The following is a 67,237-nucleotide window of genomic DNA, read 5'->3' on the forward strand; positions in this document are numbered from 1 at the left end:
AGAAACATCTGGCCGAAGGTACCAGCTGCATGTCGGAAGGGCTACTGCAGATATTGACAACACCCAGAGCGTATGAAAGAAGAATGGCCTCGCCTATTGGAAGTGGGCAATTGAGAGCGATATCACATTATTTATATCTGCTGGAATATCCCAACAAGTGAAAACTTTCCAGCTCGTTTACCGTCAATGGCGATGCGCGAAACTTGGCCCACTTATACATGTCTGGACATCCCTGCTGGTGCTGGCTATACGTGTATGGCAAACGGGGGCCTACCGCAGTATCCGTATCTCAGCTAATGAGTACTGATATGAACTGGAAACTGAATGGCTAGTGAAGGGGGCTAAAATGAGCCTCAGACATTTGAAGTTCAGTCTCCCACTTCTGGAGGAACTTGCCGTGTCAGGCACGCGCCCGTACGCGCCCTGACGAATCCAGGAGCCAAGTCCGCGTATTCATATTGTAAGACATGAGTTCTCAACTCATTCTATAAGTAGTTCAGCAATACAGATAAATAAGTTGTGGCAATTCTCACTATCTGCTTTTGAGCTTGTTTCTACTTTAGTCTATCTATTCTTTTGTGTATTTCCTTCTCTTTCTCATTCATTTACCTGTCATTACTGTCTAAAACGCTCTCATTTATACCAGACTCCGCACTTTACAATCATTTTCATTACCTTCACTCTCTCGAAACCGCACAATGGCCGGTTTCACGTTCTACAATTATGAGCCCTCATTACCAGCGGCCGCCGCATTTGTCATCATCTTCACCACTACTGCTCTTATCCATTTATGGCAGATGTTCCGGCATCGAACATGGTACTTTATCCCATTTCTCATCGGCTGTCTATGTAAGTATTCTTACCTCCACATCACTGAAAGAATGCTGATTCTCCACAGTCGAGGCATTTGGCTACGTCGGCCGTGCGCTCTCCGCAAACGAAGCTCCAGACTACGCCAAGAACCCGTACATCATGCAGTCGATATTACTCCTTCTCGGCCCCGCGCTTCTGGCCGCGTCTATCTATATGATATTGGGCCGGTTGATAGTTCTTTTGAATGCCGGCCACTTATCCTTGATTCGAACGAAGTGGTTGACTAAGGTGTTTGTCATCGGCGACGTGCTATCTTTCCTGGCACAGAGTGGAGGTGGCGGTATGCTCGCCTCAGCAAAGTCCAATGATAAGGTCAAAATGGGTGAAAGCATGATCGTTGGTGGGTTGCTCATTCAGATCGTCTTCTTTGGCTTTTTCATGGTTGTCACGGTTGTCTTTCACATGCGGATTCGGTCTCGTCCAACTTCTCGGTCTCTTGTCCTGAACACTCCTTGGGAGAAGCTGATTTTCATCCTTTACGCTTCGAGCCTTTTCATCCTCGTTCGGTCGGTTTTCCGCGTCGCGGAATATGTTCTTGGGAAAGATGGAGCGTTGCAGGCTCATGAGTATTGGCTCTATATCTTTGACGCGACGCTCATGTCGTTTGTTGCTATTCTCTTCAATGTCTTCCACCCAAGCAAAGCCATCAGCAAGCTGGGAGACGAAAAGCCCAGATATACAGTGGATGAGTATCCCTTACATAGCGTATAGTTCCCCCAAACCTTACAGGAAGCTTCAGTGGGCCTATCATAGAGCGGCACTATTATCGGATCACTCGAAGGACGATCAAACGCATGTATTAGCAGATAGATCGCGACGAGAATTCTCCTAACAGATTACGATACACTACCAAGTTGCGTATTTATTCCCATTGTCTCACGTTCCATTTGCGGGCTGTGTATAGAGATTGCCGTTAATCGTGGTGTTCATGATCCCATTTGCCTGGAATATGTTCTTCAAAACGTCAATAGTCAGATGGAAGCCACCTGGACTTGTCTTTTTTGTATTCATTGAATTTTCAGTTTGATTCAGGTCAGAATACCAGTCGACTTGACTCAGCGTCAGAGATGGCAACGTGGCGCGAACTGTTTCTGATCCTGACAGGAACGTTGATCCATCATCTGAGAAGTGATGATAGACTACGCTGATCTCACTGATAGATGCATCATCTGCCCCAACGATCTCAACACTTGCATATCCACAACTGAGCCCCATCAGTGTGTATTTGCCAGGTGTCGGCTGGGGACGCTGTGGATCAATGTCTCCTGGAGAGTACTTGACACCCCATGGGACTTCATCTGAGATTGGATTGACTACAGGAAGATTGAGAGGTTCCCGAGTAGTAAGAGTTGCCAACACTACACGTACTCGTCTGCCTCCCGGTTCCTTAGACGCATAGCAAGGAAGCGGGTTTGTTCCTCCGCACGCAGGAGGTAGTGTTTGAGCTTCACCGTAAACAATCTGAGTGCCATCCGGAGACCATCTCGGATCAGCCATTGCATTCCATTCGGGGTCGTTATAATCGCCGCTGCCAGGAACGCCTTCCCCTTCCCCATAGATCTTCTGACCAAAGTATTCCCCGCGATCGCCATGCCGATCCAAGAGATACGGCCTGAAGAACCTTCTCTGCTCGTTGTTTCTCGTCGAGGATGTAATTGACGTGCTGATCAGGTCGGTAATAGGAGGGATATGTCTCATGCCAGAGAGCCACATTTGACGGTCCGTTCCTCGCGTATCCAAAGCCGCCATCCAATTATCGTCAGGTGAGATAGCAATCGGATCGCAATATTCTGGGTGTCTTGTAAGTCGCCGCACCTTGCCAGTCTCCAAGTGAACAGCGAAGACGTCAATGTTGGAGGACTCGGCAGGATAGCCTATGTACGTAGCTTCAGTTCCCCTGCCGCTGAAACTACGAAGCTCGCCTACAGCTATGGCGTTCCTATTGATGGTGATGTGTTTATCATGCGTCGTAATAGGTTGGTCTGCTTCTGGGTTGAACAGTCGGGTGACTTTGACGAGATCGTAACGCGGAACAAGTGGTATGCCGGCTGTTGGCTTCGTGTTGAACTTCAATCTTCAGAGGTACGCGTACTGACCGATCTTTGGACCGTTAGTTGTGAAAGCATTGAATCCAAGATGGAGGTCATCGGGGTGCAAACGCAGCTCCCGAATGGCGCCGCCCTCCCCGGTCCCATCAGGGCTAGTATCCCACCGTATGGGATAAACGTGGGTGAGCTCAGGTGTACAAGCCGCATCAACCAGTTTATGCGGCCGGCAATCGAGTATATTGGTACCGAAGAGAACTCTTTTTCCGTCACCAAAAGCCTGGGGGTAGCTGTATGTTGGGCTCATTCCTCTTGTGTTATTCTCGGCCAGTCCACAAGTAAGACATTTCCACGGACTTCTACCAGGAAAGTTCTGGCCTTCGGTCTTTACGGCGATAATTTGGCTACCGTTGTAAACACTGGATGAGCCCGGAGATGACGGAGCGCCTGTAAAGGTGACGTGCACCAAAACATGCTTTCCATCCAATAGAAAGCCGCCTGCTTGGAAGTCCTGATTTGAAGCAAGAGTCATGCATCCAGTGCCATTTGGATTCACTTCTGGCATGCAAGCACCGGTATCGTTGCTGGGTGCAACTGGTGGAAGGGGAAGTGTTGAAAGGCTGATGAGTTCTGGATTTGGCGGGGCATGTTGCGCTTTGTCAGTCGACATGATAAACTGAGAGTTCGGAAGTGCCAGTGCCATCCTTACACAGTTCAGTATGAATGATTGGCGGTGATACATTGTGATTATTGGTGTAAATTACGCGCCCTTGTATGTGCAATGAATGGTCTGGCAATGTCATAAAGCCCGGTACTAATACTTAATCTTCTGAGTGTCTCGCAAGACTGTCAAGCTGCATGTGTCTGGAATCTTAGTACGAAACTTCAATTTTTGGCTTTCTTATTGGCTCTCTTCATACCCAATAGACTAATAGAGATCGCAATGTCCTTTGGTTACGATTTAAGGGCTCAGCTCTTTGTTCAAAAGAGCAAATATGATAGTATCGAAACTTACATATCTCTTACTTCAAGTTGTAATTATTGCATCTTGTACCGTGCTAATACTCACTGCCCCAAATGGGAGTATTAATTCCGAACTCCACACACACGTCATTGGCTCGCGCAAAACACAATACGTGGAGGTCTTCACTATACGCGTATTTCCTATTTGACCATCCGCTTGCAATCTCTTTCCCTTAACCTGGACCATTAAACTAGTGTGATTTGCATGACCAACAGTGCTCAATCGTCTTACCTATGTTTGATGTTTGTTATGTGTTGTACTTGCATTGAGGGAATGATCGTGTTGTCGTCACTTTCGGTGTGTATCATCCGTGGGTTTCTGTCTGTATATCTGCACCTAAAACGCGTGGCTGCAGACGTTGGTGCAATTTGCTGGTCAGACATCATGACAGACGATTACAGTAAGGCAAGTATGGCTTCTAAAGTATGAAGTTCCAGTAGCCCTCTGTTGAGTGAGACCTAGCTCAGAGACTTGCATTAACCATTAAATACACTACATAAATTAAAACTCTATATGATTTTGAATGAACCTTGCGCACTATGATCCCGTCATACAGCGACGACTTTAACCTCGGGGCCTTCGATCTTCTTGACCTTGCGGCCCTCCCACCACGACATCAGACCAGCCAACAGACCTGTGCCGCAACCAAGGCCGATGAAAGTGCCAGTAGCCCAGCTCTTTTGCATGAAGTCAGTACGTCAACCTGAAGTTACTTGGGGAACTAGAAACGTGAACTTACGGGACGATCAATGCGATTGTACCCCCACATGAAATAGCACAAAACAGCTTGTAGGAATGTATTCAGCACCATCATATAGATAGTGAAGCCCAATTTCCAAAGCGGTGTCGGAGGCGCCTTCTCGCCGGTAAACGTGGTCGAGCCGGGAAGAGTAGTAGTCGAATCAGCCGGGCTTGTGTTCTGTTCCGTCGCCCAGGCAGGAGGTCGAAACCAAGCCTTGTTTTGTTCTGTGAGCTTCTGCATGGCAGGGACATCCTTCCAGAAGACTGCGCGGGTGTAGCGGTACCAGTCACGGAAGCGCCACGGGGCTAGGCCGAAGCCTGTGACGCAGAAGAGGGCGTTGAGGATCTGACTGTCTATCTCGAGCCATTTCTTGCGCGCTGAGTTGTTGTCGTTGGCGCTGGGATGGTTCATGGCTGGCGCAACATTGAGGAGGAGGAAGAAGAGCATTGCCTAGAGATGGAGCGTCAGAAGTGTACACAAAAGAATATCGAGTTGTCAATCCACTTACGCCCCATGCCTGCGAGAGTGTTAGTTAGCGAGCTGAACTTACGGAATAACCGGACAAGAGTTACTTACCACAATATTCAGACCATACAGCGTGATAAGGAAGCCAGATGGCGTGAGAAAGAATTTCCAAAACGCCTTGAGGCCGTTCATGATCGTCGGTCCCCATTTCTCCTTCTCGTCAGCCTTGTGTTTCTCATACAGACTTTTCCGTCGCTCCAGCCGCTGTCGATGCTTTTCGCGCAGATGAAAATGATGATGATGATGGCGTTCCTCAGGTGCCTCGGTGATAGTATCTTCCCTCAGCGATCCCTGCTCCACGTCAACTTCCTCAGGAATTGCGACCGGCTCCTCGATGAAAGGATCCTTGTCAAGCTTTGGGATCACACTAGGTCTGCGAGTGAGCGTCGCTGTCCTCACCAGCGTGAGCTCGCCGTCTGGCTCAGGCACAGCGTAGCGCGTAGAGTGGCCTTGGGCATTGAATTCGATCTTATCGCCGCCAGATTCTGCGTCGCGGAGTTCAGTGAGATTGGGGGCTTGTGCGATGGCTGTGCCGGTGGCTTGCCACATGCCCAGCTGCGGATTGGCATTGATGATTGATAGCGACGCGCCGCGGACGCGACCCACGAAGCCATTGTTTGGCGGTGGCTCCGACATTGCGGCTGATACTTGAGAGATCTCCTGCCTCTGGTGATATTGTCGAATTTGAGGCTCAGGGATGTCTTGATTGATGGTGCAAGGTTCGTTGGGGTAAATCTGACGGTATTGATTTAATCTTATTTCTTCGGAGTCGGCTCTTGGTTGCTTCCGGGCTACCCGACTTGCCGGATGCAGTAAGACACCAGAGTATGTTACACCGGCAAACGGCCAGTCATCGTTTAGCATCCCGGGTTTTAGCCGCTTAATCATCAAGTAAAGTTTACACTTCAGAGCCGACAAACAAAACTAACTAGATGTGCTTTAGATCGTCGGCGTCTAAAAGTGCCGACTCCGCGGACAATCCTGGTCTGTAAATCATCCCGGACCATGATTTTTTATGTAAGTGATGTAATTTGTGTTTGTGTCCCTATGCGCTTGCCATCTAGAAGTATCAAGACATCAATCTGCACCTCTGTTACTTTACTGCAGTTGATCCTATAAACAAACCTATCTGTCATCGACGAAATATCTCGCCCAAAACCTGTGCCCAGATAGAACAAAAAGTACTGGTAACGACATTGATCGTATTCATAGGCGAGACAGGCTATCGTAATTTGCAAATCAAACTCTCCGAATACTCAGCGATACTATTACAGAGAACGCATTCCAGAACGCTACCGCCATACAGCTAAATACCATGCTCGGCGCGATTCGACATCCTCAAAATATCCTCTAGAGGCCCAGGGTAGCCCAGAGCGCAAGTCCACCAACGACCCAAGGAAACATCATCCTCACAGCCATCTGCGCATTAAACTCCTGCATGAGGTCCAACACATTCTTCGCACTGGAATTCAAAGGCTCAGCCTCTGAAGACTTTGAGTCCGCAATGTCCAGAAGCTTGTAAGATGGGCCGAGCATCACCTTTCGAACCCAGATCCAACCGATGGGCATGAGTCCTCCTGCAGTAGCCCAGATCTTCCAAGCTAGAGCAGAGCTGTTTTCCTTGTACTCTCCATAGGCAATAGTGCCGATCACAATAATTGTGGTCAGGTCAACCCATGGCACAGTGGCTGACATGGACCAGTAAAAGTATTCCCATTGCTTTGCAGCGTCTTTGGGCGACTTTTGGACGATTGGGTAGACTGAGGGGAGAAGGCGGTAGCCTGATGTCATGGTACCGCCGTTGATGAGACTGCCAGCGATGGCAATACCCTTGAGGGCTGGGAGATAGGCGTGAAGGGAAGTCATGTTTGTGTGTTTATTTGAAGTGTTTTGAGCAAGTGATGACGACGAGATAGCTATCTGTAACGGTGTTTGAGATGCAGTGAAAAGAAATGGAGAAAATACTTGTCTAGTGGTGGTGGTTGATGTTTATGTTTGCAATCGAAAGAGGAGCCCTTTGTTATAGAAAGCTATTCTTGAACTATGACGAGGGCAACACCGGCATTTACGTTCCAAGCTGTCATGCATAGAAACCACTCGACACTTTGTTGTCTCACGGTAAGCCGAACTGGCAGTCATCAAAATACTCAACTAAGGTCCTGGTTGCGTATGGTCTTTCGGGTCCTAACTCGATAAGGAACTCCAGCTGAGAATATACTGGAGGTTTGCAGTGCGCCACTGGGCGAGCCGCTGACCGGCTGAGGGTTCAATGTGACTCTTGAGGGCACAGTGGAGAGAGCTGAAAACCTCAACGTAGCTGTATCTACGGATAACAAACCACGGCTCACAATTCGCTCACTATCATGTTCACTTGAACTGAGACATTCACAATTCCCAAGACGTTCTTGGCTACAGCGTTCAGGGTTGCAATATTGGCTTTAGCGCTTGGCCCCGGCCTCCCCCGGCCTGCATTAGCCTTTACAGTAGTTAGTTACCCCTCAGCGCTAGCATGCGGCAGGTCGCCCTCTGGTCCTCTTGGGCTTAGTACTATTTCCGTGGCTGGCTGTTCCGTCGAATTTGAGCATTTTTGGACTCTCAGAAACATGGTATCTTTCCAAAAGTCCATTTGGTCCGAAAAAAGGTAAGGCCTGCATCGGAGCATCTTAAATTGAGGCCCTCCAAGCAGCTGATCATTGTGGAGTAGATGCAAGCCTATCTCAGGAGAATTTTTCGATGTACGGAGCGTTGGTAATTATGTAGTCTGTATGGGGAACTTGGTTTTACGAGAAAGGAAAGGTTGCACGTGAACTCTTTCAACCTTCTGGAGGCCTTGGTGATGGATTTCCTATTTGGCTCACAGTTTCAACTAATTATTACTCCCACGTTGAACAGACATGTGTAGAATTGTAAAATAAACAGTACCATTAATGACGTGAGAGCTAGAAATGCACGCCAACAGCATTGACCAAGTTCTTGACAGCACCAAAGAACTCAACAAGACCCATCGTCCACCACGATCGCCTCTTCCAGCCTTCCTCAATAGGCAGTCTCTCGTCTTCAAAGATAGCTCTGACATACTTGACTGGAATCGTCTTTCCATCTCCAAAACAGCCCATCATGAGTGCGAGCTGGCCGCAGTTGACCTGATGTTCAGCTGGTCCATAAACCAACTCTGGATTATCCTCCAGTTGCCGTGAGATACGAGCCTTTATGAACTGGGCAAGATCTGGAATGGTGAGAGTTTCACCATCATAAGAATATTCCAGCATCTCTTCGATCAAGTCTTGTTGAGGATCATTGTTTCCCTGCTTCTGAGCAATGTCCCGTCTTGACAGGGAGATGTCATGCTCGATAGCGCCATGAGAAGCAAGATTCTCAAGATTGAGATACTTCTTCCCATCAGTGATTTGCTTCGGATCCCAGCAGCCGAAATAGTCAAAGAAGGAATAAGGGTTCTTGATGAGCGACCAAATCCTCTGCCATGTGCCAACAGGCTTTTTCATGTATGCCTTGGCAGGGTTTTGGTACTCAAAGTAGGTGGGGATGGCGAAGACAGAGCCGAGGAGAGGACTCATGCCGACGTGTTTCATTGAGGCGTTGAGATCATCCATGAAAATGCCGCGTCCGCTGCGCTCAAGGTAGCCATGGTTTGCGAGAGCATTGACGACAGGGCAGGGACTTCTGCTGGCATTGGGAGGAGCTTTTGCAAACTCTCCAACTGCGGGTGTAGGAGGCATTGGGATGGTGACTGACATGGACTTTGATGGTCTTGAGTGATAGAGAATGAACAAGTAAAGGTAAATGAGCTGATTTCGCAATGGCAGAAGGACGTGGGATTGCCGTTCCTTGAATCAAGATGAGCTGTTATACTATGAAGAGAAGAAGCTACAGGGTCACTGGTGAGCTTCACTTGTCATTAACCAATAGTATCCAGGTTGATTGCACTGGGGTCCAGACCTGTAGCGTCGTATTTGTGGCGGCCAGTTGAGCGCTGAGCATTTCCAATAGTCCCTTGATCAACCGCACTACTGAAGTCAGAGTTCGAGACATCGGATGTACGTGGGGGACGGGAAAGAGCCAAATGCGAGAGTTGCATTACTGCTTATGTCTTGTGGCTTGCTGAAACTGGCAACGTACTCACCCAGTTGGGAAAAGCTACTCCACCAGCGCAGGGTACTGGCAGGGAGCGACAGCATCATGATAAGCGCCAGATACTTGACCGGTTGATAACCGGGTTATGGGATAGTCCTTGGCGCATTAGTGCACAGCACAGCTATGACTGCTCCCGCCACGGGACGTTTGGGGGCCCTGTAACAGCGGGAAGAGGAATGTGATGTTGCTGATCTCACCAACTGCTAACGATGCGCGTTTTCAGCTCCGGAGGTGGCCTGAGCACTTTGGAAAAGGCGCTATTTTAGACCCGTTAGCGGTCAGCCAGCCGCAACGGGCCGTGTGGAGAGTTCAGTGGATGGATTTACAAGCGGCTGAGCGGGGAATGTGATAATGATACGGCATTGGGTTAAAGCCGTGATATCCGCTGCTCGTGTGCGTGTTCAAGTTCAGCTCTGAACTTTCCCTCCAATGATCTGACCTAGCCGTTTCTCTTGGTCTACTGAAGAACTAGTTCTTTTGTGATTGCTGAAGTAGCAAATGCATGAAATCAATAGCGGCGGACTAAGAAATGTTACGATGACGAATGAGCGGGCCACGAATGTCAGCCACGCGGCATGCAAGGTTCGTCAGCTCGAGAGTTGAGCGGGGATGCGCCAGAAACACAATGATTGAGATATTCTTGGCGTTGCAGATGCCGAGACATGGATAACAATGCCCGAGAATTGTCTCTGATAGACCGGAGTAAGCGAGGCAGGGTCTGATCGATAGTTTGTCTTCACAGTGCATTTCCAATCTCGACGCGGATGCCCAATCTGCATTGACTGATAATAGGCCCCCAGGCTGCACCAGTTCAAGGGAAGCATCGCAATAATTCTGTTTACTTCACACTATCTCATTTCATTATCATCTCCTGGCCGTCAGTTCAAAAGAGTGTGGATAAGTCACTTTTACCAAGTGAACCTCCTCCTCTCCCCTGCTCGTGTTCTTTTAACAATACGGCAGAACACTCCTCACCGTCATCATGAACGGCCACTCTCAGCGCTCACATGAGCCTGTGATGAGTAAGCAGGATGAGGATCTGATGCAGCTCACGCTGCAGCTCAGAAACAAGAAAGAAGCAGAGAAATATGCCAAGTATCACGGCGACAAACTGATTGGAGTATGGATCACTACCAAATTGTATTATGCTTGCTAACGTCTGTAGAACCCCATTGCCCCCAAGGTTGGCTTATGGGAAGATGTCAAATCCGTGTTCTCCAAGTCAAGCAACTGGCCCGCCTTGAAGAGAACGGCAGATGGCATCATTAAAGGCACTGGACTTGATGTAGGTTGGCTCTGTATTTTTTACTTTGTGTACTGACAATGCGTAGGGACAGAGTCTTGCGACTATCGCTGGCAGTCTTTCTGACTACAGTGTTCAACGCCAAAAGTTAATCGATGGCCAAGTCAAAGACAAGTACGACAAGATGCTGCACCGTAAGTCTACACAAGCCGCAGAGAGGTTGATGACTGAGGCTAATTCCTTCAGCGCCTTTGACATACCTTGGAGATGCATTCCAGTATAGAACTGCTGATGGCAAGTTCAACAGCGCCATGAATCCTCATCTCGGTCAAGCTGGTGCTCCATATGCCAAGACTGTTCCGTCAAAGACCGCACCATTGGGAGCTCTTCCTGATCCCTCTGATCTCTTTGACAAGCTCATGGCACGAGAGGAAGGCGGCCGAGAGAGCAAGTCTGGACTCTCTGCCATGCTCATCTATCACGCAACCATCATTATCCATGACATCTTCAGAACCAACGACAACGACAAGAATATCTCCGATAGCTCGTCGTATCTTGACCTGTCCCCACTCTATGGATACACCACAGAGATGCAGCGCAAGGTCCGAGATGACAAGTTCAAGCTTGGTCTCTTGAAGCCCGATACGTTTGCTGAGGACCGTCTACTTCGACAGCCACCTGGCGTCTGCATCATGCTCGTTATGTATAACCGCTATCATAACTATGCTGCAAGACAACTTCTCCGTATCAACGAGAATGGCCGCTTCAGGGTTCCAGCCATGTACGAGAAGACCAAACTGGTCTCTCTGATCATGGAGCATCTTCCTGAGAAGGACCAGTACGGCCAAAAGCTTCCATTGGATGACGATGTTAAGGAGAAGTGTAAGAAGTACGAGAAACTCTGGAGAGATGTCCGCGCAGCTAGGCCTGGCGATGCACCTTACGCTCCCCCCAAGACACCCCATGAGACAGAAAAGGAGAAGGAGAAGCGAGAGGAAGCCGAGAAAAAGCGACAAGATGCTCTGGAAGAGATTGAGAAGTTCAACAAGTCTAAGCTGAACCAAGAGTTGGAAGACCTGACCAACGATCTCAAGCTTCTACTCAAGAAGAAGACTTTGAAGCTCAAGGATCGCGATCCCCAAGCAGCTAAGGACTTCGAAGCGGCATGTGATGAGTTCAAAGAGGCCTGGGAAGCAGCCTGGAACAAACAAGACGATGACCTCTTCAACACAGCCCGACTCATCACCTGCGGCATGTACATTCAGATCTCAGTCCACGACTATCTGAGAGCGCTCATGGGCTTCCACCAGTTCGACACCAACTTCACGCTTGATCCTCGCGCCGACTTTGATCAGAAGAAGACGAGCCGTGGTATTGGTAACCAGGTCACAGTCGAGTTCAACCTTCTCTACCGCTTCCATTGTGCCATCTCTCTCAAGGATGAGAAATACACTGAGGACTTTATGAAGAATGTTTTACACTTCAGGGACCCCAGTAATACTTCTCTTCCTGAGTTTCTGGGTACCATGGCTGCTGTTAAGCAGAAGGCTGCTGAGGATCATAAGTATGGTAAGAGGGAGCCTGAGCCATGGGAGGTAACCTTTGGTATCCCTGATGAGGACCCGGCACCTGCGGCTGGGGCTGGCTCTTCAGGCAACACTTCGGACAGTGGTATCGCTCTCAACGGTGCTTCCAACAATGTCAGCGCGGAGAAGGTCACCGAGTCTAGGCATTTCACTCGCAACCCCATCACCAACCTCTTCGATGACAGCCAGATGCTCAAGGAGCTTACTTCAGCCATGGATGACCCCATCTCCAACTTTGGTCCTCGCAACGTTCCCAAGTGTCTCAAATCGGTTGAGATCATGGGTATCCTTCAAGCTCGTCGATGGGAGTGCGGAACTCTGAATGACTTCCGAGACTTCTTTGGCCTGCCCAGACACCAGTCTTTTGAGAGCGTCACAAAGAACGCTGAGATCCAGAATGCGCTCCGAGATCTTTATGAGCACCCCGACAAGATCGAGCTCTATCCTGGTATCTTTTGCGAGTCTGATGAGTACATGGGTCTGGACCCCGGTCCCAGTGAGTCCAGCTCTGCTCTTTGGTCAGCCATCTTCTCCGATGCCATTACCCTTGTCCGATCTGATCGCTTCTACACCGTTGACTGGAACACCAACTCTTTGACGTCCTGGGGTATGAAAGAAGTCACCCCCAACAACGAGATCTGCAAGAGTTCAGTCTTCCACCGTCTCCTTCAACGTGCTTTCCCAGGCTGGTTCCCGTCCAACACCATCCGTTTCTTCCATCCTTTCTACACAGCCGAGCAGAACGGCAAATATGCCGAGGCTCAAGGCTATGGAGACTGGTTCAAGGAGACGGTTGATCACCCGAAGGTCGCTGTCGCTGCTCCAGTGCAGAAGCCCGAGAAGCCGTTATATCTCAGCAAGTTCGATGACATCAAGATCATCTTGCAGGGCGAGAAGGCCAAAAACTTCACAAACTCCGCGTTTTACTACAAGGCAAACCTGCCTCCAGTAGTCAGAGACGTGTTGACCACGGTGAATGGGAAGCTCGACCCCCAATACACACCCGCGATTGACGATTACGTCAAGGATGTGGAGGCAGACTTGAAGAAGTATCTTGACGATCAAATGAGACATATTGTCAAGAGAGAGTCGATCTCTATGACCAACTCGACTTTCCAGATCGATGCTACTCGAGAGTAAGTTTACTTCTACCGTTCGACCGCCAGACCCAACTGACCCTTCACAGCTTTGCCATCCCTGTTGTCACCCGATATGTCGCCGATTTCCTCGGCTTCGGCAACAAGCTCTTCAAGGACCCTACCGAGTCCAAGGACACGTACAGCGAGAACGAGATTTATCAGCACATCACAAACTGCCAGATCTTCCTCTCGTACAACGCTGACGAGACCAAGTGGTTACAGCGTCGTGAAGCTTTCAAGGCTTCGATGAAGAAGCTCATCGAGCTTACCCAGAGAGGTACCATCTGGGAGGCAGGACAGTGGGACATCACCAGGGCGCTGTTTGGTAAGAAGGAGACTAATGCTATGCATGATCTTGGAGTTTTTGTGGCGAAGCAGGTTTTAGGCTATGAGAAGGAACAGAAGAAAGCGGCTGCTATTCTTCTTCTCATTTGTCTTGACTTTGCTTACAATGCAGTCGTCTCGGTAAGTTACGACAATATCTGGTTCATCATCATGTGTGTCACGCTAACCACCGCCAGTTCACTGCTACGCTGGATGGCTACATGAAGGATCTTTATGCAGCGGCTGATGGTCGTCCACATTTCATGCTAGGCCTGCGTCATGACACCCGGCCACAATGGATTCAAGTCCAGGAGTGCGTCTTCAGTGATAAGCCAAACGCTGATGAGCATCTTGAGAGGATGGTCCAGACAATGGCACGAATCACAGTTCGACAGCCCATTGTTCGCAAGGCTCTTGAAGAGGGCAAATATAACTTTGCTGGTGTGGAAGGAGGAAAACAGGTTACTATCAAGAAAGGCGATGCTGTTATCCTCGATCTTGTAAGTTGATGTCACCCACCACCTGCTTGTCAAGAGTACGGACTAATCAGTCTTTACAGGCCAAGGCCGGCGACGAAGAAGATGTAAAGAACAGCCCAGAGAAACGGCAGCTCTTACTGGCCCAGCTCAACATCGCTGACAAGTTTGGCGTCTTTGCACCCCGACGTATTGTCACCATCTCTCTCACCTCGATGATCAAGTTCGTCGCTCAGATGAAGAACCCTCGTCGTGGTCACGATGCACAGGGCAAGCTTAAGAGGATCAATCTTGACTCTACTCCCGAGGGTTACGCCAATTACATGGCTCCTGGACGAGTCAGCTGGATTCAGAAACAGGCCGAGAAGCTGAAAGGCCCAGGAGAGGCAGAGGATATTGTTACCGAAGGCGATCTGCGGCCGCAGAGTGACACGTATCTCACCCCAACTTGGGATGAGTTCGTTCCCTTCCCCATGACATGGAAGATTCGCTTCGACGGCTTTGGCGAGTCGGACTACAAGGTTGGCACCAATGAATACGGTAGAGTCAAGACGATGCCTACGCTTCCTGATTTCTGTCCTCCGTGGTATCAGCCTCAAGGTCCTAGCACAGAAGGAGGTGCTTTCGCTTCTACCGTCTGCATTTGTGCTGGTGAAGGATCTGGAAAGGGTGAGGTTGATGAAAAGGGCGAGAAGGTCCACAAGAAGGGTTGTCCTTGTGTTGGAGGTTCCAAGAAGAAGCATAAGCTGAAGACGGCCCAGCTTTCGACGGGCTGTGGATTGAGTGATAACTGTGTTCATAAGTAGTGCTCTAGTTGGTTTCCATAATAAATGATCTCTTGTGTATTTGTAAATTAGCCACGGTTATTTGTTGCTGAGGCGAGTCAGTTGTCTAGACCAAGTTTTTGTAGCTGGTTCTAGACTGCATGCCCCTCTGCTCGCCTTGAAGTTTCTGCTTGATGTCAACGCAAACGACTCCTGGAACTCGTCAAAGCTTGCTTACTTTTACCATGATAACATCTAAGCCACTTGATCAATTTGGAGAAATTTACGAGATAACCTATCGCAAACATTTGTCGTATTTGATCGAGCCACGGGATTCGAGAACTATGCAATGGAGTTGGCGTTTATCTTAATCCATGTGATATAATTACCAATATTTCACTTTCCCTTATTGACAGGGGAAAATTACACTGTAGGCTACGCCAATACTGGACGTACGATAGTCCCATGCTTTTGATTCCATAGCCAGCTCATACCATATAGAACTTCTCGAATCGATTGAAGATAACAGCAAGAGTGAGCTTGACTCACATGAGATTCACGCCATATTTACTTCTCAATCAATGCCCGAATTCGTATCACTCTTGTATAGGTTAGATGAGCTTGTGGGCTGCCAAGATACGTAACCAACCATTTTTGGGCTTACCGCTAAGCGAGAGCGCCTACAACTGCTCAATTTAGTCTAGCTCTTCCGCGCAAACAACGCCAAGAATCATGGGAGATCTGCACGAAGCTAGGATGATCCTCGTGAATCTCCTCTTTCTGAGGGGAACCTCGCATATTACACACAGCCCGGGCCAGGATTAAGCATAAGAGGCTCACCAGATAAAAGGCGGGGCAGCACATTAGAGTTCATCACCGGATGGGCCAATGCTATCAACAAGCGTGGGGGCTGTTTATACGATTGACCGTATCAGAAGCTTCTGTGATTATTCCAGGGCCTCCAACTTCCTGATGTAGTAGCACTACCCCATAGTTCTTGAACTCTAACGGAGGCATCGATGGTACTAGCGGGCATAGACAACGGCAATTACAGTGGGGAGAGTTTGCATGGGAATAAACAGTTGCTAGAGTATAAATAAGACCATCCACTCGCGATGAAAATAACTTTTATCATAAACTCAAACAACAGTTACATTTTCGATTGAGTTTTCACAGTCAGACCGCCACCATGTTATCAAAGTTTATCACGAATATCCTTGTCTCAGGCGCTCTCGTTGCTGCCGCTGCTCAAGAACCCCTCCAGCCTAACCATTGCGACGTTGCCTGCCAACTTGCATACCGCAAGGCTCTCTCTGTTGAGACCAACCGCTGGGTCAACCAGAACGTCTCAACAGATGACTTTTACTCCAACCCATCCAATCTCTCTGATTACTCTGCTGGTGATCTTGTCAAGTGGGAAGATATTCCCGCTGATCAAGCATCCAAGAGGTGGACCCTTCCTGGCGGAGTATCCATGTCTCGGTTCTTTTATATGACCGAAGACATTGATGGAAAGCCAATTCCTGCCACTGGATTCGTCTTGATGCCTTACTCGAACCCTCTTGGAAATGACAAGCCTTTCAGAACACTTGTCTGGACCCATGGAACTGCTGGTGGCACGCGTCAATGTGCGCCGTCAAATCACCGGGCTCTGTACTATGAGTGGACTGGACCCTTTGCTCTTGTGCAGCAAGGCTATGTTGTCATTGCCCCCGACTATGCTGGTCAAGGCAGTGATATTCCTCAGGGCTTCATGTATGAATCTGGCGCACTTCATGCTGGAGATGTCAGCTTTGGACTCCAGGCTGCACGAACAGCCCTTGGAAAGCGCATCACCAAGGAATGGGTCGTCATCGGACATAGTGAAGGTGGTATGACTGCCTGGAGAACTGACGAACGAGAGGCCAAGCCCAGCAAGGCCACTGGTGGCTTCCTCGGTGCTGTGGCAATCGCCCCAGCTCTCCAGCCCATCAAGCTCATTCCCGAGTCCTTCCGACGGGCAAAAGATGGTCCAGCTGGCGATGTTGTGTCTATCTTCCTCCTCCAATCCATCTCACGCCTCTACCCCTCCATCAAGGTTGAAGACTACGCCACGGACATTGTCCTCAGCCGCATCGCCCTTGCAGACCAGGGTTGTATTAACACAGGAGGCACACTCTATGGTAGCCTTACCGTGAAACAGCTATACAAGAACACTAGCTGGGTTGAGCATCCCGACTTTATTGACTGGCAGAAGCGTTACAACGGCGCTGGAGAACACCCTCTCGCAGCACCCATGCTTGTTATCCAGGGAGATGATGACATTCTAACATACGCTGAGTATGCTGAAGAGGACTTCAATGCCACTTGCAAGAAGCATCCCGAGTCGACTGCTGAGTATAGACTTTACCATAAGACGGATCATGGTCTTGCTCTTTCAGTTTCCCAGGCTGACTTCTTTCCCTGGATCGCGGACCGTTTCAACAAGGTCAAGTTGAACAAGGGCTGCAAGAAGACTGTTATCAAGCCAGTCACGAAGAACTTCGGACTTACCAGCCAGGAGTGGCAAGTGGACCTCCTATGAGCGTCTTGATGGTGTTGTGAGGTCGAAGTGGAGGGAGGTTTCTTGTCATCGTTGTTGCATATGTACTTAGCCAGCCGTCTTACTATTACTAAGCCTGTTACTGATATCTTTGGTCCTACGAGCCAAAACTGGCAGGTTGAGCTGTTCAGGCCAATGGACAAATGCAATGAGATCTGACTCACCATTTTTGGGTTATTGAAGCAGTAGGATATTTGTGAATTTGTACATATTTATGCAACAACGGTCCTCTGGCAATTAATCTTCCGTACATCAATGCCTGCTGCAGAGCCGATGCGTCATAGCATGTATCTTTACCAGTAAAAGACTTATTTCATTGCTTCGTTTGAGGGGGCTGTCGCTGATTCGCAGAGACGGTGTAGTCCTACCACAGGATCGTAAGGTGCTCGTTGAGATCTCAAGAAGAAATCCAGCGACGGGTTTCATATTGAACCAATCAGCCAATAGCGGTCTCAGCGACCTTTATCTTGTTACTGCAACATGTTGGTGGCTTCGAATTTGTGAGGGCGGGGTACTTGGGAGGCCCACCAGATTCCTGTGCCACCCAACATGTGTTCCTTTCTCTCTGTTGCGAACATGTAACCAGTACTTTCATTCATCTTACGTGGGTTTTATCAGTTTTACTTCTTATCACAAATTCTTACCTCTGTGTCAGCATGGATAATTCGTCGTTAATGCTGGCCCTCCAGCTCCAACAACAGGACCTAAGCCTATGGGAACAGTCCAGGAAGGGAAAGCAGCGCGAGGGTCAAGTGACAGATTCCGATCTTGCTCTTGAAGCTTGTCGTCATGAGCTTGAGCTTATGGCAGCTCAGATCTCCGATCAAGCATTGGCCCTTAGCATCGCAAGAGCTGTTGAGTCGGATGGGCAGCTTATTAGAGAAGCTCAGTTGGCGGAGGAGCAAGCTGCCAAGGATCGTGAATATGCCGTCAGACTGTCAAATGATCCCATTGCAGCAACAAGATCGGATCCCGCGAAGGCGAAGAAACTCCAAAGAGTAGAGGAAGAGCACGATGATGATTTGATCGACATCCTGAGATCAATGAATCTAGGCGGCTTTGACTACTCAATGTCGGGCCAACCTGAGTCGTCAAGCTGGGCATCATCAAGAAAACCGCCTCAGACGCGGGAGTGCATCGCCTGCAACGACCGTTTCCCGCCTCTTGCATTGTCTCAGTCACCTTGTTCCCACGATTACTGTCGAGAGTGCCTCGTTAGCTTGGTTCGTTCGTCTCTGCAGGATGAGACTCTATTTCCACCGCGATGCTGTGGCCAAAACATTCCCATCAAACAAGGCCGATGGTTGTCGCCAGAACTTGTCGGACAGTTCCAAGCAAAGAAGCTGGAATTCGAGACCCCAAATCGGACTTACTGCAGCGAGCCTTCCTGCTCAACATTTGTACCGCCAGCCTTCATCTCTGGTGATAGAGCTACTTGTCCAAAGTGTAATCGGATGACTTGTATCCACTGCAAGGGGCCACACCATCTCGGTGTCTGTCCTAGTGATACCGCCTCGCAGCAAGTCTTGCAGCTTGCGGACCAAAATGGCTGGCAACAGTGCTTCAACTGCCGAAGGCTGGTTGAGTTAAACTATGGATGCTATCATATAAGTAAGTCCCGAGGAGGTTGAGCATGTTGCAAGGTTACTGATCTGGAGCGCAGCCTGTCTTTGTAAAGCACAGTTTTGTTATATTTGCGGCAAGAAGTGGAAGAGTTGCAAGTGTCCCCATTGGGAAGAAAGGCGCCTGATGCGAAGAGTCAATGACATTGTCAACCGAGATGACAACGTTGGCCAGTTGAACGCGAGGGCACGGCAGGCACGTGTTGAACAGGAGAGATTGAATCTGATGCAGAATCATGAGTGCACGCACAGAACTTGGAACTACCGTGGTGGTCGTCACCGCTGCGAGGAATGTCGCGACGTTCTTCCGCACTATATTTTCGAGTGCCCTCAATGCCATGTCATGGCTTGCAGAAGATGCCGATATAACCGCCTTTGAACCAGCTGTTCCATAGTCATACATGACTTGAGCATTGAAGATTGGAAGAATGGACATTAGACAATTTTAAATGCCAGCATCCTTTCAATGCCTATGCTATGCATAAACTGATAATATGATTACATTATATGCTGCCAATAAAGTAGCTAAAAGATAGTGATCGAAGAAGAGCCTATCAGCTGGCATCTTGATAAGGTGCGCATGGTTATACAGAGTTCGGAGTCCAGCCCTTCACTTGGACCAAGTATTCCTTGATGCTTCTCTCACTGGGTCACCGGACTCATACTAGAACTAACACCAGGGTACTTCGACTCCTCCTTCCAGGCTTCCGGGGCTTTGCAAATCCTTATATCCTTCCCTTTCGCTTTGTACATGACCCTATTTTGGCAGTTGTCGCAGATGTGTTCAATGTCGAATGACCACTTTGCCATATACGGAGCGACTGCTCCACAGACTGTTGTCATCAGTAGCGCAACCGCTTGTAGGCTGTCATTTGTTAGCGGAGTCTCTGTCGAGGTGACGTCTTTCACGTACTGAGTTGTGCTTGACGGCTTCTTCTTCACTCTTGTTTCGCTTCGGCGTAGACAGAACGGACAATCGATGGCTTCGGGTTGGTCCCCAAGGAGATGCAGAGGTGTTACAGTATTTGAGACTGGGGGAGCAGGTATGACTTCCAAGCCAGAAGCATATTCAGTATCTGTTTGTGACGTTACACTCATAGGTAAATTATCGCGATTATGAGCGTATTCCACAAGCGCAAGCTCGGGCGCATCGTGCATGACAGCTTGTGGAAGGCAATCAGAGTCAGCTCGAGGGGCGTGTGCTACTTCGAGTGTACTATGGTTGCGAGAGTCGAGATCCGTTCCCGTAAGGGGCGGTAATGTAAATGACTCGGTCGATCGAGAGTTTATAGGCGTCATGGCCATTGGTGACACCGAGACATTAAAGGCGACTGGGCTTGAGGTCGTTGTCATAGGAGACACAAAGCCATCTGATGTGAGGGGATCTGTTGTAGTTGCCTCTGAGTAGCTTGGTGGTGGTAGGGAACTTTTCATGTTAGTACAAGACTTGTAGAGGGCGAAGAAGCTTCTCACCCTGCTGGGACATGGTACAACTGCCGGTCTTTGGAGTCCATCAGGAGGGAAGGGAACATGAGAAAAGTGACAAAACCTGGCAGCATTCCACTAGGAAGAGCAGGAGACAAGATATTTAACTAGCTCAATGCAAGCTCGACCATGGCCCATTAGGCTCATGTGTTCGGCATCGACGGAGCTTCTCAGAACAAGCGATCAACCCACTAATAGTTATTTCAAGGCCCTACGAGGCCAAGTTTAGATTAAAGTGAAACTCTATAGCATCTCGGCCACGCGTAGCGTGCGCAATGATCAACCCCAGAGCCGTAATGCAATTTGAAATCATGCCGCAGATGGCACTAGCCAACGGCACAATCCGGTACCGAAACCGAAACCGAGAGCGGCACCGAGGCCGCCTCAACCAATCAAATAGCAGCTGCCTCATGAGAGAATGACGATCAAAAGGGCCCAGACTGAGCACTGAGCTTTGTTGACGTTCCTGAGATTCTAACAAGCTTATTTGGTTGGGTCGGGTTAAATATAGTGCCAGTAGGGCTGGTTTTCCGGGTTGTGCTATGTCTCTAAGCCTCAGAGCTCGGTTTCTCTTTTGCACTTTGTAGGTTTTTTCGAATACGTGTATGAGAATCTACGGTAACTGCCGCGTAATTAATAAAGTTGAGACTTATTGATTCAGATTGTCTTGAGTCGATTGCTAATGTTATAAATGTTGGTACTTCCATCACTATCCAGCTTGATCATTATCTCAAGCCTCAACATCCTCATTCCATTGTAATCGCGCGACCGTTTCTTTTTCTTCACTACCTTCAAAAACTTCATCAAAATGATGCCTGTATTTCTCAAGAAGATGGAGCCGTTCTTCACCCTCCGCAACAAAATCCCCCTGCAGATTGTTATAGTCACCTTGATCATTACCGTCATCACCCTCTCAGGCGTGCGACTCATCTTGCCCAATCGGCCCCCAGGTCGCTCCACCACTATGGGTCTCGGCATGGTAAGCCTATTTTCCGACACGCGATCCCTCAGATCTAACATGTTTCTTCTCAGGGGGCCAAGTCCCTCATCATCCTGGCCTACGAGATCCTCACCGAGCACTCTCTCCGCTTCCATCGCTGGAGCAGCCTCAAGGCTTACTTCATCCTTAATGCCATGGAAGTTGTCTTCTGGGCAGCTGTTGCGTTTATGATGATTCGAGGTAACTCTCAGCTTTGTGTCGGAACGAGCTGCGCGCTGGGTTGGGTTGTCTTTGTGTTGGCTGGTTTCTTGAGGTATGTCCTTCTCAGCATCAATACCAGATCGCGACTAACAAATCAGCCCGATTTACAAGTACCTTGCTGTGGTCACCTATCTGGATTGGCGATTTTACAAGAAGAACGGCTTTCCCCGCGGGACGAGGATGAAGAATACGGATGAGTCGCTTAGCACTCTCCGCTCTGATGATACCGCGTATCGCCACTAAGAAGCGACACGACGGCCGTGATAAGGTTGAGAGCCTGAAAGAGGCACGGGGCCAGGGCTGCGTCACAAGATTTTCAAGGAGTTACCTGGGCTTGTATGGATGGAGTTATTGTGGAATTATCTATGCATTCGTTTGGCTTTTGTATTCCAGCCATCTTTCCTTTTGTTCAACATCTAGATGGTTTCTCTCTCTTTAGATTCAATGAACTTGAGCATTTTTCTCACATTCAATTGCTCCCAAGCACCACTCCAGCAATGACGACCATCGAGGTCCCATTTCGTTCCGGATATCTTGTAGCACAGGCTTGCCCCAATTCCTCATGAACCATTGTGATCTTCCAACTCGATCCAGAATGACACAATAGTGCGCGAGGATACAAAGTGCAATAGGGTGTCGCTGCCTGATGAGATCCAGAAATTCCGAGCTGACAGATAAACACCAAGTCATGGCAATTCGCTCATCAGGCTTAGTCGTTGCTCCAATGTGATTCTCTATCCAGGTGATTGCTGATGCGATCGAGTCTTGACATATCGCGATTCCCTCATCTTCGAAGCCATCTGGTATGGCAATTTGTCGAAGCTGTGTGAGCGTGGCGTCAAGAAGAGGCGTCGAGCCAGACTGGCTTCCCAGGACGAACAGATGTCCAATCCTGCTCTCTTTGAGTAATGGCTCATATCTGTTCAGAATGTCACTCATACCCCGAATAAGCACAAAAACATCGAGAAGATCGTCAATACGAGGCTGTTGACCAGCATTGTGAGCCCCGAGACCAGCGAACGCTCCAATGCCCAGTAGTGAGGATGATAAAAAGATCTCCACGCAGCTCTCTTCAGTGATGCACGCGACAGCTGAACGAAGACCGGCGATAGCCTTATTTTGGTGTTGTGATGCACAAATAGCGTAGTCTGGACGATCTGGATGCAGGGAGGCCAAGTGGAATGCAGATACAGACAAGACTTGATGGAGAAGATAGACATGGCTCAGCGATAGCCGGGGTAGCTCAATCTGCCATATTTGCCGAAGCTCATCTGCTCGCGGAAGGGTAAGGTAAGTAGACGTCGAATACTGGTGCATCAACTCAAGATCCGTGAGCCAAGTACTTTGCTCTATTGACTCTTGGCCTGTTACGAACTTGGCTAGGTACGGCAATGGATCAGGGCTCGCGATCGACGAGTTGGCATTCGAGCTTTTCTGACGATCATGTCTCAGGGCATCGGTCTGTGTGATCAATCAAGTCAGCGTCTGTTTATATCCACATAGATAACAACCTACGGACTTTATCAGCTGAACGCGCTCGTCGTACTTCCGAGGGTTCCTGGTAGACACAGGATAAGCCGTGTCTCTCGCACGCTGAGCAAGGCTGCTTCTCATCACACTGGCTGGGTAATTAGTCTGACGGCATTGACGTGTGCTGAGTACTCCGTTCTCACCTTGACGCGTCGTTGTTTACAGCGCATGCAACCCCTTCGAGACTTTTTGTACCCTAAGCGTGGGGGCATTGTGGCAGTTTTGTCGGTTGTTCTTTTGCTGAATGGTTTCGCTATCGCTTTCGCGATGGGCTTTGGGCGGTTAGTGATTGATAGGGTTGCATGAAATGGATGAATTAAGGTTGATCAGTGGAGATCAATTATGCAAAATTATAAATGCTGCTTATGTAAAAACTGTTTCTGCCTATTTAGCTAGCTTAAAAAAAAGAGTAATTAAGTATATAACTTTTTTATTTTAAGAAATAAAGCTTTTTTTTTTAATAACACATCTTTATATACTTTATAAGTTTAATATATTTTTTTTATATAGCTAGCCACACTGCCCTTTCCCTATCTTATTTTTTAATGGCGAGGAGAAATCCATCGTAGTTCTTCTCCCCAACTGTTTGAATCACCGTTGCGTCAACACGGTCATCCTTCCCAATCGCTTCTATGAGTTGTCTAGTGCCTAAGACGCGATCATCTTTCTTAGCTTCATCGGCAGAAGCAACCTTGCCGTTCCGAACAACGTTGTCTACGATGATAGCTGTATTGGGACTTGTCATGCAGACTGCCAGATTGAAGTATGCGAGATTGTCTTGCTTATTCGCATCGATAAAGACAAAGTCAAACGGCGGTCGTTCTCCAGTTTCAACTTGGGTCGCCAATAACGGAAGAATGTCGAGGCCAGCACCCTGAAGGATCTCAACTTGTTCCTTTAAGCCCGCTCCTGTAAGATTGTCCGATGCCACAGCAGCGTACTCCTTGTTTATCTCTATCGTCGTTACCTTAACGGTTGGCCCCGCTAATGCCATCCATGCCGCGCTGTAACCACCTAGTGTACCGACTTCGAGAACATTGGTGGCATTGCAAAGCTGGACTTGTAGCTTGAGAAACTTGGCCTGTGCTGAAGAACAGGCGATATCTGGGAGGCCGGCGGCAACGGAATCGCGGTAGATTTTATCCATTGCTGAGATGTACGAGTCTTTTGCATTATTTAAAAGGTGTGAGTTGACGTAATTGTCAACTTCGACATGCCTCGAATCTCTCTCGTAAGTAGAGTCATATGACTGTGAGTCAACGGGCGTGAACTTTGGAGCCGACATGATATATATCAATGGCCAATGTGCTATTTGGCGGAGAGATCGTCTTTTAGTCGGTTGAGCTTAAAAGATGACGTAAAGGTGGGATAAATAAGATATTAAATATATACAGCAGCAAATGTCAATCGCGCCCTTTAACAGCTCGAAAAGTTCTCATTCGAGCTAGAAAATCAAATTTGTGGGACTCAAATCATTCTAACGCCTCTCTCTTCGGCCCGAAGTCAGTCTTTCCGGCTTCCGGCGAGTATGACTTTGTCCGCTGAACTACGGGCATTGTGTCACCCCAAGACTCAATAGGAGGCTAAAGGCAATAATGGAGTCAATTGAATAAGTCAGCAATGTATACAACTAATAACAGTAAGGTATGGACAAACACCAGCCCAGCATTCTAAAAATATTCTGCAGGATCAAGACATGAATCATAACGACAGAGGTCAGGGAGTATGCTTGATGTCTTGACTTCTGGCTCATCTCCATCGTACAAGTGTTAGTATGACGGCTCGCCCTTCAGTTTGGGCTTTCATCCCCAAGTAAATTGAACGGATTGGGAGGCGTGAATGAAGAGAGCTTTAGTCCAACTTTCAATCTGGCAATGAAAGCATGATATCCTCCTGTAGCAGTTTGAGGACGGTTGACAAGGTCTGTGGTGTATAAGGTCTAATGGCTTTTGCTTCCTGGATGGTCTGGAATGTGCCAACTATCTAAGGGTTGGGATATCTTGGTAACGTGCCGAGCGGCGACTGCCAAGGTAGTCAATATATACGGCAACACTCAATCCGACCTCCAACGAATGGGCTCCGTCAGTGTTCTGATCTGAGCCAGCAGATCTTTCGAAGAGGTTCCGCAGCTAAAACCAAGTGTTACCGGTAGCTAACGTCGCGATCGTGCTGTTATTTGAGAAAAGAGAGCTGTGGTTAGTGGCGTCGTGGTTAAGATTCTGGTCGGCACCTACCGTCCCGAGATAGGTGGAGGGTCCTTATACTACTGAGCTTGACCAGGCCTCGGGCCAGGTCCGAAGAAATCGCTAGATACATAAAGCGAGAACCCATGTACTTTTCCAATGATTTGCAACGGGTCCTGGAGCACAACAGACTACACCCTGGAATGTCTACTTCCTGATAACATTGCCAGATCCTAAATCCAGAAAAAGATATAAGTAATTACTAGTAGCTATAAAACGAGATAATCTTATTTATAGAATTAAGGAAATATAATATACTAAAGATATTTTAATATCCTCTTTTTATTGTTATATAAAAAATAATTTATTATTTAAAAAGCTTATATTAATTAAGTTATTAAATAAAGTTTAAATAAATATTAAATTCAAGTAAGAAAAAGATTATCTAGAACTGTTTCCTAGTAAATGCCTGTAAAATCTAATTGCTCCATTTGCCAACGGTCTAAAAAGTCAAACCCGATAAAGTCCCCATACAAGAATGACTGATCATCCTGGGGTAAAGTCATATCTGTTGGAGGCGGTTGCAATATTTGCCCATCGCTTAAAGTTTGGTCTTGGGGGATGGTCTGGATCGTGCTGATTTGCTCAGTATCGCTCGTCGACATTGGATAAAGCTTGTTCTTGGAGAGGACAATCTCGAATGCCGGCAGAGCTCTCTTGATAGCAGGAGTATCGCGAATCTGGTCAAGTGCAAGCATGGTGTGTTGAACCGATATCCGAGCCATTGAGCGAATGAGGCTGGACTCTGCAGCGTCAAGCGCAGACTCTATATGCAGGGCTAAAAGGGCAGTAATAGTAGTAATGCTGAGAAAGAAAAGGTCAGAAAGTTCAGGGATGCAAGGATCAGAGGCAGTACTTACAAAGTGGTTGGCAACTTTTGAATCGTGTTGTTGATCATGACGCGTTTAACGATGGTGTCAAGCTCAAATATTGCTGATCTGAAGCGTTGCTGCGCCCACTCGCGCAAACCGCCATCGCTCATTTGCCATCGCCCACGACGCAGCAAACGACACATGATGCACTCAAAGCGATAGCTGGTAGTCAGAGCTTCGAGATGATATTTCTCACCATTTGCAAAAGACGCCATGAGCTGCATCCGCTCGGGGAGTGATGTTCGCCACGCATCAAGTGGCAGTATTCGCTTATGAATCTCTTCTGCAGATGGGGTTGAACTTGTCACGACAGACATGACATTCCCGACTGAGATGAATGTCAGATGATCCGTTGGTGCTAAAGGGGGCCGAGACTTACAGATCTGAGCTAACTCGCATTGAGCTATTAGGGACACCTTTTGGGCCTGTGATATTGGTGATAAGATTCCGGACCATTGCTCAATGTCTTCAGTCTCCCAGTCAGCCTCTGTGAGGGGTCTGATTGGAGGCGCATTAGCAAGCAGCCGCATGTTCTGCGTGTTGATGAAGAAATGGAAGATATCTCTGTTCTACACCGGGTTAGTCTGGCGTTCAGATTGTGAAGGTCTGGAACTCACATGTAAAACCCACCAGATTCGTCTGTAGAGCTTTTGAGATCCGTCGTCACGAAGACAACTGATATACGTAAGCAATGCCATTGTTCGAAGGCGGTGAAGGAGTCACAACTCACGCATTTTGTACACCCATCTTTGAAGCACGGCGGACTGAGTTGTGAAACCAGTACTGAAAGTCCCGGTCAGACGGATGATCCAGGATGATGGCACCAAGAATCATGGATCCTTGCAACATGGAGAGTGGATCACCCTGGCAGTGAAAGTCATGAAAGAGTTTGGCCTTTGAGAAGAAAGATGCTTGTGCCGTTGAACGATCTGGATAGCCGCAGCCAATCAAGACATCATGGGTGACATAGAGACTCGCAGCTGCTGCCACAGCATGAAGCAAGAAAAGACAACAGCTCCCCGAGCGATAACTCTGGATAAAATCTGTTCTGTTGAGGATGGGTGCAAAAGGATGTACATAGTCGAAGTATGCTTTGACTATGTTCTCCCTGGAGTAACATTAGCTCATATCATTGGTAGTGGTGAGATGGACTTACATGAATCGGGGAGGAGGAAGCTCAAAGACCTTTTTCTTCGCAAGATACTCGTTGTCAACGTCGTCAAGCTGAGGTGGTGGGTTCCAGTGATGTATTTGACTGTTGAAGCTGTCGTCTGGTTCATCGTTTGACTGATGATCACTTGCATCTGTCTGAGCCGCCGAGGTGTCATTGACTGTATCTTGGAGAATATTAAGGTAGAGTAGATCTGCCTGGGTCTGGCCTGGCGGACGACGATCCCTGGAGTGGGGAGTGTCGTTGCGTAAAGAACTGCCAGTATGGCTTGCATGGATAGACTCTTCTACTGGATCAGAATGAGAACTATCTGTTGCTTGTCTTGATACATTTGTTGGAAGCTGTTGCTGTCGTGGCTATGAATTTATGCAACTGTCAGCTTGGTACAGGCCACATGGCAGTGAACTACAGAGGACGTATCACTGGAGTGGTACGAGGGAGGCGATGAGACAGTGACTAACCGACAAAACGGAACCATTGGTATCTGGTATATTTTTCCGCGACCTGGGCGTTTCGGCATTACGTCCTTTTCTAAAACACGCATCAGCGACCAACTTTCAATTCAAAACTTGACTCATCAATGTTATTAAAACTCACACAGTCCGTCGTTTCCGCGCTGACAAGACACACTCATCCGGGCACTCTCTACTAACACAGCTGCCGCAGGGAAGCCCAACAACAGCAGCATTGCACTTGATCTTGCGCGTTCTACACGGCACGCAGGCCTTGCTAATCTTGGGCGTAGACGAGGCCCGAGACGGCAGAGGCATTGGGGAATTAGATAAACGAAAATAAATGCGGTGGATATTTTTTGTTTGTCGTGTAAGATGCCGAGATGAACGGCGGTGCGGGGTTTGGCTGGATGTTGAAGAAGGGTGAAATGCCGCGGGGTTTTGGACGGTGATATAGTGAGACAATGATATTGCCGTGGTCCACTTATAATTACGACTGTGGCGCCTGCAGGAATAACGTGCCGTCTGTTCCGGAGCACGCCGAGTGGTCTGCGTGGACTAAACTAGCCCAGAGTCTGCTTTCTAAGCCTGGCTATAATCCCACTCCAAAACACCGCGGACAATTCGATATCGCACGCTCGACGTGTCGCCCCCCTAAACCAACAATGGAAAAAAGCAAAAGCCAATATTCGCTCCTTTAAGAGATGGGTGTCACGATGCCATAATCGTGCGTCTGTGAGATTGTGTCAGAAACATCACAAACAGCCCCCATTCACTATGGCTATTGATCCTCAACCCAGTTCGCCCTCGCTGTCCTCCGAGACTATTGCCAACGACACTATCGGCAATGACAACAATGTCAACGAACCCAGCGTCGAGCCAAAGACACAGGAGCATCAGCATACAGTACCACCTCGACTCTCTCGAATTTATAGTCAAGCGCACCATATCAGCAAGTCATTCATCGATCAAAACTACCCAGGAGAAGGTACAACACAAGCTCCGTATCGTATCAACTTCCTCCCCGACGATTCCCAAAATGCACAGCTGCTCCCCCGATGGAAGAAGTGGGCGTTTGTCCTCCTCCAATCTCTAGCATGTCTCGCAACTACATTTGCTAGTTCAGCGTACTCGGGCGGTATCAAGCAAGTCATTCGCGCGTTTGGCATCTCTCAAGAAGTCGCCACGCTTGGAATCTCGCTCTACGTTCTGGGTTTCACGTTTGGACCTTTGGTCTGGGCGCCCTTGTCGGAGCTTTACGGGCGCAAGAAGGTCTTCTTCTTCACCTTTATGGTTGCAACGGCATTCAGTGCTGGGGCAGCCGGAGCAGGTTCCATTGCTTCTTTGCTGGTTTTGCGTTTCTTGACTGGATCTATTGGCTCTGCGCCTCTTTCGAATGCCCCGGCGTTGATTGCGGACATGTTTGACAAGTCGGAGCGAGGCTTGGCTATGTGCATGTTCTCGGGAGCCCCTTTCCTGGGACCAGCCATCGGTACGTTCACATCTTTTGTCTTGATTCGAGAAGCAACTAAAATTCTCCAGGTCCTATCGCTGGAGGCTTTCTTGGCGAAACTGCAGGTTGGCGTTGGCTCCACGGGCTCATGGCCGCCTTCACTGGCGTCACCTGGATTGCATGCACCGTCTTCATCCCAGAGACATACGCACCGTACATCCTGCGCAAGCGCGCCCAGCACATGTCCAAGCTTACGGGCAAAGTGTACATCTCAACTCTCGACGCAGACAAGCCACCAAGCTCGGCTGCTCACCAGCTCAAGAACGCATTGACCAGACCTTGGCTGCTGCTGTTCAAGGAGCCCATCGTCTTCATCACTTCCATCTATATCTCCATCATCTACGGCACCATGTATATGTGCTTTGCCGCGTTTCCCATCGTGTTTCAGCAGGGGAGAGGCTGGAGCCAGGGTATCGGTGGCCTTGCCTTCACTGGTATTGTTATCGGTGTTATTCTGTCTATTATCAGCTTCGCTTTTGAAGACAAGCGTTACGCTCGTGCTGCTCGGAGGAGAGGTGCCCCGATGGAACCTGAGGATAGATTGCCACCAGCCATTATGGGCTCTCTGCTCATTCCCATCGGTCTGTTCTGGTTCGCCTGGACAACCTTTCCCAGTATCCATTGGATCGTCCCCATTATCGGTACTGTATTCTTTGCCTGGGGTCTTGTGCTTGTCTTCATGGCGCTCCTAAACTATCTCATTGACTCCTGTAAGTGCTTCCTCGCGCACCATCTGAGCGTCACTAACCAAGTCCAGACGTCATCTTTGCTGCGTCAATCATGGCAGCCAATTCTGCTCTGAGATCACTTTTTGGTGCCGCTTTTCCTCTGTTCACAAGACAAATGTACGATGGCCTCGGAGTTCAGTGGGCTAGCTCCATCCCAGCCTTCCTTGCCCTGGCATGTGTCCCCTTTCCCTTCCTCTTCTACAAGTACGGACGCCAGATCCGGATGAAGTGCGAGTACGCTGCAGAGGCTGCCAACGTCCTTCAGAAGATGAGGTCACTTCATGTCGCTGTGACTGAAGATGACGCCATGAACGAGGCTGAGGAGATGTGGAGGGCTAGAACGCACAACAGCCACGCATCGGCTGCTCATAGCCACGGTCATCGTCAATCTCTGAGCTACACTCGCTCTGCTTGATAGGCTAAGGTTTGAGTGTGATGTACGATGATGAGAGGAGTGAAAAGTAATCAAGTGGAGGAACCTAAGGGCTGCCAGGGAAGTAATCCCAGTTTAGACATTTCAAGACACGTCGTTATTACCATGTTTTCTTGCTTCTTAGACCTGATAGAGATACAATTGATAGAGATCGTTATATTCGGAGTAACGATTATATTCCTTTACCCTTTCCCTTCCATTATGAAGCCACAAGTATATCCATGCTGGTGAGACGTGAATAATAGTTTACCAACAACTGCCCTCATAGACAATGGATAGATATATCGATTTTGCACCTCTAGTCCTGATGATTTTCCAGGTTATGCTGAACATCTTACTCAACAGGTCTCGAAGTTTTGAACATCATCCTCTCGTGGCTCTATTGCGTAGGCGGTCAAATTAATCCATCCATGGCTTCGTCGAGTTAGGACACAGCAACTCCCACTCGCAGCCTCCTCGATCAGAAGTGACAATATAAGTTCAACCTGGGAAAAGACCCTCTACCGTCTGTATCATCACCTCACTCATTGTCAGACGAGTGACATTGGGTTTGTGATGATAACAAAACTCGTAGATAGAAAAGTCAAAGTGGATTTCACAATGCCAAGATTGATACTACTATTGCCACCAACATGTGTCTCGTGTCTTTCAACTCGTTCATAAGCCTATTGCATGTCTTTGATTCATAATCGCTGTAGTTCAAGACCTCGGAGCCCTAGATCACTTATCACATTGAGATGTGACGATGCTCAGGCCATCCAGAGACCGGGCTCACACTTCACCCCGCCAATACGTAACGCAAGGTCAAGCTTTCAGCTGGGAATAGTCATATCGCCATCTGAGCCCCCACATCGTGAGTCCACGTTGGCGGTTTAGTGGAGAGCTACCCCTTTCGATAATCGATCAGATGCACAGGAGAGTGATGGCGAGTCATGAGGAACAGCAGAAGAGGCCACGGGGTGTTTACACGAGTAATTCACCGGACAATCTTGAACATGTCCCGAAACTCTAAATCGAACAACAGGTGACAAAATGTGCATGATTAGCGCTGTTCTTACGTGCTAATGATAGTATCACGACCTTCCATTTCTGATCAGCCAGATGGGCCTAGTTTTGCCCTCGCTGCTAGCGCTTTGTAGGATATCGGTATAAGAATAACAAAGGTTGTTATGAAAATCTGGAAATGGGTTTCCCCAGACTTGAGTGAACCTCCATGCGTAAAGGATCAATAAGCAACATCACTTTGCGCTAAAACTACACCAGCGGTCAAATTAGTCTGTCCAAGCCTAGTATGTTTACATATGCTCTTAAGTATAGCTTCATCCTCTTTAATATATAATATATCCTCCTTCCTCTCGGCCAAGGCTTCTCCTTGAGTGGTCTAAATCTTTGTGCAACTTGACATGCCGTTTTTGTCATATGCAGGGACCAACGAGGAATCCTCAGTCGCGGTCTCGGCCTAGTACAGTTAGCATTGAGGAAGGATCTCCGGACAAGAGCATCAACAGCGGATACTGAGGGCCTTTGAATAACTGGGCCTTGTGGATTTCTGCTGCAACATAACAAGCAAATACCCATAAATGATCAGTTCGCTAACTTCGTTTAACATAAGTTCTACATAATCCCCGAGAAACTATGTGCCAAGAAGATCTCGAACTTATATCATGTTCTTCTGATTTAGTTGTTTATCGGATCTTATGAATGCTTCGTCAATGGTGGAGTCGGGCCGACCAAGTATAGGATGTAGGTTACTGTGTAACCCGAAGTAACAAGGACTAGGTCGGTTACATTCATCCCGCCGATCCCGTGTCGTAAGTGCTTCGCATCTCCAAGGACTGCCGCGGCTTGGAGACAACGGTCGGATGATCTACTCCCCGGGAGTCACGACGACTAGGACAGGCATAGCAACCAGAACCAATAAGGAATCAAGGACTTCTCACCGGAGGCCCTTAGCGTTGACTGTCAAGCCTCATCAGAGTAAAAGCCTCATTTCGAAGAGCTCTATGCCGGCATTTGCATCTTGATGTCGTACCGTACCCACGAAAACCACGTACCTGTATCCTGCTAGCGCACAGACTCCCGCACAAAATTGAGATCCGATTGAGGCTGGGTTCGGGTTCACGGACCAACGGGTTTCCTCGTCTGCAGAGACAAGAGTCGCAATGTTAGAGTTTGAGTATGAGCCAAAGCCAATGCATGTTGGGATACACGACATATTTGGAATGCATAACTTTCATGCATTAGTTTGACAGATACAGTCGATTGAAAGCGCCAATCACGTCTCAAGACCTGAACATAGAACAACCTCAACTGACTTGGACATAAGAATGTGGTGATACTAGGCTGGGCGATAGTTGCTATTTTAAATGCCCATCTTCGTATTCCCGTCTTCTTGACTGCAAGCTCGAGTAGTGTGAGTTACTTGTCATCCGAGGGCCAGCACGAGCCAGCCTCACGACACATTTGATTGTGGATGTGAGTCTTCCGGCTTGACTTCCTTGAAGTCTCCCAGGGGTTTTAGTCGCCTGATGCAGAGATAGGTCGATGTCGGGGTAGAATTTCAAGAAGGTATTATGAGTAGAATTGGTTTGCATACTTGGACTTAGACCTTCACATCTGAATAGATTAGAAAATAGAGATCAAGCTCTAATGTTAATATACAGTTATACTATAGGTAGTAAGTATACAAAGCATACATTATCTTAAACTTCATACTTCTGTAAGTCGCACCTATGCTAAAATCAAGCCAACGTTATTAGGACAACATATCATGAAATCAATAGGTTCCAATGTTCTCTATCTTGCACCTTACGCTATATTAATGCTGAAAACTGTTCGGACATTGACCGAGTTGGGCCTTGGAAGTCGTTGACTGAATGGCTATGAACAACTGAGCGGTTCATTCCCCCATGATATCAACAGGCGAGGTTAGTTAATTGTCTTGGCAAAGCCAGCTGAAATAGAATGTTGTATCTAATATCTCATTTTCTGTTTATGCTACGGATTCTGCACAGCATATGCACGTTTAAAGTTGTGATAAACAGATAGGTGGGAAAACAACTAACAAGTAATGATTATTCAATAGAAACTCAGTGTCGGTGACTCTCCCCGTTGTCAACGAAAAGGCATCTACCCTGTTTGTGTTCATCTGCAGTAGCGCATCGGATGACCCTTGGTGCAGTCATTCCAAAAGGCTAGGAATGCGGCGCTCAAAAGCAGCTCCAGGGGCTCCGGCTAGACCGGCAAGTGATTAGTGTGCCGTGGGCTACTGACTAGCGACTTACGGGCCGCAGCCGCCCGGTACAAGTCCCCCCATCCCCTGTATTCCAACAGGGTTACATGATATACTGGGCAGGGATCTAGGCGAGTCGCGGGTTTGCAGTCTAGTCTTTGTGGACTTTAGTGGGAGCTGCAAGTAACTTTGTTCAGTGAGGTCATTTGCTGGCGATCCTGGCTGGCTGTAGATTAAGCCTCCGACGTCAAGGGCGGCCGCGTTGTGAAGAACCTTTGAAGAACCTCGACGGTTACGAGTGGATGCTCCAGATCGCAGCGGACATCATCTGGGGAAATCCGACTCGTTTGCGAAGATCATTAACAGACGTGGACTTGACGCGCGCGGTGGAGATCGGAGTTTAGTTTTGAATAGCAGTCCGACCGAGGGAAGTTTCCACCTTAGTTATGCCATTACCAGGTTTATCCTCATGACCCATTTGCTGCTTGTATGCATTATAAGTGGCAACCACCCAAAAAACCAGCTGCATTAGTATACGAGCTGCGCGGAATATTTGTTTTTTCCGCGAACACACAGGGTTTGTCCGCAGAACAAGCTTTCGGTTTTGGGTCCCGCTCAGCTGTGAACGGAACAACACATTTAGCGAGCGAGCGGTTTCTTTGGAGATGTGTTTTTATTTAAGACAAGTGGGGGGAAGGGCCCTTTTGCAGTCAGCATGACAAATATGACTGTACTGAACCTCTCAAAAGGACTCAACAAGTAAGTGTCAAAATATGCTGCTGAGAAGTGAGCGGGTACAGCACCAAGACATGCTGAAGCGAGAAAACAGAAAAGTGCGGAAACCGAATGATGGATATCCACTTGAACTGTGAAAACATCGCATTGGGAATTCTCAGGCAGTTTGAGAAGGATTTCGGGTACTTATTACAGTGGGTCAACGGCGCCGATTGACTACAACAGCCGCATTTTTCTCGCTTATGATCTCTCGCAGCGACTAAGTTAGATTAGATGCAAACCGAGAGAGAGAGGGCGGCATCGGCGGAGGGAGCCTGGGCCTGAGACAAGCACATCACTCGCATCCAAGCCCGTCTTTAGACTACAGTAGCTCATCTTACTTACTCTTTTAGTGTCAAAACAGAAAGACGTGACTGTAAGGCTGAGGCGCCGTCTTGACCCTTCTACAGTCACGCCTCTGTAACCTTGATAACACGCCGCCACATCTCACGCCCCACCCCCTTGTCAACGTCGGTTTCCAAAACGTTCGTTCTTGAGATTACGCATGCAGAGGGCACGTTGTTCAAAGCTAAACAGGTGCCGACTATACGCAACCCCGCGTGCTCGTTAAGGCTTCCAATGGGTGTGTACCACTTGCGTGTACGTACCATGACAGCTGCAAGAACGTAGGACGCTCGTCCAAAGCTTATGACCCATCCTGGAACCTAGTAACTGTGGCTGCATGTCCTGTCCCATCCTGTACTGTCCTGTCTGTTCGCTTTTTTTTAAAAGGATTCTCTCCTCTCCGCTTTCACGGGACACGGGGATTGTTTGATTTGCTAGGATTTTTCGTCATCGTGGGAGATTTCGCCTGTAAGAAACGCGGGATGCCGCTCACCTTTTGACTGCCTGCACGGAGATGACTGGTGTTCGATTCTATCAGATATAGAATAAAGCCGGAGCACCAGTTTTCTTTTCTTCTTCTTACTTCCTTTGACATATTATACATACTCCATGCCCCATCTCTATCTAGTTCTTTCCAGGATCATCAGGATAACATTTTCCTTTCTTTTTTACTGCTCCCACTTTAGACATACACTGGCACCTGCTTACTTGGTCCAAAGATGGCTGGCGACTTTTCCAACAGAGCACCTTGGAAGCGTTCGGCATGTGATCGCTGCCGCGCACAGAAGCTGCGATGTCACCGAGATTCAGGCCACTCAACAGACGCATGTCTTAGATGCCTCAAATCTGGCATTGAATGTGTCACTAGCAAAGCACGTCCAACAGGTCGTCCCCCCTCAAGACAGGTGCAGCCCACCGTTGTAGTTGAGCAAGGTGATACCAGCTCGTCGTCACACACCACAGACTCGTCACCCTCGGCGGGCGGCACAGATATGAGCAACATGATGAACTTTGAGTATGATTTGTCGCTAGACAACATCTTGGACAGCATTGGGATGCAACACCCCGATTTCATGGTCAATGATAATATCCTCGTCGACATTTCCCCCCTGTCGTCGTCTCAATCGACGGGCCAACACAGCGTTACACAGGCACAGACAGTGGACCCCAGCACCATCCAATCCACAGCGTCGTACCAATTCAACGGCCTACCGAGTACCAGTTCCATGGACTCTGCCTTACCCATAAGAAGCGATCATGTCGAGCTGCTTCTGTCAAGGCTGCATTCCAAGTTGTCTGCCCAGCTCTACTCCATCAGATCGTCCCCATGGGATGTAAAGGGTACCCTGAACCTTTCCTTGGCCCATCAGGGTATTGGTCAAGATTTTGAAAACTGCGAGTCCCATCCTCTGGTCCAAGTATCACAAGCTTGCACTGAGCTCGAGAGGCTCTTGTCTGGCCTTCGCGTCCTCGCGTCTGCTGAACATACGCCCTCATCGTTTTCATACACGCCAGCTGTGCCACCGCGATTACGCACAACGCAGCTCCTCATTGCACTTTCGTGCTACATACAAATTGTTTCAATCTATGGTATCATATTCTCAAAAGTATTCGACTACCTCCTCAGCACCTCCAAGACGTCAAATGGCTCACATCAGTCACCCCCATTAACTCTCTACATCGGAGGTCTTCCTATTCCTCCCAATGAAACATTATCCGGAAATCTGCTCGTTCACCTCATCGAGCATCAGCTTCACCAAATTGAACAGCTCATGGGCTTGCCGGAGCATTACAGAGTATCCTCTAGAGCTAAAGACACTAAAGATGGAGAATTGGGGTTATTTGGGAGTCAGCACAGTCAGTCTCTGCTTAACGCAGCCATACAGCTTGGAGAAGATAGAGACGGGAACCATGACGACATAAGATGCGTCCGGGCATTAAAGGTAGTGATGCGCCAGATTAAAGATTTTTAGACACCTGTTTATAGAAGTTCTGGGGGTTTGTTCAAAATGATTGCTATAGATTTCTAATAGAGTAAAACTTACAAGTCTAGAGATTCAGCTGGCTCACGTGTTTGAACTGTTGACTGTACTGGTGAATTTTCTGGTTTTACTAAATCGTCATGAATAATCATTGTGCCGTGCCCTCTGATCCCGTGGGAGCGTAATCCTGGTTGCCCAGGACTATTGTGGTGGTGGTGAGAGATGACTCGTGGTGTCAGCATTGTGCGGGATTCGTCGGTGTTCTCGGATAAGCTGTTTCAGATTATTGAAGAACAATATGAAGATATCTGGAGGAAAAAAGAATAAATATTCTTACGGAATAAATAAATTCATGTCTAACGATTGTTATGACACAATATATTTATACCATCGCGTCCTTTGCTGGACCTCAATCACGTTCACATCATCACGTCTCCATGTGATCTTCATCTCAGTCTCCAAATTCCGTTGACGGGGAGTTTGGCTCTCGCTGTATTTTCGCCGAAAATCCGCTCGGAACTTAAGCCAGTTGGCTCCACTTAGCATTCAGGAACATGTGAAACCAACGGGATTAGTAGAGACCAGCGACATTCGAGTCTGCTAAACCCGCGGGCATTAGAGGAACCATGCAGCGTAACGCAAACAGGGATTTGAGCATGTTCCTGTGACAAATGCGATCTGACATAATACGTCACAACACCCTAGTCCCCGTAAGCAGAACATGCCGCGCAAGGATGAAACAAAACGCTCATAGAGTATTATCAGATTCACCTTGTGAGTGCGTCGAGAAGGAATCCTTCAACGGCAACAATCCGAGTCGATGAAATCCTTCTGCTGACTTAACCTGCCGTAGTTCCATTAGTCTTGGATCTGACTACAGCATCTACTGCCCATACGCGAGCTGCCGTTTATCACCACGCGTGGAGCTGCAAGGTATGTCCAAGGCACAGCAGAGACTCAGCTTCCCAAAAGGGCCATGACCTGACGCTCAAAGCAAGGCCATGGCAACACCTATTTACGAACACGACTTGCCTGTTTTATCAGATCTCTCTTTTGTGCCCGCTAGTCCTGGCTTGGTGTGATAGGTAGTTAATTCCGCGCGCATGCAACGCAACCAAACTCTACCGGTTCATACCGGGATATGCGCACGCCCCACCACTCTACAGAGTTTTTGGTTCGATTCTGGAAATTCGAGTAATATCACCATTTCCCGTAGCTCAGTCGCCAATTGCGCCATACGGATCGAGCCTTCCGATGACGCATTTCGGCCGAAAGGACAACAGGGTCATCATCCCACGCTAGATATGTAGGTAAACCAGGTTCTGAGCGGCATTCGGGGCACTCAGCGCTAAAAGATGACAGCAGCGCTGTCCCCGAGTGATGCCGGCACTAAAAAGGGATCGCGATTTCGGAGGAAATGTCATGGCGAGAACTAACGTGTTTGCCAAAGTGTCAGTAGCGGATGATCTGCCGTGCCAAGGTCCAGGTTTATATCGTGACTATCAAGGTTCTGACTTGGCAAGACGGTTTATACGCGATATCGATAACGGCGGCGGCAGCTTTGGTCATTGAACAATTTGATGTCCCGGTCTTACGAAAAGGACTCAAGGTGATTGACGTTACGGTATGTGAATTGAGTAATGGCATTTTAGGTTAAGCTTTAAGCTAAAATTGATTGACATGTGTGAAGCCACAATTGGCCAGGGGGGAGACTCTGCGGATCGGCTTGAACGAGGTATGATTAATCATTCCCGCGATAACAGAGTAAAGAATTAATGCCGTCTGCGTTGCTTAAGTCATGACACTTGTTCTTGTTGTTCATGCCACCACTTTAACGCTTAGTGACAGTATTGTTGGTACTACTATGCCACATATTCTTACCAAAAAGTTGTGTATTGGAGATGGTCCAAGTATGTTACCCTGCAATTGCAGCACGGATATGCTTTGCGGCGCCGCCAAGGTCACACCTGAGGTCTTGCTGCTGAGGACGTCTGACTTTTGAGACAAGACTGCAGTGGACGATATGAACTGGTCTCGTTTGGAGGTATACGCTCCTTATAGCAAAGGGGCGGGGAGAAAATAGGGAGGCTAGGCAGGGGTCACAGATTCTAAATCAGACATACCAAGTAGAGCGCTGTCATATTCAAAAGCTGCTTCTATTTTATATCTATCACCATCGAGTCGAATACATGGTTGCTTCTAGTACACACCCTCCAAGACGCCTTTTGCGTTCAGGAGGGACAGATGAGCCGGCGTAATATCGCTAATTTTGCTGCATCCAGCAAGTCCCATACACAGCTTGAACTCGTTGATAAGCAAGTCAAGAGCCAAACCAACACCGTTCGAACCATCATACTACAGCATTCATTAGTTCGTGCATAAGAGGCGGCAGCTGGAAAACCTACAGCAAGGCCCCAGATGGCGATTCTGCCGACAAAAACAAAGTCAGCACCGAGCGCAACAGCCTTGAAAATATCAGAGCCACGTCGGAAGCCACCATCGATGGCAATGCGCGTCTTGCCCTTAGCAACAGGTGCGATCTCGCGTAGGATGTCGATTGTTGCTGGGGTAGTATCTAGCTGTCGACCTCCGTGGTTGGAGATGATGATACCATCAACACCCTGCTCAATGGCAATCTGGGCGTCTAGTGGAGATGTAACTAGACGTTCTGGTCAGCATGGGTCTTTGACATTCACACCAAATTTGTACTGACCTCCCTTGACCCAAAGCTCAAGGTCAGTCTGGCTCTTCATCCATGCAATCTTCTCTTCCCACGTAGCACCGGTGTCTAGAGCATGTTAGTGACTATAATCACGTATACAAAAGTATTCACATACCAAATGAGAGGTCAGGGATGCCGCCACCCAGTCCGCTAGAACCCGACTGGGTCTGAGCACTCAGGTTAGGAAAGCTAAATCCCGGCGGGACACTGAAACCATTTCGAAGATCGTCCAACCTCCTGCCAAACATGGGAGCATCCACTGTCAATACGACAGCTTTATACCCGGCAGCTGGAGCAAGTTAGTCAACAAGGTTCTCTAGCGAGTTGTAAGTACGAAAACTAACCTTTGGCACGGTTAAGTAAGTTGGTGGTGATCTGCCGATTCTTAAACGGGCTAACTTGAATAGCATAGGGTGTCGATCCATCCGAACTCTGCCCAGATACATCCTCAAGGGTATCGTTGGACAGAGCTGACAGAATCATGGGTACGTGACGCGCAGCACAAGCCTTTGACGTTCCAACCTCTCCATCAGCATGCGCAAGACGATGCATCGCCGACGGAGAAACGCCGAGAGGCAACGCTGCCTTGGTGCCCCAGAGCGTAGTAGTCATATCAATGTTTGAAACATTACGGAGGACGCGAGGACGAAGCAAATACCGGTCAAACGCAGCCTCATTACTCGCCAGACTGAGTCCGCGTAAGTGTTTCAGGAACCGAAAGCTTAAAAGTACATGAGTGTAACTTACGTGATGTTATCCATGGCCCCGCCGTTGTAGTAGTCTACAAGCATTAGCTGACGATGCCGAGATCGGAGGGCTGGGTTCGTGCGTACCTCTGTACATCTGAGACATCTTGTCCGATGCGGCCTGCTTGAGGTCCTGGATGGAAAAGATTTGGGCCTTCGAGGATGTGGCGTCGGACATCTTGGCGGGTTGGATGGGCAGATTGGTACGAGACATGAAACACGGTGTTTTGCCAGGAAATTAATCAAGTAACATTCAACCACTGTATGGGGTACTATTCAGTTTTATATGACAGATTTTACGAATGCAACACGGAAACACAACCTAACAGATTATATTCAAAAAGGACATCGTATGTTTAACTCGGTTGCATCTCAGTAAATCTTCCGAAACTCAATGATGATATCCAGCGTCTCTCCGACAGAGGTCAATTCAACAGGTTGGCTTTCGGGGCCGTATTAGCCTCCGAAGAGTAAATGCTCATGTGGAGTCAGGTCATGCAGTGTCGGATGTCCGATCTCACCCTGAAAACGGATAAGTCGGGAGACTTCCGTAAGCTAATGCATCAGTCACGACACTAGTCGGGAAGTTATTTTTATCTTTTTCATCTAATCAATCTGAGAAGATCTTGCCTCAGAAGAGATACTTTCTTACACTGCTGAGTCTTATGGCGAAGAACTCTGAAGGACTGCGGCGACGGGTCCCGAACTAAAATGGCCAAGTGCTGACATGTCGATCATGATGTCGTCTGACAGTGTTTTCGTATCGTTCTTTCGTAAAGGTATTATGCCATTGCAAATGTTGCCGACTCAACTCTCGTACATATAGTATTCGAACGTAGAATATTTCCCAGCATGTAGTTGAAACATTCGATGAGACATGTTGATAAGGGGCCATTTATTCTTATACGTCACTAGCATAAACCATACTCAATATCCCCATTGTGTCAACCAAGTGTCAAACCAGGCTGATGATACCGGCTCCATGCGAGCCAAGATAGAGCTCTGTGCCAATGCGTTTGCCTTGGACCATTCAAGACCTCGAGATCCGTCTGTTTCTGAAGCCAGCGTCTCAAAGAAGGCCAATAACTTAAGACCACTTTGAGCCCTCCTCGCAGTCTCCGATGAACCTTCACTGACCTCCTTCACGATAGTCTTTTCTGCACCACGCATACAGCTAATCCATTCTTGTAGAGGAATAATCTCAAACTTCTCTGAGAACGAAGCCTCAAGATGAGCTTTGAGGCCAGGTAGAGTATCTATCCAGCTGGGTGTTCGGGGGTTCAGTAGATTGTAATAGTTCTCTTGTCCCACGACTGAGTTCACGGGAAGCACGAGTTGCCCAATGACTTCTGCGAGGAGATCAATGGGGATCCAGTCTAGAATGCTTGCAGAGCCAAGATCTAATGGCAGAGCTCGTAGATGGACGGAAGCATCGATGATCTGAAAGAAATATTAGTTTAACATTATACTGATGGGTAGCGAATGGACACCTACAGCCGGAACCCAATCTCGTCGAGTCCAAATGCTACCCTCACCAAGAGCCCTGACCGGACCAGCGACTTGGCCAACTCGTAGAACTGAGAGACTTAAGACACCAGATCGCGCAGCCTTACTGAGTAAATGCTCGGCCACAAGCTTAGATGAACCATACCCGTTGATCGGTGCATCAAATCGGGAAATGCTTGCTTCTGGTACGGGGCCCAGGAGGTCAGATGGCCAGTTCATGGCAGCGCTGATAGACGATACGAAGAAGAAGCGGATCTTGTGACGAGTCGCTCGGCACACGTCGACAAGACTCTGGAGACCTACGAATTGAGGATCAAATGAAGAGAGAGGCAAATTAAAGTTGACCTCCCAAGCGTTATCTATAGATGAGGTTAGCCTCTAGTAAATCGTTGTATGAGTCGCCGGACTTACGTATGATAGCAGTGGCTTCATTCTTGATCTCCTCAAGGTCATCTTGACTCAAGCCGAGGTTCTCTGAGGTCACATCATAACGAACAAACTTGGCCTTGCTTTGCCAGTTCGATGAAAGACCCTTGGACTTGGCCGAGTCTACTTGGCGTTGGAAGGCGTCGACACTACGGTTCAAGCACCAAACCTTGGCGACCTTGTCGTTTTTACATATATCATCAAGCAGATACGAACCGATCTCTCCAGTTGTACCTGTGAGAACGATGTGCTCCTTCGACTCGCGAGGTGGCTCGAAAGCCTGGGTGTACTTGGCAAGCATCTCCAGAGTAACTTCGCTGTGATGGATCCTGTCTTGGGGTCCATGTTCGAGATGGGTCCAAACAGAATGAGAAAGCTGCGAGATTGTTGGGTTGTTGTAAATAGTACCCGGTTCTACTTCAAGTGGCTGGTAAAAGGCAGAACTGAGAAGTCCGGCTAGTCGGATGACATGAAGCGAGTCGAAACCTCTGGTGAAAATGTTGTCATCGTCCTTGAGGTCGACCAATCCAGACACGGTCTCAATTGCCTCTCGAATACCGGAACGGACTACATCTTCCGTTGTCCCGTTGATGTGAACAGAAGGCTTACCATGAGTATACCTGTCGTAGATAGCGTTGATGTCGGCATTGAATGATTTTTCTGTCTCATTTCGAGCGAGTGTGCCCTTGGGAGTACGAGGAAATGGAGTTCGAACGATCTTGACAAAGTCACGATGAATCTGAGCGAACGCGGGAAGAGACTTGTTGACTTCTTCAAACGTTGGCCAGATATTGTCGATGATCGTGTCGTCTGAGTTGTTGAAGCTGCTATCGTCGGGGTATATAAGAGCAGCTGTTTGGAACCGACCACGGCCAGTAAGGTAAGCGGCAGCGATCCATGGATGGCTGATGAGTTTTCCTTCAGCAGCAAGAGGGTTGAACTTCTCTCCATTGGAGAGGATGATTAGATCATCACGTCTCATCTCGTACTTCCAAAGATCAGGATGCTTCGGGTGTCGTGAGTACAAGTCCTTTGTCTCCCAGATATCAAGATCAGGAAACGTCTTGAAGACAGGTTGGGTAGCCGAAAGCTTAGGGTTTTGAACAAACACCAGCTCATATAGGTCTTCAGAGTAAGGACGCATCTCAACACCTGTCCGTGGATGGAAATAGTAGTAAGCCCACTCATCAGGATGCATGACAACGGACGCAAGCCACTGCCCCTCTGTCATGCCCATGGTTTGCATGACGGGAACACGCGGATGAATCAAGTCGCCGACAGACTGAGGAATAGGTCCTCCAGCCGATGTGATGAACTTTAGCTTTGAGAGCTTCTCAAGTACGCGGGAAGACTTGGAGATATCCTGTAGGACACTAGGCGAGATAAAGGCTGAGTCAAGTGAGATATGGTCAAGCGCGTCTTCGATAACATGCTGCATGATCGGTCCTACAGACGGGAGGACAACGGTCCAGTTGAAGAAGACGGCTGAGTACAGACCGAGACATATACCAGCAACCTAAAATACACATATCAGAGCGTAGTTCAGAGACAAGGCGACACGACACTTACATGGAAGAGAGGCATGGCGCACAACTGTCTTGTACCAGTCCACTCGACACCAGTTGGTCTTTTTCCATCCGTAGGCTCCATGAGGTGAAAGCCATCAACAGTCGCAGCAGTCTCAAGATAGACTGGTACCAACTTAGGCAGGCCGGTAGAGCCTGAGGTATGAAGCAGTGCAAGAACGTCAGACTTTCCTTCGTGCCATGATTTCTGGTAAATATAAGGTTTGGCGAGTGTTGGGTCAAGGAGTTCGGATAATTCAGGGGCCTCAACACTGGGAATATGGAGGTCTTGGAGGAATCCATGGTGGTCCAGGCCAGATGAAGCGATCCAGAACTCGCAGCCAGACTGTTTGATCAGGGATACGTGTCCTTCGACACTGTTGCGTGGTGATGAGAGTAACAGCTGATGAATCAGTTAGAAATACCTAGCTAAGGAGATATTTGGGATCTTACTCTATGCCCCAGTTTTGTGGAAGCAATCATGATGATGAAATATCTCAGGTCATCTGAAGCTCATTAGCCGCTACCTACAGTAGGACAGCAAAGCCAACTTACTCTGGCCAATATAGGCAATTGTTTTAGATACCGTTGGCGATTCAAGTTGGGAGTCGAGCCACCCGCAAAGTCGGTCGATAGCGTTAGCAAAGATCTTGGTGGTGACTTCATCATATCCCTGCGAGGGTTGTCCATTGCGGGGAGTGTAGAAAAGCACACGATCAGGCTCGTCCCGTGATATCTCGTCGATCAGGACGGGGAGAAGCCTGTGGCCGTAGGCCGGCAAGTGGGAGATTGAACCCATGGCGTTAGCAGGAGACTTTGCAAGAGATGAGAGAGAAGATAAGGCTTGCTTCGCTATCTTCTGCATAGAGATGTCGAACTGAACGTGGTAGCTATATAAGGCCTAGCTTAAACACAATACCTATCGAACCAAAAACATGACTAGGGCCTTATCTTACTTGTACAATCCCTTCTTCTACACATTGCTATGTTACTGAACACCACGTTCTCGGACCTCGTTTGCAAACCGAGGTTGTCGAAATGCAGCTTACTTAACAAGGGACCAAACGGAACTTTTTCTCGGCCGCATTCCGCGATCTTCTATTACTTTGGCCCATCTTATTCATGATTTGTAGAAGCATAAAGCATTTGATCGGTGTGATTGGCCATCGGAAGCTTTTGCGGGGACCGGACCGGAGCTGACGTGCATGAGATCCATGGGGATGTGTCCGATTGCTCCACTCGGCGGCGTTCGGTAACGGAGTCGGACTGAAGATCACGGCCGATCTGACAATACGAATTTTAGCTTGAGCCGAGGAGGTGGCTTTGAAACGGATGGTAAATATATGTCATATTAAAGACCTCTCTCAAACGATATTCTCCTTGGACCAGGACAACAGTAGCAGGCTTTCTCTTTCCCTTTCTTGTGTATCATATCCTTCCAACAAAAAGTTATTCAAAATGGCAGAACAAGTCTTTCAGAACTTTGAGACCCTTCAGCTTCATGCTGGGTATGGCTACCCTTGATACCGTCTCGTCAGATGCTAACCTCTGGCAGATACACGCCGGACCCGCACACGAGGTCCACTGCTGTTCCCATCTATGCGACATCTGTTAGTCCTGCCAAAGCCTAAATTTTAGCGGACTCAACAACTAACTCTTATGCAGAGCTACACTTTCAACGACTCTGCTCATGGCGCGCGTCTCTTCGGTCTCAAAGAGCTCGGGAACATCTACAGTCGTCTCATGAACGTAAGCAACACCGAATAACCTTCAAGATCATAAACTGAGTTATTCCTTCAGCCTACTGTAGATGTCTTCGAGAAGCGAATTGCGGCCCTAGAAGGTGGTATTGCCGCTGCTGCCACTTCTTCTGGTCAAGCTGCTCAGTTCCTCACCATTGCAACTCTGGCCAAGGCCGGTGATAATATTGTTGCCAGCTCCCATTTGTACGGTGGCACATACAATCAGCTCAACGTGCTACTTCCCCGATTTGGTATCAAGACCAAGTTCGTGAGAAGCGGCAAGCTTGAGGACTATGTCGCTGCCATTGATGACCAGACTCGTGCCATTTATGTCGAGAGTATGAGTAACCCTGATTATGTCGTGCCCGACTTTGAGGGTATCGCCAAGATCGCTCATGAGCACGGTATTCCCCTTGTTGTAAGTTGGTCGTTCCTATTTTGTTGAGCGGAGCTGACTGGACAAAGGTCGACAACACTCTCGGCGCAGGCGGTTATTACATCCGTCCTATTGAACATGGAGCCGACATCGTTGTACACTCTGCGACCAAGTGGATAGGCGGTCACGGTACTACCATCGGTGGAGTCATTGTCGACAGCGGCCGCTTCAACTGGAACAAGCACTCGGACCGCTTCCCGGAGATGGTTGAACCGTCGCCCTCTTATCATGGCCTCAAGTACTGGGAGGCTTTCGGTCCTGCTACCTTCATCACTCGAATCCGCGTTGAGATGCTTCGAGACATCGGCGCTTGTCTCAGTCCCTTCTCCGCACAGCAACTCCTCCTCGGCATCGAAACCCTTGGTCTTCGAGCTGAGCGCCATGCGCAAAATACAGAGAAATTAGCCAAGTACTTTGAGTCCAGCCCCAATGTGAGCTGGGTCCTCTGGCCAGGCTCCGAGTCTCACCCAACATACGCCCAGGCCAAGAAGTATCTCACACGAGGTTTCGGCGCTATGCTGAGTATTGGTGTCAAGGGAGATGCTTCAGCTGGAAGCAAGGTCGTGGATGGCCTCAAGCTCGTGTCCAACCTTGCCAATGTGGGTGATGCTAAGAGTCTTGCTATTCATCCTTGGTCGACTACACACGAACAGCTGTCCGAGGATGAGAGGCTCGCTTCTGGCGTGACGGAGGATATGATTCGTATCTCTGTTGGTATTGAGCATGTGGATGATATCATTGCCGATTTTGAGCAGTCTTTCCAGAAGGCTTATGGGGCTTAGTGTCGCGGTAATCTTGGTGGACTTTGCAGTCAGGTAGATAGATAAGTGGCGGAAAAGCTTGCTATATATACACATTTCACTGTGATTGCTTATCTATCTACGATCACAAGCTGTTCGTAAATGATGTCACCACTTTGCTGTATGATTTAAGGATCAGCTATGAGCAGTCAATCGAACTGTTTGTGATTGGTGGTTTCCTCTATTGGATCAAGGATTCGCGAAAACTTGTTAGACTCTAAATGACATAAAACAAATTCCCATGGAATCGGAGATCACTATCAGTGGGATGGGCCCTTTCTGTCCTGATGTTATCTATATAGAAACACCAACATTGGATTTCTTAATTAAAGAGTCTTATCACAGGCTGTCCATAGGTCGAACAGATAATGCTCACTTTGTACTTCATTCACCCTAGACCTCGAGCTATCTATCTTCTCCGCGACACAACGAGATTACGGCTACGTGAGCCCTCAGAGTTCTGTCATTTTTGTCTCGAACCCTTTTCTGTTGCCTCATACACTATTCTATAGGTACGTTAATTGATTTGTCGAGCCTTCACACATCTATGACAAACGGGACCAAATCAGACGTGAACATAACGGATCCCGGGCAGCACAAAAATCTCTAAAGCAAACTGTTGTGTCCATTGATGCAAGGTCAGAAAGTATCGGTAGCTTATACCGGACAGCTACATGCTTGCTCACGATCTAGTCCGGGTGTTAGGATTTCGGCTGTATACGTACGAGAACCGAAGATGAAAGGCATACGGAGACCAGAACTCCACTACAAACTTCCGCCGCCAAAGCGAAGGCCGAAGACAGAGACTAAACCAATCGGAAGAGGGTGTTTGTGACTATCCACTACCAGCTGCACGTTGCCCACTGTAACCCACTGAAGCGTAAGCTTCCGTTAGTCAACATTTTCGCAGGAATAATAACAGGGAAACTGTCCTTTACATTGCGACCGGAAAAATGCGAGAATTGAATCCTTCCGGTACAAGCTGCAGTAATGAATCCCCAAGCTGGGGTTTTGCGGCCTCTAATGCAGACGTCGGATCATGGTTTCGGAGGACCTGAAAGGCTCCGAGGTGGCGCTGTAAGTTAGTGCATCCCCCACTGAGAGTGCCAGAGACAATGCACCCCAGATTTACAGGGTCGTGAGACAATTGAGCATTATAACAGAGACGCGATAAGACCAACAGTGATTATCACAGTCAAGGACTAACAGCCCTATATTCTATTGTTTATCTGTTTTCGCAATCACAATCATGGGTGGCGAAGTCTCAAACAAGACCTGGGTCTTTAAAAAGTCCCCCTCAAGCCTACCAGAGCCAGGCGTCCACACCACTTTCGAGGATCGACCCTTGAGCCTAGTCGCACCGCCCGGCGGTCTCGTCATCAAGCTCCTCACAGCTGGTCTCGATCCCCATCAGAGAGATCGCATGAGAGGGGCTGGTAACGTTGACTACGTGCCTGGCTATGAACTCGACGAGCCCATCACCAACTTCTCTATCGCCAAAGTCATCCGCTCAGATAATGATGCTTTTGAGGAGGGAAGCTTGATCGCTGGTAGTCTTCCTATTGCCGAATACGGTATTATCCCGAAAGAGCTCATTGATGCTAGAGCGATGGCGTCGCCGCTTGTTTGGAAGGTCTCCAACGATTACAACCTTGATGTTAAGCACTATGTTGGTACCCTTGGTTTGGCTGGTATGACTGCTTGGAACTCATTCTACGGTCTCGTCAAGCCTGTCAAGGGCGAGACGATCTGGATTAACGCTGCATCAAGCTCTGTTGGTGAAGTTGTCGTTCAACTGGCCAAGATCGAGGGCATGAAGATCATTGCCAGTGTTAGCTCTGATGAAAAGCTCGACTACGTGGTCAATGAGCTTGGTGCAGATGTCGGCTTCAACTACCGAAAGGAACCAGTTGGCAAAGCCCTCAAGCGTCTTGCACCAGATGGGCTAGACGTTGTCTTTGAGAATGTCGGCGGTGATCATTTCCAAGCTGCTATTGAGAACATGAAGTGGTTCGGCCGCATCATCAGCTGTGGAACAGTAGGTCTTCCCTGCGCTTACCCATCCACCTCACTCACACTATCTAGGCATCCCAGTACAACAAGCCTGCTGAAGAACAGTATGGAGTCACCAACCTGTCGGAGATCTTCCGCCGTCGCATCAAGATCCAGGGCTTCATCTTCTGGGATGATAACATTTACACTGACAACATTGAGAACTTCAAGGCTACTATGCCGAAGTGGGTTTCGGAGGGAAAGATCAAATCGCGCTATACTCAGTTTGAAGGCATTGAGCAGGCTGATAAGGCGTTTTTGTCGATGTTTACTGGTGGGAGCCATGGTAAGACCGTGCTCAAGATTAGCGACCCTTAAGTGAAGTGCGAATAGTAATAGTATGAAGAAGGGCGAGGGCAGTAGTTAACACGAATCTCTATTTATGAATGAAAAGTAACCTATCTTCTTGCCCAAGCTCAGAATCCCCCTCGCAGGAGACTAATTGTACAAGCTATTGGCTTTATTCCCAAGGGTGTATGTTCATCTTAACCCCATTCCCATCTCGATATTTATCCAGTGCCCTATTCACAGCATCCACATCCAAACCTTCTATAACCTCGAAGTTACTTGGGCGAAGCTTCCCCTCCTTATACTAAAGAGGAACCTCCTCCCAGAATTTCATGGTCAGCCCCGGGTGGATCGGGGATACCCCAAACGCAAGGCGCCGCTCATATCCAGCAGCTTTGGGCCCTATTCGAGCAGCATCAAGGTCTCCGCTTGGAAAAGAGGGGAAGGTAGAAAATATACAGATTCTTTCTAACATGATCAGGCTTGATCGCTGGTGAGTATTCTAACCACTGAGGAATCGTGGGTGATTACCGTGATCATGTAATGAGTGTGCGTGGCTAGGTTGTTCATTGGTTGAAGATGTGGGGGCACGTGACGTAAGCACCTTTCCAATTTGATCGTAACATTACTGGACTGCCTCTCCGAAGTGCGGGGTCAGAGTAAGACGAGACTTTAGATCCGACCCGAGATAACGCATTACTTCGGCTATTACTGTTAGAAACCGGCAGATTATTATAATAAGTAATGGCTCTGAGCTTAGGGTTACTCTAAGCTTTGCGTGTGATTTGCTGGCAAATATACTCATTCCGAGGTTTCCTTAAATAGGTAAAGGCTTTATGATAGTAAATCGGAATAATATTCCGAGATATTCAGACATATAATATCGGATATTACAGAACCTGTTATCTACAAGCTTCATTTAGACACTTTAATACACATGCAACGTTCTATTACTACTACTCGTTATTATGCCGCCCTCATCAAACATGGAAGAATATCGAAGCGGAGACCCAAGTCTGGCTTTTGTCGATGATGAAGCCGAAAAAGCTCCGACGTTTGATGATCCTTATGAGGAGCGCAAGTATGTCAAGCACAGGCTAGCACTAGGATTCCGGGTGCTAGCAAATTTCGGTCTTGCTGAAGGCGTTGCTGGACATGTAACTGTGAGGGATCCTGTTGATCCCAATAGCTTCTGGGTAAACCCTTTCGGTATGCTGTTTGCGGACCGCATATGATCCTGCGCCTGTCTTTACACGCAGCTTTGCTAATCCCATTTTGCACAGGGCTACACTTCTCCCTTATCCGCGACGAAGACCTGATTCGCGTCAATCACGAAGGTAAAGTAGTTGATGGAGGAAGAAATAGGCGATTGAATTATGGTTTGTTCCCTTTCGAATTGGCTTAAATACCTATAATTTCTCATACTTCTATTCTAGCGGCCTATGCTATTCATGCAGAGATACACAAGGCTCGCCCTGATGTTCTCTGCGCGGCCCATTCGCATAGTACCTACGGACGTGCTTTTTGCGCCACTGGACGGACACTAGATATGCTCACGCAGGACTTTTGCGTATTTTGGAACGATCATATTCTGTGGTCAAATTTTGCCGGGCTTGTACTGGCCCCGGCTGAAGGCAAAGCCATTGCCGCAGCTCTGGGTACTAAGAAAGCAGCTCTTCTGGGCAACCACGGTATTATGACAGTCGGGCCCACCATTGAGGCTACTATCGCATGGTTCGTGCTGCTAGAGAGATGCTGTCAAATCCAACTTTTGGCCGACGCGAGCTCGGCAGGATCAGGAAAACCACTTTTGACGATTGGCGAGCATGAAGCTAAATCCACCTGGGAGGCAGTTGGAACGACAGGCAATGGGTACTTCCAGGGTCTCCCTCTTTTCCAGGTCGCGGAACAGGAGTTTAATGAAAGGTCTTTTCTAGGAAAAGGGCTTAAGGCAGCCTGATTTACTTTTATATAAGGTCCTTTTTACTTTTATCTTAAAAATCTATTTATTAAAGTTATATTATCTTGGCTCTATATATAACTGATTTTAAAAAATAATCTTAATAAATTCTTATTAAGCAAAATGGTAAGTGCTTTATATAAGTAAAACTAGTTATAGAATATTTACATAAATAGAAATCTGACTCTAATAAAACCTCATCTGATTTATAGGTAATTACTACCTTACTTCTAAACATACATAGACTAAACATCCAAGTCCATTCCCTCGCGAGCAGCAATAACTTGGCTGCACAGTGCATTGGTCCTCATATACTTGTAAAAATTCTCAACTCCAACGACATAAGGATTGGAGGCGCCTGGGGCTCGGTGGGCGAGAATATCGGCGTTATAAAGACTATGGTCGGCGACATTGTGGTTTGAGAGAAGGACATCGACCCCCTTCGCCTTGTATATGTCGGCAAACCGGTTTTGTGACGCGATTTTCTGTTCTCGCGCAGTCTTATCTGCTGGCGTACCGGTGCCACCAGATAGTCCGGCCAAATGACGCTTGCCCTTGTCAACAATCGGGAAGATGAGTGAAAGCGTGCCGGGAGTGTGCCCTGGTGTTTGCACAATGTCAATGGCAACATCTCCGAAGGTGAGGACATCGCCATCGACAACCACCTTGTCTTTGACTGGGACTGGCGTATTAGAATCCTTTCCTTGTCCAGCCCTGCCCTCCCATGCCGCCTCGGTGGCGTAGACAGAAGCATTAAACTGGTCTTGAATGTACTTGGCTCCCCCAAAATGGTCAATGTGCTCGTGTGTGATTATAAGGTGCTTGATATCGATACCTTTGTAGCCTAGTTTTTCCAAGTCGGGGATCATGATCTTCTCAATCTCGTCCTGATTATCGAGGGCGTCAATCACAACCAGGCCATCACCAGTATCATACGCCCAGGCATGAACATATGCATGGCCGACAAAAAAGAATTTGTCGAAAGCCGCGAAGGGGTTCACGAAGCCGGGTGGCATGGTGAAGGTAGCTGGATATACTTGCTGGGTGATGCACTGATCCTGGAAATACTGGTGAATTGAGCCATCGGTGGCGAGTCGCCTGCCTTCATTCAGAAGACGCGTAACGTTCTCTTTCTGCTCATTTGGGTAGGTAGTGATGTTAAAGAACTCGGAGATGGGCTTGATCTGGGCCTGGGCAAGCGATGAGTTCAGTCCCAGAACCAAGGAGGCCGTGAAAAAGTAATTAGTTGAACGCATGCTGAAAGGTGCGGAAGATGAAACTTTGTAGCTGACTATGCTGAGTAAAGTTCAGAGCTGAGGCCGGTAGTTGAGGAATATAAATGTATTTGAACTTGACTCGTGCTATGGTGTAGACTGCACGGGTCTTTAGCTACTGTTCTTCGACCGCCTCGATGTACAAGATTTGCTTACTGTTTTCCGAGTGGGATAGGTCTTGGAAACCGGGTCCTCAACCAGGATGCATGAAAATGGGATCAGGGTCATTTGAGTGTAAAAATCCATGGAATATGCAAACAGTAATTTCCACCTATAACAAGCTATAAAAATGTAATCAGAGTATGCCGAGCGGGTTGACCTTGGTTTGAAATCTTGGAAATCAAGGATAGCCCTGAGTCAGTTGTGCTTTTTCTCAGAGGATAGTCTACCTTATATAAATTGTATTTGTTCTTGTAAAAGAGTTAATATTAATATCTTAATACTATTATATATCTTAAATATATAAAAGATACCCTAATTTCTTTAATAAATTATTAATTTAAACTGACTATATAAAAAATAGGTATAAAGGTATATATTATAGGGTAAGTAGTATTATATATTAGTCACAGTAGTATGATAAGCTTACCGAGATAGTGCTGTACTAGGCCGTTTAAAGAATATCCGACGAGTTTACGGATATACCGGTACAGTAGCATTCCACATCCATGCCACCTTGCATAATGTAACTGCAACTGAGTCAGTCAGTCGGATAACGAATTAGTTGCCGCGTCACAGTAAGTGGTCGCGGATATATTAATGTATTCGAATTTTAACCTACCTCGGTTACCGAGCGGCTCCAGCTGAACCCCAGCTTTGTTAAAAAAAAAATGGTAGCGAAACAGTTGGCACATGATGCTATACAATAACCCGGGAAGAATAAAGAAGAAGCCTTCGGCGTGTCCCTTCCGACTAACTTATGACATTTAGGGAATCTGCGGAAAGATGTTCCGGCCATACATCGACTCCCACCATGAGAAGAGGTCAGAGGTTAAACCCAGGTCAGGGACAGCATCCAAGTCACTAAACCCCTCGACAACCATGTTATTGTCTGGCGGACAGTGCGTCATATCTCCAAGGCCCTTGGGCTGCGTCGCCACTTCATTGCCACTCTCAGTCCTTGTCTCTTCTCCCATTGCTACTCCCTCGGGGTGAAATAAGACGTCTGACGCTGGAATCCACATTTACCATACAAAATCGGATCTTCATGTCAGACGTTTTATTTCACCCCCTAGCTACTCTACCAGGGCTGCTCGACGAAGTTAGCACGGCTGTATGTCCCATTATGCCGAGAAACTTGGCATAGCAGACCGCCATGTGTGTATTGTCTGGTGAGCTATACTGCATTGCGTTTGACGCGGCGCAGAAGTTGAATATTTAGATGTGATGATTGACATGCTGATTTTTGGTCAAGGTTAACTAGTAGATTTATGCCTGTTAGAATCGCGCCCGTGGATACTTTAGTGTCAATACATTTATTTAGGCTTTCACAGACCTTGAGTATGTGTAAGCAAGCAAAAACGACAAAGAGCCAGCATCGCACTTATAAAAACTTAATAAGAACTATTATCCTACTTGTGTTTCTACTAATTCTTTAAATACATTAACTACACCTCTCTACCCTGTTTACATTTTGGCCTGCTTACTGAAGGCCCCTATTTCTTGTCTAAGGGCAAGATCTGTAAGAATCTCCTCGCTGCCGCCGCCAACTACCTATTTGCTGTCAGCCGCTTATCGATTTGAGGAGAAGCAAAGAAGGTACTTACTAGCATCCGAAGGTCGCGGCTGATTTGTTCCACTGTCGCCCCACGGCCGCCCTTTTGATAGCCGGCGCCCCCAAAGATTTGCTGAGCTTCTCTGCATGCCAATTCCACCATCTGCCCGCCTTGGATCTTGACCAAAGCTATCTGACTTGCAATATTTGGTTCCTGCCAGCCTTCACCAGATGAATTGACTTGGAAAGCAATCTGCTCAAGCCAAGCCCAGTGAGCTTCGACGCGGTGTGCAACTTCAGCAAGTTTGCGCCGTATAACTTGATTCTCAATCAACCTCTTCCCAAAGGTCTTGCGCTCCATAGCATATGAGAACGACATAGCAAGGCAGGTCCGGCTCTTTCGATTACACCCGACTGCGAGTGCATACCTTTCCCTGTTGAAGTTCTTCATGATGATTGCAAAGCCCTCGTTCTCTGGACCGATGCGATTCTCGACTGGGACTTTGACATTTTCGAGATCTACAAAACTAGACCCTCCAGCGTTCTGTCCGCTGTTGAAGATCTTGGTCCGAGACACTCCGGGGCTATCGAGCGGGATCTCGAGGACTGTAACACCTTTGGCACCTGGACCGCCGGTTCGTACGGCAGTAGTCATGTGAGTTGCCCATGAAGCACCTGTAATCCACTTCTTGGCACCGTTCACAATGTAGAACTTGCCGTCTGAAGACTTTTCAGCCGTGGTTTGGATATTTGCCACGTCTGAACCACCACCAGGCTCCGTGATACCTAAGCAGAAATTGACATTCCCTGAGAATAGTCCTGGAAACCAACGAGACTTTTGTTCCTGAGTTCCATAATGGAGTACCGGTGGCAACCCGATTGTGGACGCGCCGCCAAGGGCAATGGAGACTCCGCCTTCAACACGAGACATCTCGTCGGTTGAAATAAGAAAGTGAAAGGCATCCAATCCTCCCTGTGGGATTCCTGCTAGTTTTGGGACATCCTGAGGTCGAAACTCCTCTGGTATGTCGTCGAAAGGAATTCCAGATTTACAGTAGCTCAGTGCTGCTGATCGTGGAACCTCGCCTTTTTCTTCCCATTCCAAGGAGTAGGGAAGGATATGTTCATCAACATATTTGCGAATACTATCCCTCAATTTCCGATGGGATGCGTTGAGGTAGACCGATTTGCCAGTACGATACCACGCAGGTTCGCTCCATGGCACATTTCGTGGTAAATATAACTTGGGATCAGGTGGCATTTTCAAGCATCAGCGCGCCGGCGTTTTGCAATCTGAGAGTAATACCTTAATTCAGGTGATCCTAAGGTGGTAATTGCTCAGGGAAGAGGTTATCAAGTTGCGGAAGTAGTTAGTCTCTGTCGGTCTCGTCGGACCCCTCTTTGTTTATATACGCCCTTGCCTCGGATGTGCATAGAGTGTGGTAGGGAATTCACTGGGAAAAGAAGGGTTTAACTTCCGAGGAGAGCAGATGGGGTCAAGGTGCACCGCTGATTGCCTCGGAAGAGTCAGTGTCAGTAACACGTAGGAGACTAACAACCCAAGCATGGCTCAATCCATCGCGAGCACACGATCACGTGTTAGTCACCGGGAATGCCGCTCTGCTCAATTGCAGGGCTTGCGGGGTTGTCGTCTGAGATACCTTACCCTAAAAGGCTGAGATCATCCCTCACGAGCCTCGGCAGAGCCCATCACCATTTTTGGCCTTGCTTCTGTCTGTCGCCAAGATCTAAAGAATTAACCAAGCATTAGTAATAGGCCCTTGCACTGCTCCCTCTTTGTCTATTTGATCATAACAGCTACTAATGAACCCTTTTTCCATACACATGCGATCCAAACTTGCCCAAATACAGCAATGATGGCTAACGTGGCGGCACTATTGATGGTAAAATAGCAGTGGAAGCGGTGACGGCTGTTCTAAGCCAATTTTCGATGGCGACCAAAATCATCCTTAGTGAAAGCTTCCTGAATCCATCTTTTTTTTACCTTAAGTCTTACTTATGATACTCTTTTGGCAGCCAAGACAAGGGAAAATTAGTACAGATAGCACAATACGACAAAACAAAGGGCAAGTGGGAGCTACTGGACGACGATCCGCTGAAGGACGCTGGCTCTTGAAGATCTCGATATCTTGTCTCCAGATGTTATACGGGATGACGAACAATGGGCCATGTACTACAGTGCTTTCACCCAAGACGACAACGATGGATAGCGATGTATTGGTATGGCTTTTTCCGATTCGATCCGTGGCCCCTATACACCACGAGATGAAACACTCGTTTGCCATCTTGGCAAGGGCGGAGTGATCGACCCAAGTGCCTTCTATGATCCGGTGTGCAATACGAGATAGTTCGTGTATAAGATTGATGGGAACCGCATTTGCGGTAAGACGTCTACCATGCTGTAACTGGTATGTCAAATCACTACTAGATTCGATCATGATTGACATCTTCCAGGTTGAGAATGATGGTGTTACCCTGAAAAGCGACCCAGTTGAAATGAAATCCTCAGTGAGACTGACGACGAAAGGTTGATTGAGGCGCCCAGTCTCGTCCACGAAGACGGTTCGTACCTCTTGTTCTACAGCTCTCGGTGTTACACGTTGGAGAAGTACAGCATCAAGTACGCAACGTCAGGTAGTATCCCACGCCCATACGATAGGGAAAACGACATTGTATTGGGCTCGGTCGCATGGAGCATTAAAAGTCCTAGAAGTGCATCCAGTAACTGGAATGGGCATTTGCTATTTGCCTAAGTACTCTGTCCCTATAGAGTATTTAGAGACACTGACACTTTAAACAGTGCTTGGTGTGACAGCGATCTTAGTAAAAGGTGTTTATATTCCGGTACTTATAAATACGAGGACGGACAGGTTATATTAGGTTAGCACGCAGAAGTCTCAACTAGAAAGATTAAGGTAATCGCTGAATAAAGAGTGCACATTTAACTCAAGAGTATACCTTGACGGTGGCTAAAGACAAGGCTTTCAGCAGCCCACATCCTGTTACTTGCATTGAGTTTCGGTCAGAGACCCTTTGCCTAACTGGAACCACTTCTTTCCAGTCTCTGCAAAAACAGCCATCTTGTTCTCATTCGGCTTGTACAATGGCCAAGTAACCTTTCCAACTTGAGGGTTCTTCTTGGGGTTGTTTGCGAAGGAGAGCCAAAGACCTTGGCAGGCGTTAGTAAACCTCCAAGCAAGGCGGAGTTCGTGAGACTTACTTTGCATGCCCTCGGCAACCTCCCATTCGTATTCGGTGGAGTTGCCACGGTATTCATAGTGCGTTCCGAAGAGAAGAGGAAGCTCAGCTGGAAAGGTTTCAGTAAAGAAAATACAGTACAGGAGGTGGACATACCGCTATGAGTCGCGCCAATCCAGGGAAGAGGGGTAATGTTGGAGAAATTTCCAGTGTAATAATATCTATAGGTTGGGTATCCATACTTGACGCGGTTTCTGAGAGCATGGGTCAGTGGTACGAATCTTAGGGCATGGGGACCACTTACTTGACCTCAGCAGCAACTGGGCAGACGATAGCCTGCAGTCCAATAGCAGTCTGGGCTGGCGTCACACCGTTAGGATCGTACGTGCCGAATCCAGCACCTTCGTTGGCATTGTTACCAAAGATCCATGGCTATCACATATCAGTGAGATCTTCATTATGACAAGAGAAATTCAGCACTACTTACCACTCTGGTGACCAGACCTCGCGCTAGCCGGTCGGTCGTGTTGGAAAAGGCGGTGATGTTATCTCCAACGGGAGTGAAGGAGATGGTCGGTGTCTCAGAGTAAACCTTCTGCAACGTTGAAGCATCAACCTTTTGCATGCAGGTCAATTGCTTCTTGCCCTCCAATCCCTTGCAGCCAACCTTATCAGCAAGAGTGTCGAAGCTGGAGTGGTTACCATAAGCCTTAGCCAGCATTGCCGGAGCGCCAGAATCAGAGATCAAACCCTGGACGATGAGGTCCTTGGGGTAAGCGTATCCGTACATGCCAACTGAGCCAGCACCAGCAGACTGGCCCCAGAGAGTCATCTTGTGAGGATCACCACCAAAGGCTGCAACGTTATCACGTGTCCATTCAACAACCATACGCTGGTCGAGCAAGCCAACATTTTGCTGCGCAGCTTCAGCGTTGGGGAAGCCAAAGAGGTTGACACGATAGTTCATGGTGACAACGATGTGAGACTGAGTCTTCTGAATCCACTTGTCAGGGATCTTGTAAAGCGAGTCTGCCCCACCGCCTGTAAACCCACCACCGGGAATGTAGATAAAGACAGGCAGTTTCTTTGCAGTTGGCTTCAATGGGGCGTAGACATTGAGATACAAACAATCCTCAGAGTCGCCGCCATTGATAAGAAACTGAGTCATGTGCTCAGTGTAGACTGTTGGGTTCTTGCTGATGATTTGCTTGCATGACGGCGCGTACTTCTTGGCTGGTATATGCTCTGAGCTGTGCTTTCGCTTGGGAGGTTGGAAGCGAAGAGACTTGAGAGGGGGTTCGGCGTAGGCAACTCCAAGGAATTGGCGAACATCCGGGGCGGTCTTGTTGATGAAACCTGAGAGATGACCACTGGTTGTCTCGATATTTAGTGGAGCTTCAGGTTGATAGTGCAGTCCACGGGCATCAGTAACGGTGCAGGCAGCCAAAGCCACAGCGACGAATGAGGTGAGAGACTTCATCTTGCGAAGAGTTGATGCTGCTGTGTCTCTATTGTCTCTTTCGCTAGATTATCATTAAATATACGGATAGCTATATGTGCATCTATAGTTAAATGGCACTATGTGCCGAGATGCCGTTTCATCATGGGGTGGAAAAACATTTATCAATCGCCCATGAACTGTCTGGGGTAGTGGAGCTTTGAGCGAGGTCATACGCGGAGAAGTCTGGGGAGAGGCGAGATTGCGGGGAAAGATCGGCGAATAACAACCCTCAATCACTTTCTTGTCAGGAACCGTTTATCCACAAGGTTGCACTAATAAGACCGGTATCCATCTTTGAAAATTGGCATGACTGATTTTGTGCAAGTGGCTACGTTTCCCCTCACTCTATACACGGCATACCTCGGCTTCGGCCTAACTGACAGCGATTGGAATACTTGATCGAGACTTTGGCGCGTTTCTACAGCCAAGGTAGGATAAATCCTTAGCATCGCCGTGAACTCATTTCCAGCTCATCATATTGAGATTTGCCAACGGCAATTTTGGACACTTTGCCATTAGGATTGTGGTTCGAAAGCTACAGCCGTTCTGGCCAAGTTCGATACCGCTGAACCTGTGTCATTTCCAATCTTGCCTAGATCTAATGCGAGAGCAAAGCTGCTTTGTTGGCCACTCCGACTAAAACGGAAGTCATCCTCAATAATTATGCGGACGCTTTTCCTTCATCACAAATTGAGCAGCAGAGAGGTAATGTATTAGAGCTGTATATTTACTCATCAGTCTGTCTGCAAATTAAAAACCCAGCCCCCCAAATGCCAACCTTCTCAAACCGAGAGATCCTTTTAGATTCAACTATTGGCATATTAAATCAATGCCTGGGAGGTGAATCTTCGCCGCTGGGAATGACGCATGCCTGCCCTTCTGCATGATCGCCGTATTACTAATGCATTGCATATTCCCCTGGACGTTGGCTGCAGACTGAATAGCTATGCTTAATCCAGATCAAGCACAGGGAATGCGAGCATGCCTCGACATTGTGGCTCGCAACATTGATCTCCAAATCCAGTGCAGGAGGCTTGCGAGGCGATTCATTTAGACTTTACTCATGATGGTAAGGGTCAAGTCGAATACATACAGCCTAGAGAAAGGTACGGGGCTCTGGCCCGGGCTGGGTTGCGAGGACCACGGCAATCATAGCATCTTCCTCCTGCGATGCGTCAGTAAGGAATTTGTGTGGAGTGGCTTATTATTCACCTTTGCAATGATTGGAGTTACATTCCCAGTCATTCGAACATGGCGCTACGTAGCGGTTAGCAAGATAACAGCAAGATCTAACCTCATGGCTGGCTCACAGTCTACTGATGCACCGTAGCAAACGCTATCTTCAAGTTGTTAGTCAATGTTCTGAGCAAGGCATGTCATAGTCCTGCTACTTACCGCGGCAATTAACCACCTGGTCGCAGTCGGCATTTCTCATTGGGGCGCCATAATTGGAATTGCACTGCGAAGCAGCAGTACATTTCGCTACGTGAGAAATGCAGTCAGAGCGGACGCATCTTTTATCAGTATGGGTTTCACGAACCAAAACGAGGTAAACCAGCCGACATATGTGCAAGCTGTGCTGGCAAGCGTAAGAAAAATAGGCACAGGCTTCATGATTTCGATGAAATTGGGGGCTATATCTGTTGGCAGACTGGTTGACGAAGGGAGGAGAGGATATCGAGAACAAAGGTAGAAGGGGTAGGACTGTTGCTGTATTTATATATAGCAGAAATAAAATGAGCTCACATTCTAAACACGACAGTTACATTGCCTGACTGCAATTGCCTTTTGCACTGACCTTTCGTTTTGACTTTAATTCCATTAACTCTACACCTTAATGCAATTCCTTCTAATAGAGGCAAGTCGCTATATCTTGAGTTTCCTAGGTAAAAAAAACAACCTTAGAGCGCGGCATTGAGTATAATCCAGTTATTTCTCTAAATGGACTACCTATTATTGCCTATTATCCTATCAAGTCCGGCCCTAAGGATGCTTCAGGTAGTGAACTTAGCTTGACATGATTGCCAGATAAGCTGTGAGTTTCCTTACCAGAGTTAAGGTTTACAAGAACGGGCGCATGAGACCATTGCCTAGTTAGCTGATAGTAATATCTAAAGGTAATCAATAATCTTTTCTAGGAATCCATGTTGCTTTAAACTCTAAGCGACATATCTCTACTATATACCAGACAGCTATACCTTAGCTTAAAGGAATTATAACTAGTTTATCGATAAATGCGCTGTCGAGGAAATTGCCTTATGGGCAAAGCAAAATATGCCGCTCAAAGCGCTATTGATAAAGAAGCTGCTGGAAAGATCGTAGCAATACTAGACTGAGGTATTCGCATCAGCATCTTATTACTTTTTCCAACAAATCGATCAAGTTAGGTATACACTTCGCTTGTAGTATCTTATTCTCAAAGCCATTGTATTAAGAAGCAAATGGCAGACCCCGATAACATTTCGGCTAAAATGGAAAAAGTCTCAGCTTGCAACTTCATTTCATTGAGGCAAATACGGATCCTTTTGAGTCTGGAATATCACGCAAGAATAATACGGCAACTCAAAAATTGTTATCCCCGGCTCGATATCATTGGCCGCGGGCTTTCCGGGCCCAGTCTGACAAGGATACAGTAGGCCATTCTCTCGGCGCCGACGCTGACGCAACCTCCGATCTTAGTGTCAATATCTTCCGAAGACGTGCATGAGCTTTAGTCGGATGCACGAAATACTCGGTAGATGAGACTCAAGGTCTGTTAACCCGGTCCAGCTAGTTCCGAGCCGCAATGCGCAGCATACAGAGTAGCTATCATATCATAACAATGCTTCAGTCCATATATCTGATCCCAAGTCATTTCCATGGTAGTGTTTCCGTGATCATCATCCTTTCTTCAGAGTCAAATCCAAAGCAAGCCAGCGCCCATCACAAAACCCTTTGTTTCTGACTCTTTTCCCCCTCTCACAATGACTCTCTCCAATGGCTCCAACGGCGCAAACGGCACTAGCAACGGCCATGGAGCCCATCCTAGCGCTAATGGCTTTCACGACGCTGCTAACGGGGGTGCTAACAATGGCACTCCCAATGGTGGCGCTGAATACAATGCTAGCCTCCCTCAGGTAGACGGTGACATCTCGTCTGCTATAGCCGTCATCGGAGTCTCTGGTAGATTTCCCGGTGATGCAACTTCGCCTCGTCATCTTTGGGATCTTCTCAAGGAGGGCAGAAACGCGTTGAGTGATGTTCCTGAGAGCCGTTTTAACATTGATGGGTTTTATCATCCTGACGGTGGAAGGGCGGGGACGTTGAACACCAAGCAGGGGTATTTTCTGAAGAGTGATGTTGATAAGTTTGATGCTGGATTCTTCTCTATTACGCCTGAGGAGGCGAGGGGTATGGATCCCACGCAGAGAATTCTGCTTGAGCTGGCCTACGAGGGTCTCGAGAATGGTAAGATTCGTGACTCTTCTGTGATGGTTTGAGCTGACATTCTGTAGCTGGTCTCAAGATTGACGAGGTCGCCAATCAACACATGTCCTGCTATATCGGAGCATGTCAGCATGATTACTGGGATCTTCAAGCCTACGATATGGACAGCGCACCCAAGTACACCGCCACCGGTACCGGCCCAGCCCTTCTTTCAAATCGCATCTCGTGGTTCTTCAACCTCAAGGGACCCAGCGTCACCATCGACACCGCCTGCTCTTCCACGTTGACTGCCCTTCACCTCGCAGGTCAAAGCATCCGAAACGGCGAAAGCGACTCGGTAAGTCTTCCACTACCCATCATTTCTATCAATACTTACCCTTGTAGGCTCTCGTCGGAGGTCTAGGTCTTCATCTCCTCCCCAACTTCGGCGTCTTCATGTCCTCCATGTCCTTCCTCAGCGCCGACAACAAATGCCACTCCTTCGACGCCTCAGCCAACGGTTACGCCCGCGCTGAAGGCGGCGGCTTCGTGGTGCTCAAGCGTCTTGATAAGGCGCTTGCTGACGGCGACACTATCCGCGCCGTCCTCCGAAGCACAGGTAGTAACCAGGACGGTCGAACCCTTGGCATCACGCAACCTTCTGCTTCTCGCCAGGAAGAGCTTATCCGTGCGACTTATGCTTCAGCTGGTCTGACCTTCGACAAGACCAATTTCTTCGAGGCGCACGGAACGGGTACCAAGGTCGGTGATCCTATTGAGTGCTCGGTTATTGGGAATGTGTTTGGTAAGACGAGGGAGAGGCCTGTTTATGTTGGCTCTGTGAAGAGTAACATTGGACATCTTGAGGGTGCGAGTGGTCTTGCGGGGCTTGTCAAGACGATTTACAGTCTTGAGAGTGGTGTGATCTCTCCGACTTATGGGCTTGAGAACGTCAATCCGAAGATCAAGCTTGATGAGTGGAAGATCAACCTTCCTACTGAGAAGATCAAGTGGCCTGCTGGTCTGCGACGGGCTAGCATCAACAGTTTTGGTTACGGTGGCGCAAATGCTCATGCTGTTTTGGATGATGCGTACCACTTCCTCAAGACTCACAACCTCAAGGGCCATCACAACACCAAGGCCGAGGGCGTTCCCGCTACTGGCTTGATTGGTAACGGATCTCAAGACATTATCGAGAAGACTGACAAGAAACCTCGCCTGTTCCTCCTCTCATCCCACGAAGAGTCTGGCATCGCTCGTCTCAGCCAGACTCTCCAGGCTTATCTCGCCGACCCCGCAGCCCGCGACCTTCCCGAGGACCAATTCCTCCACCGTCTCGCCTACACCCTCTCTGAGAAACGATCCTCTCTTCCCTGGAAGACATACGCAGCTGCCTCAACCATCGAAGAGCTCCAGCAAGCCCTTGATGGAGCACTCACCAAAGCCGCTCGCGTTCCCCGATCACAGGCCCTCACTTTCATCTTCACCGGCCAAGGAGCTCAGTGGTTTGCCATGGGCAGAGAACTCCAGAAGTACCCTATCTTCCGGCAGTCCCTCCACGCATGTAGTCAGTACCTTAAGGACTTCGGCAGCACATGGGATCTTGTTGAAGAGCTCAACCGCGATGCGAAGGAGTCTATCATTGACCTTCCCTATGTCAGCCAACCTTCTTGTACTGCTCTCCAGCTCAGCATTATTGATCTTCTTGCAAGTTGGGGTATTCACCCTCAAGTCACTGTTGGTCACTCTAGTGGTGAGATTGCTGCTGCTTATGCCAAGGGTGCTTTTGACAAGGAGGCTGCTATGAGGATTGCGTACTTCCGAGGTCATCTCACTGGTAACATCACCAAGACTGGATCAATGGCAGCTGTTGGTCTTGGCCCTGAGCGTGTGAGCGAGTATCTCAGCCGTGTCACAGCAGGTAAGATCGTCGTCGCTTGCATCAACAGTCCCGCCAGTGTCACTCTCTCTGGTGACGTCGAAGGCATCGATGAAGTTCTCACTTTCCTCCAAGCCGACGACATCTTCGCGCGTAAACTCCGCGTCACTACAGCCTACCACTCTCACCACATGCAGCAGATCTCAGAGGAGTATCTCAACTCTCTGTCTGGCAAGTGGGAGCTCAAGCCTGGTAACCCCAAAGTCCGCATGTTCTCCTCCGTCTCGGCCAAACCTATTGACGGCACTGAGCTTGGCCCTGCGTACTGGGTCGCTAACCTCGTCAGCCCTGTCAACTTCTCCGGTGCTGTCACTGCTGCTGCTAACGCTGGTGCATTGGGCAAGCGTAAGGCTTCGGGTAAGAAGGGTAGTGCGGATGCCATGGTTGAGATTGGACCTCACGCTGCACTCCAAGGACCTCTGAAGCAGATCCTTGATAGCATCGGTGACAAGGGTGCTTCGCCAAAGTACTTCTCTGCCATTAAGCGAAAGCAAGATGCCATCCAGACTACTCTCGAAGTCGTTGGCGAGCTTCTCGTTCTCGGCCACCAAGTCAACGTCCCTCTCGTCAACGCCTACACCGAAACCACCTCCGCACTCGTCGATCTTCCCCCCTACGCTTGGAACACCACCAACAGCTACTGGCACGAGTCCCCCGCAGTGACCGCCTACAAGCAGCGCAAACACCCCCGCCTCGAACTCCTCGGCGTTAGGGATCCTCGCTCCACCAAGGCCGAGCCTGCGTGGCACAACTACCTCCGCATCTCGGAGCAGCCATGGATTGAGCACCATCAGTTCCAGAACACTAACATTTATCCTATGGCTGGTATGATCGTCATGGCGATTGAGGGTCTGCGGCAGGTTGAGACGCGAACTGATGTTGAGGGTTATACTATTCGGGATGTCAACATCGGAAGTGCTCTTGTTGTTCCGCTTGATCAGACTGTTGAGACGAGACTTCAGCTTACGCCATGGAGGTCTGGCCCCAATGTCTCGTGGTCGCACTGGACGGAGTTTACGGTGTCTAGTCGCAATGAAAGCGGTTCTTGGACGACCAACTGCACTGGTCTTGTCAGTACGTCTTACAAGCGTGAGACCAATAGCACGTTCTTGGATGAGGAGGCTGCAGCCAACGCTCTTCTGAGCCAAGAGTACAAGGCTATCTCCAACTCCGACCTGCCCAGCGTCGACCCAACTGTCTTCTACACCAAGCTCGACGAGTCAGGCTTCAGTCTCGGCCCAGCATTCCGTGGCGTCAAGGAACTTAACCTCTTTGATCACAAGGCTCACTTCTCCATGGAAGTCATCGACACAAAGGACTTCTACCCCAAGAAGTGGGAGCCCGCTCACCTCATCCATCCCGCCGTTCTCGATGTCTTTGTCCATCTTTTGATCTCCAGCACCGGTGACGCCGCCGAGATCAAGGCTCGTGTCCCCGTGTCTACTGCTTCTCTGTACATCTCTGCGGACTTTGACTCGACTAGCGGTACCAAGTATCATGGTTTCAGCACTTCCAAGAAGCATGGTGCTACAAACATGCTGAGCAATGTCATCGCGTTTGCCGAGGGTGGATCCAAACCATTAATTGCCCTGGAGGGATGCAAGACTGTGCCTTTGAGAGGTGCCTCTGATCCTTCTTCGGGTGATGGCCAGTCGCTTGGCCATGTTCCTGTTGTTCCCAAGAAGGTGGTCGATGTCGATATCTCTGATGCTGTGACTCTTGAGAAGCTGCTTCAAGGTACTGACTTTGCCTCTAAGCTGGGCAGTTACCTGTCTCTTCTCGGCCAGAAGCGACCTGGACTGAGTGTACTTGAGTACAGCTCGTCCACTTCAAGTATTCTTCTCAGAGCTCTCACTGCACAAGCTGAAGAGCTTCAAGGCAGCATTACTTCTGTTGCTCTTGCTACTCCTCTGGACGGGCCTGCCGACGAAGAGACTTCTGTCCCTGAGGCCTGGAAGAACAAGGTTCAGCAGGAGAAGCTTGACCTCACCCAGGACCCCAGCACTCAGGGGTTCGAGGACGTGGCACTAGATGTCATCTTCATTGATGTTGAAGAGCAGGGTGATATCTCACTTGTCTTGAAGAACGCCAAGAAGATCCTCAAACCCTCCGGCATCTTGCTAATCACCAACCACGCGAGTGCCATCTCCACTGATCTTCTCACCTCCACCGATCTCACCTCGACCACTGTGTCAGAACTCATCATCGCTCGCCACAAGCCCGATACGGACCCCTCAGTCCGCCAAATCCTCATCGTCACTCCGCCTTCCCCATCCTCCGGTCTCAGCAAACTCATTGCACAGGCTGAGAATGACTTGACTTCTCAGGGCTATGAGGTCAACAAGGCTGACTTTGCCAATATCCCCGAGCAGACCACTCCATTCCTGACCTTGTCTGCTCTTGATGTTGACACTCCTTTCCTGGAGAGCTTTCATCATGAGACCTTCACCAAGCTTCGCTCCCTTTTCCTTGCCTCACGTGGCACTCTCTGGCTGACTCTCGACACTGCCTCTCGAGGTCTCGTAAACGGCCTTGGACGAACTATTCGTGCTGAACACCCTGACATCTCCTTCACCGTTCTAAGCCTCGATGCATCCACCTCCCTTGACTCCGCCTTGAACACCAAGACCATCTCATCCATCATCGAGAACATGTCCCGCAAGACCTTTGGTGAGACCTCAGACTCCGAGTACGTCATCCGCAACAACCAAGTCCTCGTCGAGCGCCTCATTCCCAACCCCGACCTCAAAGCCCTTCTCGACTCCTCCAAGACAGGAAACAACCTCTCAGCGGTCAAGGTGCCTCTGAAGCAAGTCAACAAGCCTCTGCAACTCTCCATCCGCGATCCTGGTCTTCTTGACACCCTCGAGTACCTCTCTGTTCCT

General features: G+C 48.4%; 22 protein-coding genes across 22 annotated transcripts in view; 11 read left to right on the forward strand and 11 right to left on the reverse strand.

Moving 5' to 3' along the window:
* Nucleotides 1–698: 698 nt before the first annotated feature.
* On the forward strand, nucleotides 699–1,584 carry J7337_003426 (uncharacterized protein; the record flags this gene model as incomplete). The annotated part of the gene is made up of 2 exons (XM_044821142.1): nucleotides 699–849; nucleotides 899–1,584. The coding sequence occupies 2 exons, from the start codon at nucleotides 699–701 to the stop codon at nucleotides 1,582–1,584; spliced, it is 837 nt and encodes a 278-aa protein (XP_044685442.1).
* A 165-nt stretch (nucleotides 1,585–1,749) lies between these two features.
* J7337_003427 (uncharacterized protein) lies at nucleotides 1,750–3,588 on the reverse strand (the record flags this gene model as incomplete). The annotated part of the gene is made up of 2 exons (XM_044821143.1): nucleotides 1,750–2,921; nucleotides 2,970–3,588. The coding sequence occupies 2 exons, from the start codon at nucleotides 3,586–3,588 to the stop codon at nucleotides 1,750–1,752; spliced, it is 1,791 nt and encodes a 596-aa protein (XP_044685443.1).
* A 902-nt stretch (nucleotides 3,589–4,490) lies between these two features.
* J7337_003428 (uncharacterized protein) lies at nucleotides 4,491–5,845 on the reverse strand (the record flags this gene model as incomplete). The annotated part of the gene is made up of 4 exons (XM_044821144.1): nucleotides 4,491–4,619; nucleotides 4,682–5,134; nucleotides 5,193–5,201; nucleotides 5,261–5,845. The coding sequence occupies 4 exons, from the start codon at nucleotides 5,843–5,845 to the stop codon at nucleotides 4,491–4,493; spliced, it is 1,176 nt and encodes a 391-aa protein (XP_044685444.1).
* A 714-nt stretch (nucleotides 5,846–6,559) lies between these two features.
* On the reverse strand, nucleotides 6,560–7,075 carry J7337_003429 (uncharacterized protein; the record flags this gene model as incomplete). The annotated part of the gene is made up of 1 exon (XM_044821145.1): nucleotides 6,560–7,075. One exon carries the CDS (start codon nucleotides 7,073–7,075, stop codon nucleotides 6,560–6,562), a length of 516 nt encoding a protein of 171 aa, XP_044685445.1.
* A 1,073-nt stretch (nucleotides 7,076–8,148) lies between these two features.
* On the reverse strand, nucleotides 8,149–8,946 carry J7337_003430 (uncharacterized protein; the record flags this gene model as incomplete). Its single annotated transcript, XM_044821146.1, has 1 exon — nucleotides 8,149–8,946. One exon carries the CDS (start codon nucleotides 8,944–8,946, stop codon nucleotides 8,149–8,151), a length of 798 nt encoding a protein of 265 aa, XP_044685446.1.
* Nucleotides 8,947–10,343: 1,397 nt separating this feature from the next.
* On the forward strand, nucleotides 10,344–14,935 carry J7337_003431 (uncharacterized protein; the record flags this gene model as incomplete). The annotated part of the gene is made up of 7 exons (XM_044821147.1): nucleotides 10,344–10,481; nucleotides 10,527–10,646; nucleotides 10,693–10,798; nucleotides 10,851–13,326; nucleotides 13,377–13,794; nucleotides 13,851–14,153; nucleotides 14,213–14,935. The coding sequence occupies 7 exons, from the start codon at nucleotides 10,344–10,346 to the stop codon at nucleotides 14,933–14,935; spliced, it is 4,284 nt and encodes a 1,427-aa protein (XP_044685447.1).
* Nucleotides 14,936–16,082: 1,147 nt separating this feature from the next.
* On the forward strand, nucleotides 16,083–17,456 carry J7337_003432 (uncharacterized protein; the record flags this gene model as incomplete). Its single annotated transcript, XM_044821148.1, has 1 exon — nucleotides 16,083–17,456. The coding sequence occupies one exon, from the start codon at nucleotides 16,083–16,085 to the stop codon at nucleotides 17,454–17,456; it is 1,374 nt and encodes a 457-aa protein (XP_044685448.1).
* A 674-nt stretch (nucleotides 17,457–18,130) lies between these two features.
* J7337_003433 (uncharacterized protein) lies at nucleotides 18,131–18,492 on the forward strand (the record flags this gene model as incomplete). The annotated part of the gene is made up of 2 exons (XM_044821149.1): nucleotides 18,131–18,411; nucleotides 18,432–18,492. The coding sequence occupies 2 exons, from the start codon at nucleotides 18,131–18,133 to the stop codon at nucleotides 18,490–18,492; spliced, it is 342 nt and encodes a 113-aa protein (XP_044685449.1).
* A 2,897-nt stretch (nucleotides 18,493–21,389) lies between these two features.
* J7337_003434 (uncharacterized protein) lies at nucleotides 21,390–22,025 on the forward strand (the record flags this gene model as incomplete). The annotated part of the gene is made up of 3 exons (XM_044821150.1): nucleotides 21,390–21,560; nucleotides 21,614–21,834; nucleotides 21,881–22,025. The coding sequence occupies 3 exons, from the start codon at nucleotides 21,390–21,392 to the stop codon at nucleotides 22,023–22,025; spliced, it is 537 nt and encodes a 178-aa protein (XP_044685450.1).
* Nucleotides 22,026–23,847: 1,822 nt separating this feature from the next.
* On the reverse strand, nucleotides 23,848–24,459 carry J7337_003435 (uncharacterized protein; the record flags this gene model as incomplete). Its single annotated transcript, XM_044821151.1, has 1 exon — nucleotides 23,848–24,459. One exon carries the CDS (start codon nucleotides 24,457–24,459, stop codon nucleotides 23,848–23,850), a length of 612 nt encoding a protein of 203 aa, XP_044685451.1.
* Nucleotides 24,460–25,953: 1,494 nt separating this feature from the next.
* FUB12 (Fusaric acid cluster transcription factor fub12) lies at nucleotides 25,954–28,368 on the reverse strand (the record flags this gene model as incomplete). Its single annotated transcript, XM_044821152.1, has 8 exons — nucleotides 25,954–26,359; nucleotides 26,416–26,755; nucleotides 26,807–26,996; nucleotides 27,045–27,102; nucleotides 27,158–27,535; nucleotides 27,584–27,954; nucleotides 28,060–28,129; nucleotides 28,196–28,368. The coding sequence occupies 8 exons, from the start codon at nucleotides 28,366–28,368 to the stop codon at nucleotides 25,954–25,956; spliced, it is 1,986 nt and encodes a 661-aa protein (XP_044685452.1).
* Nucleotides 28,369–28,827: 459 nt separating this feature from the next.
* On the forward strand, nucleotides 28,828–30,706 carry FUB11 (Efflux pump fub11; the record flags this gene model as incomplete). The annotated part of the gene is made up of 3 exons (XM_044821153.1): nucleotides 28,828–29,542; nucleotides 29,593–30,273; nucleotides 30,321–30,706. 3 exons carry the CDS (start codon nucleotides 28,828–28,830, stop codon nucleotides 30,704–30,706), a joined length of 1,782 nt encoding a protein of 593 aa, XP_044685453.1.
* A 5,088-nt stretch (nucleotides 30,707–35,794) lies between these two features.
* FUB10 (Fusaric acid cluster transcription factor fub10) lies at nucleotides 35,795–37,048 on the forward strand (the record flags this gene model as incomplete). Its single annotated transcript, XM_044821154.1, has 1 exon — nucleotides 35,795–37,048. The coding sequence occupies one exon, from the start codon at nucleotides 35,795–35,797 to the stop codon at nucleotides 37,046–37,048; it is 1,254 nt and encodes a 417-aa protein (XP_044685454.1).
* Nucleotides 37,049–39,256: 2,208 nt separating this feature from the next.
* Nucleotides 39,257–40,739, reverse strand: FUB9 (Oxidase fub9; the record flags this gene model as incomplete). The annotated part of the gene is made up of 7 exons (XM_044821155.1): nucleotides 39,257–39,412; nucleotides 39,463–39,716; nucleotides 39,771–39,845; nucleotides 39,895–40,068; nucleotides 40,124–40,467; nucleotides 40,527–40,560; nucleotides 40,613–40,739. The coding sequence occupies 7 exons, from the start codon at nucleotides 40,737–40,739 to the stop codon at nucleotides 39,257–39,259; spliced, it is 1,164 nt and encodes a 387-aa protein (XP_044685455.1).
* Nucleotides 40,740–41,452: 713 nt separating this feature from the next.
* Nucleotides 41,453–44,887, reverse strand: FUB8 (Non-canonical non-ribosomal peptide synthetase fub8; the record flags this gene model as incomplete). Its single annotated transcript, XM_044821156.1, has 6 exons — nucleotides 41,453–41,965; nucleotides 42,020–42,390; nucleotides 42,443–43,973; nucleotides 44,027–44,425; nucleotides 44,476–44,528; nucleotides 44,578–44,887. 6 exons carry the CDS (start codon nucleotides 44,885–44,887, stop codon nucleotides 41,453–41,455), a joined length of 3,177 nt encoding a protein of 1,058 aa, XP_044685456.1.
* A 593-nt stretch (nucleotides 44,888–45,480) lies between these two features.
* On the forward strand, nucleotides 45,481–46,982 carry FUB7 (Sulfhydrylase fub7; the record flags this gene model as incomplete). The annotated part of the gene is made up of 5 exons (XM_044821157.1): nucleotides 45,481–45,530; nucleotides 45,578–45,632; nucleotides 45,688–45,771; nucleotides 45,823–46,182; nucleotides 46,230–46,982. The coding sequence occupies 5 exons, from the start codon at nucleotides 45,481–45,483 to the stop codon at nucleotides 46,980–46,982; spliced, it is 1,302 nt and encodes a 433-aa protein (XP_044685457.1).
* Nucleotides 46,983–48,249: 1,267 nt separating this feature from the next.
* FUB6 (Dehydrogenase fub6) lies at nucleotides 48,250–49,370 on the forward strand (the record flags this gene model as incomplete). The annotated part of the gene is made up of 2 exons (XM_044821158.1): nucleotides 48,250–49,038; nucleotides 49,086–49,370. 2 exons carry the CDS (start codon nucleotides 48,250–48,252, stop codon nucleotides 49,368–49,370), a joined length of 1,074 nt encoding a protein of 357 aa, XP_044685458.1.
* Nucleotides 49,371–50,326: 956 nt separating this feature from the next.
* J7337_003443 (uncharacterized protein) lies at nucleotides 50,327–51,300 on the forward strand (the record flags this gene model as incomplete). The annotated part of the gene is made up of 3 exons (XM_044821159.1): nucleotides 50,327–50,549; nucleotides 50,624–50,677; nucleotides 50,777–51,300. The coding sequence occupies 3 exons, from the start codon at nucleotides 50,327–50,329 to the stop codon at nucleotides 51,298–51,300; spliced, it is 801 nt and encodes a 266-aa protein (XP_044685459.1).
* Nucleotides 51,301–51,545: 245 nt separating this feature from the next.
* Nucleotides 51,546–52,556, reverse strand: J7337_003444 (uncharacterized protein; the record flags this gene model as incomplete). The annotated part of the gene is made up of 1 exon (XM_044821160.1): nucleotides 51,546–52,556. The coding sequence occupies one exon, from the start codon at nucleotides 52,554–52,556 to the stop codon at nucleotides 51,546–51,548; it is 1,011 nt and encodes a 336-aa protein (XP_044685460.1).
* A 1,644-nt stretch (nucleotides 52,557–54,200) lies between these two features.
* On the reverse strand, nucleotides 54,201–55,549 carry J7337_003445 (uncharacterized protein; the record flags this gene model as incomplete). The annotated part of the gene is made up of 2 exons (XM_044821161.1): nucleotides 54,201–54,287; nucleotides 54,341–55,549. 2 exons carry the CDS (start codon nucleotides 55,547–55,549, stop codon nucleotides 54,201–54,203), a joined length of 1,296 nt encoding a protein of 431 aa, XP_044685461.1.
* Nucleotides 55,550–57,311: 1,762 nt separating this feature from the next.
* On the reverse strand, nucleotides 57,312–58,987 carry J7337_003446 (uncharacterized protein; the record flags this gene model as incomplete). Its single annotated transcript, XM_044821162.1, has 5 exons — nucleotides 57,312–57,478; nucleotides 57,530–57,616; nucleotides 57,664–57,728; nucleotides 57,812–57,939; nucleotides 57,995–58,987. 5 exons carry the CDS (start codon nucleotides 58,985–58,987, stop codon nucleotides 57,312–57,314), a joined length of 1,440 nt encoding a protein of 479 aa, XP_044685462.1.
* Nucleotides 58,988–61,971: 2,984 nt separating this feature from the next.
* Nucleotides 61,972–67,237, forward strand: part of FUB1 (Reducing polyketide synthase fub1) — a gene marked incomplete at both ends in the record, with an annotated part of 7,423 nt that continues 2,157 nt past the window's right edge. Inside the window, 3 exons of the mRNA XM_044821163.1 lie at nucleotides 61,972–62,455; nucleotides 62,503–62,771; nucleotides 62,819–67,237. The exon at nucleotides 62,819–67,237 is cut by the window's right edge and continues 930 nt beyond it. Coding sequence (XP_044685463.1) covers nucleotides 61,972–62,455; nucleotides 62,503–62,771; nucleotides 62,819–67,237 — 5,172 coding nt within the window. The remainder of the gene's footprint in view (nucleotides 62,456–62,502; nucleotides 62,772–62,818) is intronic.

The sequence above is a fragment of the Fusarium musae genome, chromosome 2 (genome assembly GCF_019915245.1).
Source record: "Fusarium musae strain F31 chromosome 2, whole genome shotgun sequence".
Taxonomy (NCBI): domain Eukaryota; kingdom Fungi; phylum Ascomycota; class Sordariomycetes; order Hypocreales; family Nectriaceae; genus Fusarium; species Fusarium musae.